Here is a 72089-nt window from a genome sequence, read left to right as displayed (position 1 = left end):
GGGTAAATGCTCGTGCAATTTCAGGATGTTCGCTACCTGCAAATAGCATATCGTCCAAAACCAGCAGATTGTTTTTATGTGGAGGTAAAAGTTCATCATCAGACAGGGATTCAGGTATTCCTTCAACAAACTTGATTTTTATTTTCTTCAACAATTCATCATACATAGGTTGATAACATGAATAACACCACACAATATTGTCAGGCTTCTGAGATAACACATGTTCAGAATTCTCTAAAATACTTTTTACAAAACAAGTTTTACCACTGTTGGAGGGGCCTGCGATTAAGGCCGAAAATGGTAGTTGCAACCGGGGGTCAAAACCTTCTACAGCAGCCATTATATCTTAAGCTTTAAGACACACTGGGGCTTGTAGCATAAGTCAGTAGCCAAAGGGCAGTGTGGTCCCGTTAGGTAAAAGCATTCTCTTGTCATAGACTACCCTGAATCTTTTAGTAAGTGGGGCATTCCTGAGATGGAAGCCCTTTTTATCCCTAACAATTTTTTTGTAGGAGCTCAAAATCTCCAAGTCACTATTCCGATCGTTTATGAACCCCTCGACCAAGCGTGTGATTGATTCCAAGTTTACACGCGGGGCATTTTCGTAGTTTTGAGTCACGCCTTTGGATTTCAACACCACGTGATTGTCTTTAGTCCTAAAAGCATAGCTTTTGGGCCCACAGGAGGACCATTCTGTGATATGGTTGCCATCTTTGAGTTCACTCGTTAAACCACCCAGATAGTTGCTAAGTGGGGGGCTCCAGTCACCCTGTTTGCTTACATAGACCACAGAGTCTGTGTCATGGTAAAGAACCCTCCTCTGAAGCTGCTCCATGAGGGCGTACAATTCAAGTCGGCCATAGGCCGTGGTAAATGCTGCAAGAAACACATTTACATTACCTGGGGGTAGAACCCACTTTGTGTTACGTCTCCATTGCACCAGGGTAATGTCTTGACTCAAGAATGAAAAATGTGAAATTTCGTATTGGTCCGAAAAAACAAATTCAAAAAATTCTTCGGGGTCTTTAATGATCGTCGTTGTTAGCATATTGCATCTCTGCGAAAGCTTCCCCCAAAGCGAGTTTAAGTACAATTTCGACACATTTCGTTTGGTCTTGTTGACCTCTATTCTGTCAGGGTCAAGAAGAATGCCTTCTCTGTCGTGATAGTCTCGAATGTACTTGTCTTTGCTCTCTTGATCTGTGACCGATGAAGGATAGCCTGAAGCTATCTGCTTGCATCTCAAGAAGGTCTTGATGTACTCTTTAAAAAGAGTGTCTGATTTCCTGGAAAAGTTCCACACTTCAAAGATTTTGGCCACACGAGACCCCTTCTCTAGAGCCTTTGTGAATTCAGGTGTAACCCAGACAGCTGTAAGGGCTCTTTCCTGATCTGAGTGATCACAAGGCTTTTCCTGGTTGTTGTTTTCACTGCAGGTGCGACATAGGGGAAAGAAAAGTTTTCATTGAGGTTCCTTGTAAGGCAACACTGGTATAAACAAACCCCTAGGTGGGTAGACCGTTGCTTTGATCAGACCAAAATAGTTTTGGGGTAAGTCAAAGTCGCGGTGAATAATTTCAGGATGCCCCATAGGATAGCATGAGGAACTCATTACATGAGGATAAAGAGATGTAAAATCTACATAACCTATTGTCTCGTCTGGTTGCGCTACATACCGCAAGGTCAAAGCATTGGTACGGCCTCCATACAGGGCCTGTCGTGGCTCCAAGGGTTCTGGTGGGTCAAAGCTGGAAAGGAAAGCTCGAACATGAGGATCAGACTTTTTGAGTGCGGTCCACTCATGCTCCCACATAACATTCACTTTCAAACCATAAGTAGCCTGTAAAGATTCACATTTGTCTTGAAACTCTAGGTACATTTCACCAAAAGTATTTTGGGTTAGGACACACATGGCCTGTGGCTCAAAGCAAGATTTACAACCGTGGAAGAAACAACTGTTGTACTCAAACACGGTCTCAACACCGTCAATCTGTGTGTATCCATCTACATGATAAGGCCCAAACGCCTTCTCACCCCTATTCAAAGCATGTTGAATAAAAATGTCTTTATCCTGGGCCAAGTACTCCAACCACTGAATGGAGCCACTAGAGTATGACTTAAATTGGCATCGGTAGTTGTCAGGCGAGGGGATAGCTATAGATGCTAGAGGTAGAAAGTGTGTACGATAGGTTTTCATGCATGCCGATGCAATAGTTTGTGGCAAAGAAGGGGGTCGAGTGATAAATGGCAGATATGTGAGGGCAGAACTAATAAACGGGCTCTGCCCGATCACTAAAATGGCCACCCCGATCAGAACTACAGATCACAAAATGGCCGACTGCCAAAACTACAATTCCCAGAAGCAAGGGGAACCCTCAGAAGGTGGAGCCGACCCACAGATAAAAGGTCAAGAAAAACCAGGAAGAGAGAGAGAGAGAGAGGGCGGGAAGGATCTATGAACCATAGAGAAAGAGACAATCTACATTGGCTGGATTTACCGTGTACGAGCTGGACTGTTTTGGACTTACCTGTTGGCGTTTAGACCTGGACCTAGCGAGAACCAGATTTGTGTACCGAACCCTGCTATCCTTGACCTTACCTGTGGCCTGGGTGGACCAGGACAGCGAAACAAACACACAGGTACTGTCATGTTCGAAAGAACTTTAATTCTGGGCTGACTTTGGTGACAGTTTCCCACTTAATTTGTGACAAACGCTCCTAACTTTGAAGAGGTTTGCCACAAGTTGTACAACTCCAGGGGTCAATGCCTGCATCTTTGATGACCTCTGCTCTGAATCTGAGGCACCCCTCGCGAAGGTTAACCACGTCGTTGTCACAGTATGACTCCATCTCTTTGTGGAAATCAAAAGTGCTGTGACATACTGTCTCGTACCATGTCATGAATCTCTCTCGCTCTTTGGGAGACATTTGATCACAACCGTACATTTCAGGTCTCGGATAAGATCCTATATAGTGTAAATTCTCCTCAGATGTAAAAAAAATGGGGAAACCAACCTTTCACAGAGTTCTCAAAACCCAAGGCCTCAGGCATTTGAGACAATCTCATGGGTAAGAAGCTTAAACTGTCAATGTATCTCTGGTTGAAAGTGGGGTCTACAAAACACAAGATTTTACTACCTTGAGCTATGACACTGGGTGCAACGCCTTGCTGTATCAGAGGGTTCAAAAGAAGGTACAAATCATATGCTCTAGAATTGTGCGCTATAAACGTAAAGTTTCTGTACTGGGGTTTTAGAAAGAGGAGTGCACAATTGGGTCCCTCAGCTGACCACTTATCCCCCTTGAAAGTCATGGTAGATACAAAAATAGGCAAATGAACCCCTGATTGTTGATTAGTCTCAAAATCATAAAAAACGTATCTCTGAATGTTCATCTTCAGCCAAGGGTTGAATATAACACTCGTGGGGCACATCTTGAACCACTTCAGAGTCTCTGCTTTTCAAAGGCCCTTTACAGATTGGGCAATGAATGATTCCACACACATGAGGTTTAGGGCTGTCTATTTTAAGGTTGTAATTGCATTGACATTTTGGACATTTCCTGTTAATATCACAACTGCTTACAGATTTACAGGCCTTGGGGTGCCATGTTTCAATTTTGTGTTTTTCGTAACAGTAGGCCGAACGGCATGTCCTGTGACAATCGGCACAGGGTGTCAGGTTTAAGGGCTGCATCGGACATTTTTCATCCAGACATACGGAACAGTTATAACGGCACGAGTGGCCCCCCTTTCGGGTGTAGCCGGTATGACAGGCTGGACACACATATGGTGCGCCTAAAAACGCTCCGATGTTGGTAATGGCATAGTAATGGTCGTTTTGCACATAAAAGTACAGGATCTGAGGATGAGGTTGGGGGTTGTTTTGGAATTAAGAGAGAAGCATTAGCTCTACTGTGGTACAAAACCACAATCTTGATGTTCAGAAAGTTTTCAAATTTGACTGTCAGAGAATGTCACAGCATTCCGCATGCCCAGACCGACAGCATTTTGAAGCTCTCTAGCCTTTTGCAACGCCTCTAGATCCGTACATCCAGGGTTTAGTAAATGTGCTAGGCCTATTGCAAAGCATAGCTTATTACCGTGATTGTGAACGTTTGAGGCATGCCCTTTTATTGTTTATGATTTCTGATAGCCTAATGCAATCTAGCTTCCTTCTCTGCCCCCCACCACCCAGGGGTTGCCTTATTATTTGCACAACAAGCTCCAGCGACCTATCGGCTATGATGGATACATTTGATTGAACAAGTCGTTCCAGCAGGGCTATAAATTGTTCAAGATCTGCTTCACCATTGGGTAAAATAAGAGCTAGTGTTTTGCATGCTATCTCCACAAATTTCCAACTGTAAGACATCGAGGTTCGCCATAATCTCTTGCTCTCTCTAACAGTTCGTTCAGAGTATCCAAAATCATCACGTAAAAAACAGCTTAATCGAGATTGATTCACCCATGTGAAATTGAAAAACTGTCTAATCTCTGTATTGCTGAATTTATTTCTGTACACAACCCTGACATTTCTATCAAGACCATCTCCCTCCTGATTTATTAGACAATTTTCCAATTCCTCAAAAACATCATTCCGTTTCAGACTCTTCTGAAAGGGGCATTAATATCGGGCTGCTTGGAGGGTCAGGTGTAGAAGATCTCAGGCTCTCGTTCATCTGGTTTATTAAAAAAACTAGGGCTGGCGGGATTTGAGATAATTGGTTTTCATATGTTGTTCCTGACTCGTTCATATGTTTAATTATTTCAATTAGGTCGCTGGGAATTTGGGAAAAGAGATTTTCGTCTATCGGAATTATGTCTGATACCCCACCCTCGTTCATCCGTTCAATTAAAGCTAGTAGATCGGGGGTATTTTCGCAAAAAGGCTTTCAACTGTCTCAATTATAGGCACGTCCATTTCGGTAACTGGTTTTAGCGCCGGTATTTGCGTTTTAACAACCGGGGCATTGTTCTATGCCAGAAGGATAGATCCTGACTGTATTGCCACTCGAGTAAATCAACCATTCGTTGGTGTAGCAAGACATTTCTGGATTTTAGAGCCTTTGAAAAGGCCTTGATAAACTCTGCTTGGTCTATTTCAGGTCTGGGTGTTTCTACATAAGAATTGGAGGAATCAAGAAGATTGGCTGCGTTACAGAATAGCCAGTCGTCTACCTGTGAAATGTCATTTAAAACGTTGAAATCATCCGTTTTCCTTGTTTTATTGTGAATGTCAGGCGCTCCGAAATCCTCCGCGGGTTCTCGGTATGTATGGTCTTCTGTGCCGTTATACGCCGGGGAGGAGTCTGTAAAAACATTATTGGTCATTGTTTTAGCATTTTCAATCATAAAAATGTATAATAAACTCTGTATTACTAATAACATAAGGGCTTCATACCATGTCCGTGTAGGGCCGTTTCTTGAAGAAGTAACTTTTTGGGCCTGGGAGATTCTTCGCAATGCACTTGCGCCGATGTTGTGCCCTGTTTGGGGCGGAAATATGTCGCTTGGTTCCTGGGTGGTGTTAGGGTAAACCCGTTCGAACAGAAAGGCAGAATAGCATCGATGTCCTCGTTCAGAGTACACGAAGCACCCGTGATCCTTCTTTCGGGTCTGTCCGCTGTAAACACAAAAAATAGCTTTTAATATAGGGTTCACACTTTGTTTTTAATGTATACATTTTTTTTTTACTATTGAACTTACATCTACAATAGTGTGACGGAGACTGGCTGCTTTCGGCGCTGCACGCAGTTTGATTCTGAGAATCCCTCTCTGACAAATTCGGTTCCAAATCATCTAGCCCACGGAGCATCTGCGTAAAGGATTGCGAGCCTACAGATGTTAGATAATATTAACATGTATACGAAATATACACATTTTTAAAATATGAGAATACGGGCATTTGACATATTACCTTAAAATCATTGTCCATCAGTTTTAGAATAGTGATATCACATTTTTAATATTCATACAATTCCCTCTCCAAATCTAATATTATTTTCACTAACTCACCTTCAGAAAGCTCCATTAGGACCGATTCCGAGATTAACTGTTGGCCTGATAACTCTTCTGTCTGTTGGCCCGGAGTCTTTTGAGGTGCGCTATAGGATGTCTTACCGTCTGGCTTCACTATCCTGCAATGAGTTTACAGAGCGGGGGTGCCGTTTTTTTCGGGCGTCATCCTGTATTTTCAATAATTTGATGCATCACATTTGTAAGTTCTCTCAAAAGAAAAAAACGTATTTATTCTCTCTAACAACGTATGTATATAGTTCCCCATTGCTTTACATCTAAATAACAAATAGGTATTGTCTCTGGGGTTTTGTTGAGCCAGAAAGTCATCACGTCCTCCACCACAGCTTCCCGGTATTTGTTGTCGTCCACCAGGGTTTGTCGGATTTCTTTGAGTTTCTCGTGGATGTAGATCGCCTCCTTCAGTTCATGTAGGAAAGCTTCGGTTACCCCGTAAACTCTGGGAATAGAAGGCACAAGACCCATAGACTCCAGGGCTCTGACCAGCGCAGGTATAAACCTGCAGGACCACAGTCTTTTCACCAGCTCCTCAAAATGGTTGAAGAAGTAGTATTTTGGGGGCTCGTATAAACACGGATGCCGGCGCTGGCTGGGGTGATTGATCTCAGAACCGATGCATTTTTCACGTATATACCTCTCCAATCACCACGTTTAAAAGTGTGGCTACAGAGGCCTTGATGGTGTCCACAAAAATAGTACTGACCACCCCATCAAACACATCCTCAGGCTGTGGACATGTAGGGGGTGTCGAGGGTCTTGGCTGGGGGGAGTAGAATGGTTGGCTGCGAGGCATACAGTCCTTAGGGTCTGGCCCCCATGACGTATCAGAGTCCAGGTATGTTATAGGAATATCCATGGTATATGCTGAAATGAAGAAGTGGAGGCTTTAAGGGACCTCCTTTTATTGTAGAACCAGGCCTTTGGGTGGGGTCAGGGCGTGGTTAACGCAGCCGCATACTTAGTTTTCTTCGGGGGCTGACCCTTCTGAGGATGAGCCTTCTTGGGATTGCTTTGAATCATAATCCTCAGGATTCGTATATATTATGCACTTCCTTAGCCAAGCAATGCTCTGCCACTGTTGGCTCTGTACAAAAAGAACGTCCAACAACTCTAACATGCTCAATTCCATTAGATCCCAACTTTTAAAAGGAATAAGCATGCGCAACCTGAAATCCCCAGTCAGGCCACCATCACGAATGTTTTGGTTGCGGGTTTCCTCGTTGCTGATATAGAACTCCACGCAGCCACATGGAAGTCCATTCTTTCTCTGTATTTTCACCCTGTGAAATACTCTTCCTGAGGAGTCTGGGGTACCTTCCCAACGGGTCTCGTAGCCTGTGAACAAGCTATACCCCTTGGTGATAACTCTCAGTTCGGGACACAAAACCTTGCGAAAAACCGTCCAGTCTTCAACCCCATAGTCCACTCCTAAAGTCTGGTCTGTATATTCTCCACCTTCGGCTACAGTATAGAGTTTCACTCTACGGGCCGGGTAATCAAACTGATACCCCCAGTGCTGTCCATTAGACATCATCACTTGATCTTTCAGTGCAGTTGCGGGAGGTATTTGGGTTCTACACACACATATAAACCAATTTTTTGGTGCGTCGTATATTGTTGCTTTATACTGGGTCTTTTCTCTGTTTCAACCAAGGTCCTGCTTCCGTTGTTACGGTCATCACTGCTTTACCAAAATCCATGTTTATTTTTAAAATCTTGTTTAGTGTTCTGGGGCCGCATGTGTGTCTGGGGCGTATTTATAAGACGTCTGCCTCCAACACATAACCCCCCCGGACATTCCTAATTCATAGACAACAACCCTAAGAGCAATAAAACAGGGGGGTGTGGGGTCATCCTCTTTGAAATGTTCAAACACAACCCCCCCAGTTCAATGAGGGCCCTACACATCAATCATCATGACAACTTCAAAGAGATGCAATATAGATATAACACACACTCTAACACGTGACAGAACAGGATAAAACTATATGACCCTAACCACGTGACACCTTCCCGCCAGGATGTCCAGACCGGATGCCCTTATTTGGGCATGTACGAACCAGCCGGACATAAGGTCATAAATCACGATTTTGACCGATGCTGTCTCCTTTATTCTCTAACAGTCATGGCTTCCTGACAACACAAAACATTATAAATGGGTCTTTCTACATGCTTTTGATCTTACATATTATGTAATCCATTAAACAGATTAAAGTTATTTATACATTTGTTTGTCATTCCAATGATTTGATGATTGACGTTCACTGTAGTGGGTCGTGCGCGCAATCCAAATTGGCCTAGGTCAGTGAGGACGCCACTTCCACAACTTTTACAACCTTAAGCACTTTAACCTGTAGTTTCTATACTTGTGGATAGGCTCTAACATGCAACTGATCACCACAAGCTTCAGTGCCTATGAACGTAGAATACATAACCCCCTGATTATATAGGAAAGCATGAATGTCATTCGATATTGCATTACAGAGGCATTTAATCATGGGCAGGCAGCCGCTGTCTGGTGAAGTTTGCGGGTTATGACCAATGAAATTAATGATTGAGGACAGGTTTATGCAGTATTCCATGGTGTCTGTCTCTATACCAGTGGTTTTGGGGAGCTTATTCCCTCTGCAGGTCTCAACAAGGAAGTATGGTCACCAGACTTCCACCTGGCATTTCTACATTGGTTGGTTACCTGCATTAAAAGGCAGCGTTTCGAAACAGAGGCTTGCAACTGCGAGGAGGAGAAACGTGACCACTGCTCTGAGTCCAGGACGAGAGATGCAAGATGAGGCTACGGGATACAAAGCTTTCCAGCTCTGCTGTTGAGACATGGTCATGTCCGAACCTACCTACTAATACAGCGTGAGTTATTTAGGCTATGTCATCCTGTTGGCTTTTATACCCGACTTTTCGCTGTCCCTCTAGCCTCCTCATTGCTTGCTACTCTACTGTTGAGGATGTCGACCTACGAATGCACAAACAGGCTGCCTGTCCAACACCCAGATATGGATCTACACCACTTCTACCCGTGACAGCAGCCTTCCTGACAACGCTCTATAGCCCTGCTAAAAGGGACGATCCCAATTAGGCCTTCCTCAAACATTGGCGTGAGTGAGCTTAAGTAGCCTTTGAGTCCATCAGGACATATGCACAGTGTCAATAAGCCTATGGACACAATTGGGCCTACAGCTTGACCGACACTACTGGTAGGCTATAGAGACATGTGGAGTGGGAGGCCCCGGTGCACAACTGAGCAAGAGGACAAGTATATTAGTGTCTAGTTTGAGAAACAGACGCCTCACAAGTCCTCAGCTGGCAGCTTCATTAAATAGTACCCGCAAAACACCAGTCTCAACGCCAACAGTGAAGAGGCGACTCCGGGATGCTGGCCTTCCAAGCAGAGTTGCAAACAAAAAGCCATATCTCAGACTGGCCAATAAAAGATTAAGATGGGCAAAAGAACAGACACTGGACAGAGGAACTCTGCCTAGAAGGCCTGCATCCCAGAGTCGCCTCTTCATTGTTGACGTTGAGACTGGTGTTTTGCGGAGACTATTTAATGTAGCTGCCAGTTGAGGACTTGAGGCATCTGTTTCTCAAACTAGACACTAATGTACTTGTCTTCTTGCTCAGTTGTGCACCGGAGCCTCCAACTCCTCTTTCTATTCTGGTTAGAGCCCCACAACCGACACTGAGGATAACGCCAATCTGTCTACCCAGGTTCAGTGGGTATAAAAGGAATTTCCATTGATGGAAAAGAGACTGGGAGAATCTGCAAAAGCAGGGGGAACCAACAGGCTCAGTCGAAGTAAAGAGGATCCAACTCATTGACAGTATAGATGAGAGGATATACAGAGGCCTCCATTTGTCTTCTTACAACACTGCTAAGGACATGTTCAGGGTGCTGGAGAACAGATATGGAAACAAGTCTACAATTGCCTTGGAGATAATGGAGGATCTGGAGAAAATCCCTGCTTTAAGGGCAAATCAGCCTAGGAAAGTTAGACATGATCCAAACTATAGAGAAGGCCCTTGATGACCTCACAGAGCTTGGAAACACAGGAGCCATCAACAACCCTCTAGTGATCAGATTCATAGAAAGCAAGTTACCTGACAACATCAAGAGAGAGTGGCTTGTCTTCATGGTTAATCCGAGGAATAATGTCACACCAGACAATCACTTTAAGAATCTTCTTAAATTCCTGAAAACACAAGAGGAAATTCTTGAAAAACTGGAGCAGCTGGGAGTGAGTGAAAGGCCAGAAAAGAGAAATACTTGCATGGAGAGGAAATATGCGTCCACGCGGTCCACAACGAAAGGCGGCTGTGTTGTGTGTGGAGATGAAAAGCACAGAGAAAATATATTATTTTGCAAGCGTTTCAAGGAACTGAAGCCGGTGGAAAAGTTAGCTGCTGTAGAAAAGCTGGGGGCCTGCAAGAGGTGCTTGGTCTGTCATGGAGAAGATGATGAATGCAAAGAGACATACCTGTGCAGGAACAGAAACTGTAAAAAAGACAATTTCTTTCTATGCCTGAAGGGAGACTTCAAGAGGAGTAACTCAGAAAGAAGACAATTCAATGTGAGAAGGCATAGGCGGACTGAGGAGCAGGAGGAATTTGTATCTAAACTCTCCCCAAATTCAAGAGAGCGTTCACCAACATCACCGCAAAGACAAACTGTGGTGAAAAGATCCAGCTTGGAGAGATTGTGTCAAGTGCAGTAGAAGAATTGTCAGTTATTCTAATGCTGCTCGAGGTAACTGCCAATGCAGGACAAAAAATTGGAACCGTGATCGACTTGGCATCGGACACAAATTATATCACCCACAGAGCTGCCAGGAGATTAAATCTTCAAAGTGAAAACATCACTTTAGTCGTCCATGGAGTTGGGGGGGATGGCCATGAAGGTTAAAACCAGAAGATAGGGGGTCAAAATGCCTAGAGGCCCAGAAAGAGCCCATGAGCTTGTCTGCTATGGTTTGAATGAAGTTGCCAACATCCACAGAGTCAAACCTGAGCAACTCAAGAAGTTCTTCCCAGAAGTCAGTCTAGGAGATCTGAGGAGACCGGAGAGCATTGAGCTACTGATAAGCCACCGCGAAGGAAGACTTGCTCCGCAAAGAGTGAAGGTGATTGGAGACCTTGTCTTATGGGAGAGCCCGCTAGGAAAGATTGTTGGTGGAGCACATCCAGATCTGTTTGAAGAAGTCGATATGGCCGCGCACAGGTCTGGAACGCACTTTGCTCGATCCGTGAGAGCAACCGTGTCAAGTATCAAGAGATAACTAAAACACAAGTGTTCACAGCTGAAACCAAAAGCACAGTTGCTCGCAAAGAGTTCTTGGATTGGTGGAAATGGGATAGCATTGGAGCAGCTTGCGAACCGAAGTGTGGAGGATGCCAGTGCGGAAATTGTCAACCAGGAGGCAAGGAAATGACTCTGAGTGAGGAAAGGGAGCTGGAGATCATAAGGAAAGGCCTCACCTACATCAAAGCAGATGCTCACAGCGATGAACCGCACTGGGACACAAAATACCCCTGGATTCAAGATCCAAGTTCCCTTCCCTACAACAGGAGTGGGGTTGAAGCCACCTTCTTAAGAACAGAAAAACAACTCAAAAAAGAGCCAGAGTGGAAAATAGCATACACTGCTCAAGTGCATGAAATGGTAGAGAGAAGAGCAGCAAAGAAACTCACCAAAGAGATGATCGCCAGCTGGAAAGGACCAGTATGGTATGTCAGCCACTTGGTGGCGCCAAACCCACACTCTGTCACAACACCTGTGCGACTGGTATGGAACAGCAGCCAGAAGTTTAAAGGGGTCAGCATGAATGACCTGCTGCTGAAAGGGCCTGATGTCCTCAATCCCATCCAAGCAGTACTACTAAGGTTCAGAAGAGGTGTCCATGCTGCTCTTGGCGACATCAGGAAGATGTACAATTCGGTGTGGTTAGAAAACCTGGAGATGCATCTCCACAGATTACTCTGGAGAAACACTGAGGAGGAAGAGATTGAAGAGTATGCCATCACCAGAGTCAACATTGGCGATCGACCAGCAGGGTGCATTGCACAACTGGCCATGAGAGAGACAGCAAAACTACCCATGTTCGCTCACCTGGAGGAGGAACGTAGGATCCTTGAAGAGGATGCCTATGTCGATGACATCCTGACTTCCCAAAATGACTTACAAAAGCTGGACAAGGACACCAAAAGAGTTGAAGAGATCCTGAGGACAGGCGGATTGTTCCTCAAACCCTGGGTCCGGTCAGGCCAAAGTGGGAGGCAGGAGATCGTACCAGGAGAACAAGGAGCGGTGTCAGGCACAGTACTTATTCTCCCAAACCAGATGAGGAAAGGAGACAAAGCCCTTGGAGTTGGATACCTTGTTGAAGAGGACAAACTGTACCTTTTTTCTCAAAGAGGAAAAAGATGAGAGTCAGACAAAATCTCCTTGAAGAAGAGGTGAGGGGGAAAACTCCAAACCCACTGACGAGAAGAGAACTGCTAAGCCAAGTAGCTAGCCTGTATGACCCAATAGGCCTCGTCGCACCTGCCAAACAAAAGGGCTCCATTCTTGTCAGAAAGGCGTTTCAAGAAGCTGGAGGAAAAACTCTGACCCGAAACACGTGGGACAAACCTCGGTCTGAACAATTGAGAGAAGAAGCCATCAAACTGTTTGAGGAGTACACACGTCTTGGCCAAATCACCTTCCACAGAAGCCTCACACCAGTCAACTGGATTGGTAAACCTTGGGGAATAACATTCTCTGACGGAAGTGAGAAGAGCTATGGAGCCGTAGTGTACTTCAGATGGGAAACCGAGCAAGGCATCCAAGTCAAGTTGGTTGAGTCCAAAGCAAAACTTACACCTTTGGACCAAAAGGGGGAGGCAGTGAAAGCTGAAATCTGCGGTGCTGTCTGCGCAGCATGACTTCGAAAGTACGTTGAAAAACAGTCGTATAGAAATTGAACGATGGCTCCATCTGCTGGACAGTCAAACTGTGGTGGGAGCTATCCAGAGAGACAGTTATGGGTATCAATCTTTCTTCGCGAACAGAGTTGGAGAGATCCAGAAATCCACATCTGTCGAAGACTGGTGGTGGATCCCGGGAGGCCTGAACAGGGCTGACATCATAACAAGAGGGGCAGAAGACCTCCAAGAAGATTCCATGTGGCAGAATGGACCAGCGTTCCTACGGCAACCTGTGGAAGAGTGGACACAGAAGTCAGCCAAAGAAATTGCAGCTTATGCCAAGGAAGGCATAAACAAACTTCAAAGGAAATATTTCTCTGCAGCACTGACCAGAGCGCAGGCCAAGAGAAACAAGAATGATGTACTTCCTGAAGTGGGAGTTCAGAAGGAAAGTCAGTGATGCACAGCAAAGCAGGCAGAATAACCCAGATGAACCTAAGACTAAGATCCGAAGACCACCAACTGGTTCTGCGGTAACAAAACTGATTGACATCAGGAAATTCAGCAGCCTGACCAGGCTGATCCGAGTCACTGCCTGGGTTTGGAGAGCTGCAACAAAATGGAAAGAAGTGTTGACCAAGAATTCAGCCTCAAATAAACCAAAGTGGGAGGACATTTTTTTCAACAAACTGGAAGTCCAGAGGCAAACAAGCTGTACTCACTGTTGGGGAGTGTGAAGATGCACTAAGAGACCTGTTCCTTGCAGCTCAAGAAGGTATAACCTTTCAAGACACCACTCTCAGACTCGCTGTTTACAGAGATGAAGAGACTGGGCTCTTGGTTTGTGGAGGGAGGTTCAAGATCTTTGAGGACGAGACTGCTGTACCAATTCTACCATATGAGGCATGGATATCCACTCTCCTAGCTCAAGAGGCCCATGATGCAAACCATGAAGAAATAGCAGGTACACTCCTCCGGATGAGGAAGAAAGCCTGGGTGATAAAAGGCCAGAAGCTGGCTAAAAAGAGAGTTGACAACTGTGTGGTGTGCAGAAAGGCTAGGGCCAGAAAGTGCCAACAGATCATGAGTGACCTTCCACCCGAGCGTATAACACCAGCCAGACCATTTGAGTACACAACAGTGGACTTATTTGGACCATATGAAGTCAAGGACGAGGTGAGAAAGAAAGTCAAGCTCAAGGTGTGGGGAATTGTCTTCTGCTGTATGGCATCCGGAGCTATACACACAGATGTTGTCAGTGACCAGTCAACTGAAGGCTTCTTACTGGCCTACCAAAGATTCACGGCCCTGAGAGGGCATCCAAAGAAACTGTGGTCAGATCCTGGAAAGAACTTTGTGGGTGCCAGACCTGCCCTCAAAGAGCTCTACCACTTCCTGGATCAACAAATTACATCTGAGCTTGAAAATTAAGCTTCAAAGCATGGAACAGAGTGGAGCTGGAAGATCCACCCAGCAGACTCCCCTCACAGGAATGGTGCTGCAGAAGCAGCTGTTCGCACTGTGAAGCGGCCCTTGCACAATATGAGAGGAGAAGGACTCTTCTCATGGAGTGAGTTTCAAACATTTATGTTCATGGCTGCTAACCTTGCCAATGAAAGGCCCATAGATGCCAGGACTCAGAGCCGGGAGGACTGCATAGAATACATCAGCCCTAATTCTCTTCTGCTTGGAAGGACTGGACCTAGGGGAGACTTATGAAGCTTTGAGTTTGAAGACTACTCCTACAAACGGTTAAGAGTCATTCAAGCGGAAGTTAACTGGTTCTGGAGGAAGTTGACTCAGTTGGCTGGACCTAACCTGTTTGTGAGGAATAAGTGGCACACAAAGCAGCGAAACGTGGCCGTTGGAGACGTCGTCTGGCTTGCAGACCAGAACGCTTTGAAGAGTCAGTATAAGCTTGGTAGGGTCGTCAATGTCAACGCTGACAAGGAGGGCATTGTGAGAGATGCAAATATACGAACCTTCCCAAGTTTTCCCATCTCAACTTTGAAGCATGTTCATGGAGACAAAGCAAAGAAACGTTCAACCAAAATCCCTGCTACAATTCTTCACAGGGACGTCAGGCGTTTGGTTGTGTTATTACCTGTAGAAGAGCAGAAGTAAAGCCATCGAAGATGAAGCCGATGTGACCTCCTTGGGTTCAAAAACCAGGAGATCAAGTGGGAGGTGTTGCGTCAAAAGACAGGTATTCATATTCAAGGCGTTCAGATTTTCAACTGATTTCAAAGATAAAACACCAGCAGGGGGCGAAAGAGTGTATGCATTGTGGAACCCATCATTAGCTCGTGTTTCCCTGGGGATCATATATACTGGTGCACCTTTGTGATAGCAGGTGGTGAAATGTTTGGTGAAAAAGCATTTCACTGGAAGTCCTTCATGGAAGAGGAGACTCTCATTCAGTTCATTTAGGATTCTGGAGACTCAACCGGTAGGCACATTGTGTACAATTGTTGCCAGTGAGGTGTTTATTTGTGTTGAGAATTGAGACCAATTGTCTAATTTAGTATAATTTAGATAATGACTACATTGAGTTGTCCCTTGTGTCCTTCAGTCCTTAAAGAGGCCTTTCTCAAGTTTGGGCAAAGAGCTGCAGTGTGAACCATACACAACTTGACAAGTAATTTCCAACATTAACAATGTCTACACTGTATTTCTGATACATTTGATGTTAATAAAATGGACAAAAAGTGCTTTTCTTTAAAAAACAAAGTAATTTCTAAGTGACCCCAAACTTTTGAACAGTAGTGTATATGTTTCCATGTCTAGACGTTCACCCATGTCTAGTTGTATATAATGTTCCAATGTCTAGATGTTCACCTATGTCTAGATGTATATGTTTCCATTAGTCATGGAAATTATATGATTAAAGGTTTGACTAAATGATTTCACTCAGAAACCATATAACCTGTTGAAATGTATTAGGTAATTATAAGGCTATAATAATATGTTAAACATTATAATCGAATACTGTGTGTGAGTAGATGGGTTAAGACTAAGACACTTACCACTTCAAAATGAGCAGGGCAGAGTTGATAAGACCTTGGGAAAGGAACAGGAGAAGAAGCCTCCCTAAGTTAGGGAGAGAAACAACGGCCTGGGAACGGCTTAGTTGGCAGGAGATTAGAAGACAGGTGGCAAGGTTGATAAGGAATGTATGTGTACTGTGGAAAAATACAGCCGCCTAAAGCGGGGTGGAGTTCTCTACTGATGTAAGTGTGTGTGTGTGTGTGTGTGTGTGTGTGTGTGTGTGTGTGTGTTAATATAAGGCTTTGCACATTGTAAGGATTTCAGAGCTCTCATAAATAAACGTTTTGACCCTTGTAGGCTGGCTATCCGTCTGCTTCATTCCACCAGAATCTTACACACTCTGGGGAGGGGGGGGGGCAGACTGAGTAGTTGAATTGAAGTTCGGTTTAAGAACATTGATAACTTAATTCTCATAACACCATGTCTAGACGTATATAATGTTTCCATGTCTAGCTGTATATAATGTTTCCATGTCTAGATATTCACCTATGTTTAGATATATATAATGTTTCCATGTTTAGACGTATACTTTCCATGTCTAGACATATGTTTCCATGTCTAGATGTTCACCTATGTCTAGATATATCATGTTTACATGTCTAGATGTATATAATGTTTACATGTTGTCGTGTCTTTGGGGTACCATTAAACTGAAGATATGTTTATCAATTAGCTCCCTGTAATTATTATCACGCGATTAAACTGATTCATCGTTTAATTGTAATTAACTAGGAGATCGGGGCACCAAGTACAATATTCAGATTACAAAGCTATAATTTTCCTAATATAAATTTCCTGTACTATAATATTATATCGTATTATAGTATAGGCCGATTATCTTCTGGTTTAAATGGTGTATTTTACCTTTAGTCCAGTCTCATTCCAAACGTCGTAAATTGTTGTATCTGCACGAACCCAGTCTTTACTAAAATCATCCATACATCAATTGTCTTAAAATCATTTATTTACTACACTAACCTGTTAGGGCTAGGGGGCAGTATTGACACGGCTGGATAAAAAACATACCCGATTTAATCTGGTTACCACTCCTACCCAGTAACTAGAATATGCATATACTTATTACATATGGATAGAAAACACCCTAAAGTTTCTAAAACTGTTTGAATGGTGTCTGAGTATAACAGAACTCAAATGGCAGGTCAAAACCTGAGAGATTCCTTTACAGGAAGTGGCCTGTCTGACCATTTCTTGAACTTCTTTTCCATCTCTATCTTTTACTAAGGATCTCTGCTCTAACGTGACACTTCCCACGTCTTCCATAGGCTCTCAGAGCCCGGGAAAAAACAGAATGTCGTCATTCCAGCCCCAGGCTGAAACACATTATCGCCTTTCTCAAGTGGCCGATCAAGGGACTCTGGGCTTATGCGCGTGACCCGACCGCCCCCGCCTTTGTGATTTTTTTCCTCTGTTTGCCGAAAAGGAGATTCCCTGTCGGAATATTATCGCTTTTCTACGAGAAAAATGGCGTAAAAATTGATTTTAAACAGCGGTTGACATGCTTCGAAGTACGGTAATGGAATATTTAGAATTTTATTGTCAAGAATTGCGCCATGCGCGCGACACTTCTTTACCATTTCGGATAGTGTCTGGAACGCACGAACAAAACGCCGCTATTCGGATATAACGATGGATTATTTTGGACCAAACCAACATTTGTTATTGAAGTAGCAGTCCTGGGTGTGCATTCTGACGAAGACAAAAGGTAATCAAACTTTTATAATAGTAAATATGATTATGGTGAGTGCTAAATAGCGAGCCCGTGATGCCTGGGCTATGTACTTAGAATATTGCAAAATGTGCTTTCACCAAAAAGCTATTTTAAAATCGGACATATCGAGTGCATAGAGGAGGTCTGTATCTATAATTCTTAAAATAATTGTTATGCTTTTTGTGAACGTTTATCGTGAGTAATTTAGTAAAATGTTAGCGAATTCCCCGGAAGTTTGCGGGGGGTATGCTAGTTCTGAACGTCACATGCTAATGTAAAAAGCTGGTTTTTGATATAAATATGAACTTGATTGAACAAAACATGCATGTATTGTATAACATAATGTCCTAGGGTTGTCATCTGATGAAGATCATCAAAGGTGAGTGCTGCATTTAGCTGTCTTCTGGGTTTTGGTGACATTATATGCTGGCTTGAAAAATGGGTGTCTGATTATTTCTGGCTTGGTACTCTGCTGACATAATCTAATGTTTTGTTTTCGTTGTAAAGCCTTTTTGAAATCGGACAGTGTGGTTAGATTAACGAGAGTCTTGTCTTTAAATAGCTGTAAAATAGTCATATGTTTGAGAAATTGAAGTAATAGGATTTTTAAGGTTTTGAAAATCGCGCCACAGGCTGCAAGTGGATGTTACGTAGGTGGGACGAATTCGTCCCGCCTAGCCCAGAGAGGCTAAGTAATTAACAGAAAACATAAACAGTAATTATCGTCACAAAGGATTGGTAGAGGAATGTGCCCTTGTGGGCTAAACAGGCAGGTCGGCCTGTTGAACAATGGGTCATAAACGGTCAGCTGAGAAGTTACACAGAGTTCATTAATATTAACAATTGACAATTGAAGGCTCACTCATTCGGGAACAATTGCAATCAATATATATTTACGCTCAGTGTTTCGTCGTTCTTTGTTGGAGAGTTCGGTTCTGTTGAAGTTTTCTCCGCGTTCTCTCTCTCTCTTGGTTAGAATGGATCTTTCAGAGCGACATTCATTAATGTCATCATAGAATGGTTGTTTCGTTGGTCTTCGCGTTCAATTATATAATTTACTTAGCTGCAGACTAATAATTAATATCAAAGACTTATTCTTATTCTGTCGGTATCAATAGTCTAAAAGTTAACCACGTGGTATGGTTCACTTTCAGTAGAGGAATTAGATGGTAAAACCTATGTGGCCACGGAGTGTAGGCCTGGTCTGGTGAAATGTAAATCAGGGGGTGTTTTATAGTGCCCATAGAACAGGCTTGTCAAATGACGCCTGGTCCTGTATGGGTCCCTGGGGGCGTGCCTATGACTGAGTTAGATTTGGTTACAGAAATACAATTCTATCACATTACATCAGTACAATAGCATCTCATGTGTATTATAAAAGCGTTATCCTTATTAATACATTCTATACAACCATTATGTTGCAAGTCTCAAGCTGAGGCTATTATATAAACAGTTTTATGGTAATATGGCTATATTGTCTCTTCTGAGTATCACAAAATTGTACCAAGCGGATCAGTTCGTAGCTGGATTCTTCACCAATCTTCCATACCTTCTCCAGAACACAAAATGTCGCTTGGCTCTCCAATTCTATGAGTTGGAAGAATTTCCTGTGTCTCTCTATGGGCCATGTGGCCAGAGACTCTCCTGGAATTGTAGAGTTTTTACAACCCTTTACACACAGGGTGGATTGGGGGGGAAGGTAGGTTGGGTGGTGGTGCAAAAGGGAGGGGGTCAACTGTCCTCCCTGTACCAAAAGAGGCCAACGTCATGACATACCCCCCCTGGTGGTTTGGATCTTGTTTATCCTGCAAGTTACAAATCAACATAAAATCATGACCACGTGATGTCCCATTGGTAGATCATCGTTGCAGTCCTCTCTGGTGGTTGAACTTGGTAGGCTCTCTGAAAGCGGAGCCGTCCACCACAAGGATGGGCAGTTGATGTCCGGTTGGTGATCGCCGTTGCGGTCTCCTCAATTGGTGTACCTTGGTAGGTTCCCTGGAAGCTGTAAAGTACCCCAGGAAGGGCCAGGGGATGTCCTGGTTGGTGATCGCCGTTGCGGTCCCCCCCTCTGGTGGTTTACCTTGGTAGTCTCTCTGACAGCGGGCATGCCGCCACAAGGATAGGCTGTGGGTGTCCGGATTTGGGGTCGCCGTTCCGGACCCGTCGTCCAGACTGGAAGATCTGGGCAGTAACTTAGGCAGATGTTAACAACGCACACACACTCATGAAATATATATAATTACATTCATTCCCCAATGAGCGGCGTTGTGGCACTAAGTGATGGTTGTATGGGGACTTTGTTTATGGCTCTATCACTTCCTAAGTGTCAAAGGAACTGAACCGAAAAGGAATGAAAGCATAAACAAAACAAAAATATACAAAATATAGTTCACACAAAAGAAATCATCTAATTGGACTGTATTCTATATACATCCAATGTTCTGGCAAAATGATTATCATGGCATTGTCTCTAATGCCATATCTAGGGTTTTTCCTACTTGGTGTGTTGCTTAGGCGCTATCCTAAGTTGATAACTATATGATAAGTCTACAGCTGTAATGCACCAGTTTTGGGAAGTCTACAGGTATGACCTACGGACTTCTGGGAAGAAAACTGGTGAGTGCTATAGAGTCAAAGGCCTAGAAGTAAATGTTCAACTTTACTAAGGCTGGTATATTGCTTGGGCCCTTAAGTGGTCCTAGCATAAATCCTAATTGGATGTTCCGTTGTGCATGTGCGTTTATGCTTACACAAGCGCTCATGTCAAGGGAAGAAAACCAAGTATCCGGGCAGATTACAACTTGTTCAGAATGAGTCTGACGTAGTCAGGTAATTTTCAGGTCAATGCCTGGAGGTCAGTCAGAATTGGTGTCAAGGGAGTCTGTAGTAGTTTTTCTACAAGTCACTGTTTCTTCCACTTTTGTAGTGGCGATAGGTATGAAGGCTATTTCATAGCTATGTTGTCCACGGAGGAGCTAACCTCACGACGGAAGTACTCTTTAAGTATTGGACCAGTCATACGTGGTGTGATCATGGTTCATGACTTCTAATAATTTTCCTCCTGAATGGAGGATCCTATTTATTAGTGACATGTGTGTTAACCATTGGAAGAGTGCACTGGAGATTCCCCTCCGAGTGACTCCTATGTCGCTGTTGTCAATGGTAATTTGATTGATTAAGTCTCTAACCTTCTTACTGATTGTAGCTGGACTGACTGTTGCTAGTATTGGTACTGGTACTCAAGGGGACCAGTTATCCTACCGATTTATTCTGAAATATTATCTACCGGAACACATGATTGGAGCATTTTACTAGTTGTATTGTAGTTGAACCTACGCATGGCAAAGAATGATTATTGATGCCATTAGTTTTGGAGGTGGACAAGTCCACTGGACTTCCTTTACGACCAGTGTGGTACACCTCAGTACTATCTTAGATGTCTTCTAAGATAATCCCCGTCTAGGGGCCTGTCTGCTCCTCACTGTTCTCATAGGAGAGTTTACAACTAGATTTGATTTATGCTCTGGCGGCCTCGTACGGTGTTGTCCGTAGTCTTGACCCCCCCACCGGCCTCGATGAGGCTCATCATGGGTCTGGGCTACTATTCCCCCCCTTTGTGCCTCGGGACCCCCCCACCAGCGGGTGGTGTTGGTGTCCGATGCGCAAATGAAAAGGTCGGACCCTATGTACGAGTTGTCAGCGGCCGCGTTGTTATGAGAATGGCTGTAACCTTTCAACCAAATCTCCTGGTGTTTGTGCTTCAAAGCGCTCAGTGGCTGTCGAGGCATGTCAGTCACCACCGCGTCCGCGTGTGGCAACCTCTTCAGTACCTGCGAACTGAGACGAGGATATCGGTCTGTGATATCGCAAAGTATTTCACCAGTGGGAGTCATCGGGTCAGTTGCTGGACTGACGCCATTAGTGTCATTGTAAGGGGTGACAGTCCCCAACAAAGCGGAAGGTGTATCATCGGAAGCAGAGTATACTCTGTGCATCAATGTTTTACTTGCTGAGACGGCCGCAGTGCTTGCGGAAGTGTCCGAAGGGCAAGAGAAGTTCATCTCAACTATCGTATTGCACGACTGCAAGGAGGAGGGAAGTTGCTTATTCACAGAGACAGCTGGCTCGAAATCATGAAAAGAATGGTCAATCAGGTTGGCTGATGGAATGTGTCGAGATATCGTACTATCTCCGTGGATCGGATTTTGTACCAAGAGGTTTCTAAACGTCTTTTTCCCAAGGGGTGCTTTCGACAGATACCCCTCGTGAATGACTGTGTTGCAGCTAGCGTTATGGGAAGACAGTGTGGTCAGTGGAGAAGGCACTGTGGCCTGTGACCATACCTGGTTGGTTTTCCAATCCATCAATGGGAGTAACCGATCCATCAAGTCTGCTCCAAGTAGCAGGGTTACAGTTTCGAGGCTGGCAACATACACAGGGTGAACGAGCGATACGTCCTGGAAGTGTAGTTTCAGCATGACTCTCAATGTGAGAGGCGAGGTAGTCTGAGTGACCCCTCGAAGTTTAGTGTCACATCGTTCCACTTTTAACCAACGTTTAGTTGGCTTCAAAGCCCTTTTGAGATCATCAAACAATGTTTGAGAGATGAGTGATATTGTCGCACCCGAATCAATTAGCGCATGACAAGCTAAGCAGTCCTCCAGGACTGTTTCCAGGTATGGCCGTTTAGATTCGTGGTTAGTGGACATATTCCCCACAAAGTGGAGTGGTCGTTCGCAACGACGTGATGTGCCATGTCTGTTCAAGATGGAAGCAGATTGACTTTTCCGATTTTGAGTGGGCTTGGCTTTAACGAAGCGTTTTACCTTTTTCTTCGCAACTTTTGTATCAGAGTCTATAGACAGAGCCCGGGGGCTTGTTTCTTGATCAAGCGGGCCCTGGATAGGGTCTTGAATGAGAGCGGGAAAAAGTTGAACTTTAACGTCCATGCTATGGGTGTTAATTCCTGCGGACCTGGTGTCCGGTAATTCCCCGTCTAGTTCTTGTGACTTATCTTTTACCCTTTTCTCAAATTGTTCTCGCTTAAGTTCTTCCCGTAGTGGGACTTCTGGAGAACATTGGTCTACGTTTTGATCGTCCTTCAACCCTTTGTTACCCTTGTGCTCTGACACTTTTTGTGGGTTGGGTGCAGGAACGTAGCGAACGGGTCGATTGTAGCGGTAGTCATGTTGATGGCTACTTACTTTACAGTTATTTCGACCGCGGAGGTTATTGGAATCATGGTTTCGTGGTAGAAACTGTTGTTGTGCGTCATCTCTCGACGCTCCAATACCTGATAATGCACCCTCTAACTGGAGTGAGTGCTCCTGGTTAAACTTCAAAACTGAGTGGTCAGGGCTCTTAGCGTTGTGAACTTTTGATGCCTCAAAAGCTGTGCTTGCAAGCTCTCTGAGTTGTAAGATAGGCAAGCCAACGTGGGCTGCAGGGCCCAAGTAGGTAATGAAGGTGGGATACATGTTCGACAGAAACATTTGTTTGAATGGTAACAGCTCTTCCATTCCTGTTTCTGTGAGTAGGCCAAAGTAAGCTGAACGAAGCCTATGATAGAAAGCTTGTGGGTGTTCGTTCCGAGCTTGTTTGACGGTGTTAGCCAGTGAGCTATCGTGTTTGTGAGTCGCAGAACCACTGAATTCTAATTTCAAAGCTGTGGCAAGTTTAGCATAGTCATTTAGCACGTGTTGCTGTTGTAGACGAATGAACCTCGTCACGTGTCTATTCGACGTTCGCTTCAACAGGTAAACCCTGTCAGAACCCGTAGCATTCGGGTAGCCACCCAACGCGTCCTCTATGTCAGCTAGGAACGTCTCAGTATCGTTTGGCTGACCTGGAACGGGGTCAAAGGTGGGGAAATTCTTGACGAGTTTGTCAAGGTATTCTGCGCCAAGCGGGCGGAGAGGGTTGGCTTCATCCTGTGGAGAAATTGGGGCCGAAAGGCCAAGAGAGGAAGCCAAGCCTTGTTGTTGTTGGCCAAGAGGCGCCATATTACTCAGTGCCGAAGGGCCAAGAGGAGAAGACTGAGGGACACATGAGGGAGGCAAGGTCTGAAACCTATTGTCTTCACTCCTGTGAGTACAGGGCTCCGGTTGCTTGGATGGGAAGTCGCGCTGTAGAGCGTGACCATTCTGGATTTCCTCCAGATGGTACCTAAGGGTGGAATTCTGCTGCATTGCAGAGTCCACTTGAGTGCTTAGAGTACTGGTTTTGGACACGTGAGTGTCACACCTGCTCCTTTCGGTCTCAAACTTATCTGTCATGGTTTGCAGATAGAGGTCTTGAGTACGGAGCGAGAGATTCAGTGATGAGATTTCCTCTGCTTGCTTAGAAATCAATATTTCCATCCTCATCACCTGAATTCTCTCTTCATTCATTTGATCAGCGACTTCAATAAGTTCTGCTGATTTATCATCCAACTTTGTCATTGTGTTCATTAACTGATCGTCTTTGGTTTGCAGCGCTTTGAGGAGCACCGTGTTATTTTGAGTAACATTCAACAAAACAGCATGCATGTTGTCAAGTTGAGCGCTCCTGTTTGTAGATAACTCTTCAGATTTATCTAGTTTGGCATGGACATCATCGTATTTAGTTTTGGCTAAATCGAGTTGTTCCTGTAGAAAACGATTTTGTTGAAGAGCTTGTGCTTGTTCGTCATACGTTTTTGCAATTACATTTAATTGTTCAGTTTTCGAACGCAGTTCCATAGCTAGCAGAATTTTTCCCTTTTCTGCATTTGTCATTGGTTTCCCGGTTCTCTCCACCTGCCCCTTTATGTCTACCGTTACCTGCTCGTGCTTCAGCTGTGTACTGCGGTATTGGACAGATGGCAATCTCGGATGGCAAGACATCAGAGCTAGACTGGAGAGAACCTTTACGAGGCCTGCGCCCGATGGTTGATTTTGGAAAACATTGTTGTCTGCTTTTCCACTAATGGCATAATTAGGGTTGTTATCGCTGCTGAGGTCAGAGATCAATCCATTTACGGGTGGAGGTTCACTAATTAGCGAGCGAGTGGGAACCACCCCCTCTGATAGCTTGCACATTATTAGAACATTTGAAAGGAAAAAATGTTTTTCCTAATTTTCCAAAATTTGGTTTTGGAATGTGGAAAACTGCAAAGACGATTTTAATCTATTTATAGACGTTAATGAACCATCAGTACTGTACAGTACTGTGGAAGTTGGACGTGAATGAATTTGCAAAAGCAAATTGAATTAATCAATGCCAATGATTAGTCCTACCTGGGTAGGCTATCTGGGTATTAAACTTGAATTACCTGAGAGGTTGCTTCATCCAGGTTAATATGCAAAGTTTAAGTTGTCTCATTTAATTGGAAGAACCTAGAAAGGTATGTTCGACAATTTAACTTATTAAATTGAATGAGACGATAATCCATACAATCTCCATTGATTGGATATCATAAGTGTAAACCGTAGGTCAAATGTTGGGACCCTCACCACTAGGGTACGCTCCTCCCTGGGGCTGAGCCACATGGGATTCACTCCCGTCAGTAATGGGTTTGGTGAATGTGCTTTGCTAAAGCAGATTTTACTGATTAATCTATTTATGATATATCAAACCTGTATAGGCTATCTGGGAATTAACTTTGAATTACCTGAGAGGTTGCTTCATCCCGGTTAATATGCAAAGTTTAAGTTGTCTCATTTAATTGGAAGAACCTAGAAAGGTATGTTCGACAATTTAACTAAATAAATGTATGGATTATGGTCTCATTCAAATCTCCATTGATTGGATATCATAAGTGTAAACCGTAGTTCAAATGTTGGGACCCTTCACCACTAGGGTACGCTCCTCCCTGGGGCTGAGCGTCCGTAAAGGGGTTTTACTGACTGTGCCTTGCTAAAGCAGATTTTACTGATTAATCTATTTATGATATATCAAACCTGTATAGGCTATCTGGGAATTAACTTTCAATTAACCTGAGAGCATTGCTTCATCTAAGTTAAGTTTGGAAAAAGTTAATCATGTCTCATTGTAGACGCCCAATCAATTTTGGATATTATTTGAAAGATCCACTTGAAAAGGTAAATCTGGCAATTTCACTTGTTAGTTAAATTGAATGAGACGTCATATCCAGTCAATTGTGATTGTCTGGATATGTTACCGTGCTCCACGTTTGAATTTCCCCTAGAGATGTACTGGCAATTCTTCACCACCAGGGTGCAGAATGCTGAAATTAAACGGAAGTACAAAGGTCGGACTTCCGTCGCGCTAGCGGATAAATTTCAAACGTGTTACAGGGAGAGGAAAATGTTCCCTCTCTGTTAGCTTACCCGTAATGCTAAGCTATTGCTACTTGGTTCAGGAGTATCCTTCCAAGCACCAAAATAGGATCCTTTCACTATGGAAAGGGTGGGTTTTCTAGAGACGTCTCACCTTAACCCCATTCAGCCTATTCTGCTGGCGTTTATGCTGACCGGAGCGACACGGTACTTAAATACCGATACGCATACGGTCTGCCCACACTGTCTTAGTGCGGTAGGCTAATTATTCGGCTCGGTTACCGGACAGTTAACTTCTAATTTCTAACCTTACTCTAGAAGTTAATATTGACCGACAGAAATAGTACCGTTTGGCCTAACGGACTAAATCTGGAATTTATCCCTCACTGCTATCGACATAAGACCGGAGCTACTCTAAATAGCTTCTCTCAATGGAAAATGCACAATCACTTTGTTTACATAGCAGGCTGTTTGTACCATTCTGTTTGCACAATTGATATATATCACAGCAAAGTCCAATTCTATCTTAGATGCCTCACACGGGGCACCAAATGTCGTGTCTTTGGGGTACCATTAAACTGAAGATATGTTTATCAATTAGCTCCCTGTAATTATTATCACGCGATTAAACTGATTAATCGTTTAATTGTAATTACCTAGGAGATCGGGGCACCAAGGACAATATTCAGATTACAAAGCTATAATTTTCCTAATATAACTTTCCTGTACTATAATATTATATCGTATTATAGTATAGGCCGATTATCTTCTGGTTTAAATGGTGTATTTTACCTTTAGTCCAGTCTCATTCCAAACGTCGTAAATTGTTGTATCTGCACGAACCCAGTCTTTACTAAAATCATCCATACATCAATTGTCTTAAAATCATTTATTTACTACACTAAGTAATTAACAGAAAACATACAAACAGTAATTATCGTCACAAAGGATTGGTAGAGGAATGTGCCCTTGTGGGCTAAACAGGCAGGACGGCCTGTTGAACAATGGGTCATAAACGGTCAGCTGAGAAGTTACACAGAGTTCATTAATATTAACAATTGACAATTGAAGGCTCACTCATTCGGGAACAATTGCAATCAATATATATTTACGCTCAGTGTTTCGTCGTTCTTTGTTGGAGAGTTCGGTTCTGTTGAAGTTTTCTCCGCGTTCTCTCTCTCTCTTGGTTAGAATGGATCTTTCAGAGCGACATTCATTAATGTCGTCATAGAATGGTTGTTTCGTTGGTCTTCGCGTTCAATGATATAATTTACTTAGCTGCAGACTAATAATTAATATCAAAGACTTATTCTTATTCTGTCGGTATCAATAGTCTAAAAGTTAACCACGTGGTATGGTTCACTTTCAGTAGAGGAATTAGATGGTAAAACCTATGTGGCCACGGAGTGTAGGCCTGGTCTGGTGAAATGTAAATCAGGGGGTGTTTTATAGTGCCCATAGAACAGGCTTGTCAAATGACGCCTGGTCCTGTATGGGTCCCTGGGGGCGTGCCTATGACTGAGTTAGATTTGGTTACAGAAATACAATTCTATCACATTACATCAGTACAATAGCATCTCATGTGTATTATAAAAGCGTTATCCTTATTAATACATTCTATACAACCATTATGTTGCAAGTCTCAAGCTGAGGCTATTATATAAACAGTTTTATGGTAATATGGCTATATTGTCTCTTCTGAGTATCACAAAATTGTACCAAGCGGATCAGTTCGTAGCTGGATTCTTCACCAATCTTCCATACCTTCTCCAGAACACAAAATGTCGCTTGGCTCTCCAATTCTATGAGTTGGAAGAATTTCCTGTGTCTCTCTATGGGCCATGTGGCCAGAGACTCTCCTGGAATTGTAGAGTTTTTACAACCCTTTACACACAGGGTGGATTGGGGGGGAAGGTAGGTTGGGTGGTGGTGCAAAAGGGAGGGGGGTCAACTGTCCCTGTACCAAAAGAGGCCAACGTCATGACAATGTATAGATGTATATCTTTCCATGTCTAGACGTATATAATGTTTCCATGCCTAGTTCCGTTTTAGGACCACTATTGTTTTCACTATATATTTTACCTCTTGGGGATGTCATTCGAAAACATAATGTTAAATTTCACTGCTATGCGGACGACACACAGCTGTACATTTTCAATGAAACATGGTGAAGCCCCAAAATTGCCCTTGCTAGAAGCCTGTGTTTCAGACATAAAGAAGTGGATGGCTGCAAACTTTCTACTTTTAAACTCGGACAAAACAGAGATGCTTGTTCTAGGTCCCAAGAAACAAAGAGATCTTCTGTTGAATCTGACAATCTGGATGGTTGTACAGTCGTCTCAAATAAAACTGTGAAGGACCTCGGCGTTACTCTGGACCCTGATCTCTCTTTTGAAGAACATATCAAGACTGTTTCAAGGACAGCTTTTTTCCATCTACGTAACATTGCAAAAATCAGAAACTTTCTGTCCAAAAATGACGCAGAAAAATTAATCCATGCTTTTGTTACTTCTAGGCTGGACTACTGCAATGCTCTACTTTCCGGCTACCCGGATAAAGCACTAAATAAACTTCAGTTAGTGCTAAATACGGCTGCTAGAATCCTGACTAGAACCAAAAAATTTGATCATATTACTCCAGTGCTAGCCTCCCTACACTGGCTTCCTGTTAAGGCAAGGGCTGATTTCAAGGTTTTACTGCTAACCTACAAAGCATTACATGGGCTTGCTCCTACCTATCTTTCCGATTTGGTCCTGCCGTACATACCTACACGTACGCTACGGTCACAAGACGCAGGCCTCCTAATTGTCCCTAGAATTTCTAAGCAAACGGCTGGAGGTAGGGCTTTCTCCTATAGAGCTCCATTTTTATGGAATGGTCTGCCTACCAATGTGAGAGCCGCAGACTCAGTCTCAACCTTTAAGTCTTTACTGAAGACTTATCTCTTCAGTAGGTCCTATGACTAAGTATAGTCTGGCCCAGGAGTGTGAAGGTGAACGGAAAGGCTGGAGCAACGAACCGCCCTTGCTGTCTCTGCCTTGCCGGTTCCCCTCTTTCCATTGGGATTCTCTACTGGTGTTCTTCCATGCCGTCCATGGGAGGGGTGCATCACTTGAGTGGGTTGAGTCACTGACGTGGTCTTCCTGTCTGGGTTGGCGCCCCCCCTTGGGTTGTGCCATGGCGGAGATCGTTGTGGGCTATACTCGGCCTTGTCTTAGGACGGTAAGTTGGTGGTTGGAGACATCCCTCTAGTGGTGTGGGGGCTGTGATTTGGCAAAGTGGGTGGGGTTATATTCTGCCTGTTTGGCCCTGTCCGGGGGTATCATCGGATGGGCCACAGTGTCTTCTGATCCCTCCTGTCTCAGCCTCCAGTATTTATGCTGCAGTAGTTTATGTGTCGGGGGGCTAAGGTCAGTCTGTTACATCTGGAGTATTTCTCTTGTCTTATCCGGTGTCCTGTGTGAATTTAAATATGCTCTCTCTAATTCTCTCTTTCTGTCTTTCTCTCGGAGGACCTGAGCCCTAGGACCATGCCTCAGGACTACCTGGTATGATGACTCCTTGCTGTCCCCAGTCCACCTGGCCGTGCTGCTGCTCCAGCTTCAACTGTTCTGCCTGTGGCTATGGAACCCTGACCTGTTCACCGGACGTGCTTGTTGCACCCTCGACAACTACTATGATTATTATTATTTGACCATGCTGGTCATTTATGAACATTTTAACATCTTGACCATGTTCTGTTATAATATCCACCCTGCACAGCCAGAAGAGGACTGGCCACCCCTCATAGCCTGGTTCCTCTCTAGGTTTCTTCCTAGGTTTTTGGCCTTTCTAGGGAGTTTTTCGATAGGGAGTTTTTCCTAGCCACCGTGCTTCTTTCACATGCTTTGCTTGCTGTTTGGGGTTTTAGGCTGGGTTTCTGTACAGCACTTTGAGATATCAGCTGATGTACGAAGGGCTATATAAATAAATTTGATTTGATTTAGATGTTCACCTAATTTTCATATATTGTTTCTCTTTATTTAACTAGGCACTTCAGTTAAGAACAAATTCTTATTTACAATGACGGGCTAGAAACAGTGGGTAAACTGCCTTGTTCAGGGGCAGAACAACAGATCTTTACCTTGTCAGCTCGGGGATTCCATCTAGCAACATTTTGGTTACTGGCCCAACGCTCTAACCAGTAGACTCCCTGCCACCCCGATGTCCAGATGTATATAATGTTTCCATGTCTAGATGTTCACCTATGTCTAGATGCATATAATGTTTCCATGTCTAGATGTTCACCTATTTCTAGATGTATGTAATGTTTCCATGTCTAGATTTTAACATATGTTGAGATGTATACAATGTTTCCATATCTGGATCCATTACTGTGGATATAGATACTTTTGTACCTGTTTCCTCCAGCATCTTCACAATGTCCTTTGCTGTTGTTCTGGCATTGGTTCGCACTTTTCGCACCAAAGTACGTTCATCTCTAGGAGACAGAACGCATCTCCTTCCTGAGTGGTATTACGGCTGCGTGGTCCCATGGTGTTCATACTTGAGTAGTATTGTTTGTACAGATGAACGTGGTACCTTCAGGCGTTTGGAAATTGCTCCCAAGGATGAACCAGACTTGTGGAGGTCTACAATATTTCTTCTGAGGTCTTGGCTGATTTATTTTGATTTTCCAATGACGTCAAGCAAAGAAGCACTGGGTTTGAAGGTAGGCCTTGAAATGCATCCACAGGTACACCTCCAATTGACTCTAATGATTTCAATTAGCCTATCAGAAGCCTCTAAAGCCATGACATCATTTTCTGGAATTTTCCAAGCTGTTTAAAGGGACCGTCAACTTAGTGTATGTAAACTTCTTACCCACTGGAATTCTGATTAAGTGAAATAATCTGTCTGTAAACAATTGTTGGAAAAATTACTTGTGTCATGCACAAAGTAGATGTCCTAACTGAATTTCCAAAACTATAGTTTGTTTAACAAGAAATTTGTGGAGTGGTTGAAAAACGACTTTTAATGACTCCAACCTAAGTGTATGTAAACTTCCGATTTCTACTGTGTGTATATATATATAAAATTGTTGCTGAAAAGGTGGGGGCAGCTCTGCCCCACCTGCCCTGAATGGGTCGCCACTGATAGTAATCATTCTAAACCTCTAAAACACAATATTCCTACTGGCCAATTCCTTAGACTAAGGCAACCTGCAGCAAATCAAATGATTTTGAGACAAAAGCTGAAATAATTAAGAGATTCCTCGAACGCGGCTACAGTGATAGTCTCCTCAACATGGCTCATAAGCACGAGAGACTGATAGAGTTGCCATCCTCACCAAAAAAGACAAATGTGAGAAATCTGCTAGGTTTTGTGTTTTAAAGCGTGATCCTCAAACACTGGCACATTCTCCAGTGACCCCTCGCTCAAAGCTTAAAGCTAAATATGCTTTAGGAGGGGTCGCAATATCAGAGATAGCGTCATGCACAGTTTGCTCCCGAATTCTGCGTATCCTACGATCATTGTCCACATTGTTCCAACTCAAGTGACACAAAAGTGTTATACCAACCACGTTGGGGGAAAGAATACAAGGTAAAATACTTCATAGATTCTAGTACAATACATGTTGTTTACATGCTCAAATGCCCATGCGGGCTAGTTTACATTCGTCAGACGAAACGTGGTCTCAAATTAAGAGTAGCTGAACGCAAACAGCTATCTGCACAAAAATATGGACTATACGGATCGCTGAAGCTTGTTTGGGTATGCCTTTTTTCCATAGGCCAGCAAAGATATTTGGTACAATCCGCCATCACTATTATAATACATCATGGCTCAACTATCAGCTCCACCATGAGTCCCCCATTGTGGAGGCGCTCCCCACCTGAAGGCTACATCAGATCCGTACAGTAATACTGCTCGTCAGAGTTGGCTTTTCACTTGGCCTTATCTCCTTCCACGTGCCTTCTCACTGCCCTTACACTGGGCACAGAAGGGAGAGCCCACCTCAAATCCAGGAGCACAGCCCTTACTGAAGTACTTAGCTGAATACAGGAAGAAGGAGACACAGTATGAGATAAACTACATTCATAGACATACTCAAGCAAAGGATGAGACATATAAACTCTTGTGAGAAGATTGTGTGAGAAGTTCACCACAGCATGACACACACACAAAGCTGCCCACTCACTGAAGTCGCAATGGGCTTTCTTTTTGTGGATGAGACCCTTGGGTATGTTCCAGCCTGCAGTTCTGCCCAAGCCAGTGTGGCATGACCTCTTGCCCTTCAGGTTGTTCCAGTTCACCCCAGAGCCCCTCCTCGTCACCACCACCACTTGATCGGTGTCCGGGAAACCTGCCCAATAAATCTTACTGTAGCAATACTGTAGCATTATAGTATGGTCTGTGTTTGGTGAGGGAGCAGGTGTAAGCATGTGTGCTTACCACTAGGGGTGCTGCACAGACTTGTGAGGAGAAAAAAACACCAGGTCCCGTATTAGAAAATGATCTCAGAATAGGAGTGCTGATCTAGGATCAGGTCCCCCCTGTCCATGTTATCTTATTCATAATTATCTAAAAGGCTTGACTGATCCTAGATCAGCACTCCTACTCTAAGATAATTCATGAATAAAGGCCCTGGTCCAATTGATGTTGTCTTTGTCTGGGGACAGTTGACAGTGGTGTCCAGTACCTTTGACAGCCTCCATGTTGTTGTAGATGCAATCGGCCAGGTCGGGGTCCTTGCGGCTGACCACAGCGTGGGCGGGTACTCTGGCCAGGTGGCAGGTCTTGCAGCTGTCGATGGGAGCTCTGGTGCCATTCTTGCACAGCAGCTCGCAGTTGGCCTTCTCTGCAGCTGTAAGCAGGTAACAGAAGATTGAAGGTGAGGACATTTTTATTTCATTTTGACATAGTTTGTCACTATGTGCATTCTGACACCAGGACCAGAGTTTGAATTATCAGGACTATAATTGTCAGGATTAGCTGATGACAATCCTGCTAGCACAGAAATCCATTCTGTGATCATTAGTCAATATTGGTATCATCGATAGCATTGTCACAATCATTAGCTTCAGTGGAGGCTGCTGAGGGGAGGAAGGCTCATAATAATGGTTGGAATGGATTACATGGAATGGCATCAATGTATTCCACCTATTCCCCTCCAGCCATTAGCACGAGCCAGTCCTCCTCAAATAAGGTGCCACCAACCTCTTGTGGTTAGCTTTCTGTGCTTTCAAACTCACCAGGTACAGTCAGGTGATCGACCAAGGAAACCTCTCCAGCTCCATCCTTCAGGCACCTGGTGGGTCGGAGAATACACACAGTTAGTGACCAATCCAGAGCAGGTAGAGGGAGATAGAGAGTACTGATAAAAAGAGAAAAGAGAACAACGGAGGAAGGAAAGACGCGGTACGGGGTGAATATCTGCCAAATAGGTTAGATTGAGATGGATGGTGTACAGATTAGGGTTATGGGGGTATTTCGAGGTAAAGGGGTATCTCGGAAGGGTAAGAGGAGACTGGTACTCACTGGAAGGCCCCGGCATAGTCATAGTAGGGCTCCTTGTGAGACCTGGAGCAGTCAACCTTACACAGCTGGCACAGTTTGGACCCCTTAGTGGCTCCTGGAGCACAGCTGGCATTGAAGAAGTCGCTCACCGCTGCAAAACACACACACATAGAGAAAATCTACTGATAAGGCACATCAATACATACTGTACTAATCGGCGGCAGGTAGCTTAGCGGTTAGAGCGTTGGACCAGTAACCGTAATGTTACTAGTTTGAATCCCTGAGCCAACAAGGTGAAAATCTGTTGATGTGCCATTGAGCGAGTCACTTAACCCTTAACCCTCCATTGTCGCTGTTGATAATGGCAGACCGTGACCAAGACCCCATTCTCCATATTAAGACACACAGAAATCTTACAAAATGTATTGAAAATGAAATACAGAAATATCTCATTTCCATAAGTATTCACACCCCTAAGTCAATACTTTGTAGAAGAACCTTTGGCAGCGATTACAGCTGTGAGTCTTTCTGGCTAAGTCTCGAAGAGTTTTCCATACCTGGATTGTGCAACATTTGTACATTATTATTTTCAAAATTCTTCAAATTGGTTGTTGATCATTCCTAGACAACCATTTTCAGGTCTTGCCATATATTTTCAAGTAGATTTAATTAAAACTGTAACTCGGCCACTCAGGAACATTCACTGTCTTCTTGGTAAGCTACTCCATTGTATATTTGGCCTTGTGTTTTTGGTCATTGTCCTGGTGAAAGGTGAATTCAACTCCCAGTGTCTGGTGGAAAGCAGAGTGAACCAGGTTAACCTCTAGGATTTTTCCTCCATTCCATGTATTTTTTTATCCTGGAAAACTCCCCAGTCCTTAACGATTACAAGCATGCACATAACATGATGCAGCCACCACTAGGTTGGATAATATGGTGAGTGGTAAGCAGTAATGTGTCGTATTGGATTTGCCCCAAACATAAGACTTTGTATTCAGAACAAAAAGTGAATTGCTTTGCTACATTTATCACAGTACTACTTTAGTCCCTAGTTGCAAACAGGATGCATGTTTTAGAATATTTTTATTCTGTACAGGCTTCCTTCTTTTCACTCTGTCAATTAGGTTAGTATTGTGGAGTAACAACAATGTTGTTGATCTATCCTCAGTTTTGTCCTATCACAGCCATTAAACTCTGTAACTGTTATAAAGTCACCATTGGCCTCATGGTGAAATCCCTGAGCGGTTTCCTTCCTCTCCAGCAACTGAGTTAGGAAGGACGCCTCTATCTTTGTAGTGAATGGGTGTATTGATACGCGATCCAAAGTGTAATGAATAACTTCACCACGCTGTAAGGGATATTCAATGTCTGTTTTTTTTTTTTACCCATCTAACAATAGGGGCCCTTCTTTGCGAGGCATTGGAACACCTCCCTGGTCTTTGTGTTTGAATCTGTGTTTGAAATTCACTGCTCGACTGAGGGACCTCTTACAGATAATTGTATGTGTGGGGTACAGAGATGAGGCAGTCATTCAAAAATCATGTTAAACACTATTATTGCACACAGAGTGAGTCCATGCAACTTACGTGACTTGTTAAGCACATTTTTACTCCTGAACTTATTTAGGCTTGCCACAAGAAAGGGGTTGAATACTTATTGATTCAAGACATTTACGTTGTTCATTTTTAATGAATATTAAACCTTTCTAAAAACATAATTCTACTTTGACATTATGGTGTATTGTGTGTAGGCCAGTGACAAAAAATCTAAATTGAATCAGTTTTAAATTTAAGCTGTAACACACCAAAATGTGGAAAAAGTCAAGGGGTGTGAGTACTTTCTGAAGGCAGTGTATGTCCTCATTCATGTACTATGCACTCTATTGCACCCTCATCCTAAAACTGGACATTGCACATTGCTCTTTGCACTCTCTGCACATCATCTATGCACTTGCCAATTTGCACTCTGACACGGTCTGACTCATACACAAATATCTCCCGCATTGCACATACACCTTCACATGCATATTTTATAGTGTAGTTATCTCTTTACAGTGTAGCCTGTGGTTTTTCGTTTACAGAGTAGTGTAGTCTACTTTGTATGTTATTCATGTTAATTCTTTGTTTATACATACTGTCTGTATATTCTGCGTAGCGTCTGTCTATATATTCTGCGTAGCGTCTGTCTGTATATTCTGCGTAGCTTCTCTCTGTATATTCTGCGTAGCGTCTGTCTGTATATTCTGCGTAGCGTCTGTCTGTATATTCTGCGTAGCGTCTCTCTGTATATTCTGCGTAGCGTCTCTCTGTATATTCTGCGTAGCGTCTGTCTGTATATTCTGCGTAGCGTCTGTCTATATATTCTGCGTAGCGTCTGTCTGTATATTCTGCGTAGTGTCTGTCTGGTTATTCTGCGTAGCGTCTGTCTGGTTATTCTGCGTAGCGTCTGTCTGTATATTCTGCGTAGCGTCTGTCTGTATATTCTGCGTAGCGTCTGTCTGTATATTCTGCGTAGCGTCTGTCTGGTAATTCTGCGTAGCGTCTGTCTGGTAATTCTGCGTAGCGTCTGTCTGTATATTCTGCGTAGCGTCTGTCTGTATATTCTGCGTAGCGTCTGTCTGTATATTCTGCGTAGCGTCTCTCTGTATATTCTGCGTAGCGTCTGTCTGTATATTCTGCGTAGCGTCTGTCTGTATATTCTGCGTAGCGTGTCTCTGTATATTCTGCGTAGCGTCTGTCTGTATATTCTGCGTAGCGTCTGTCTGTATATTCTGCGTAGCGTCTGTCTGTATATTCTGCGTAGCGTCTGTCTGTATATTCTGCGTAGCGTCTGTCTGTATATTCTGCGTGGCGTCTGTCTGTATATTCTGCGTGGCGTCTGTCTGTATATTCTGCGTAGCGTCTGTCTGTATATTCTGCGTAGCGTCTCTCTGTATATTCTGCGTAGCGTCTGTCTGTATATTCTGCGTAGCGTCTGTCTGTATATTCTGCGTAGCGTCTGTATATGTGTATATGTGTCTGTCTGTATATTCTGTGTAGTGTCTGTCTGTATATTCTGCGAGGCGTCTCTCTGTATATTCTGCGTAGTGTCTGTCTGGTTATTCTGCATAGCGTCTGTCTGTATATTCTGCGTAGCGTCTGTGTATATATATATTCTGTGTAGCGTCTGTCTGTATATTCTGCGTAGCGTCTGTCTGTATATTCTGCGTAGCGTCTGTCTGTATATTCTGTGTTAGCGTCTGTATATGTGTATATGTGTCTGTCTGTATATTCTGTGTAGTGTCTGTCTGTATATTCTGCGAGGCATCTCTCTGTATATTCTGCGTAGTGTCTGTCTGTGTATTCTGCGTAGCGTCTGTCTGTATATTCTGTGTAGGGTCTGTCTGTATATTCTGCGTAGTGTCTCTCTGTATATTTTGCGTAGCGTCTCTCTGTATATTCTGCGTAGCGTCTGTCTGTATATTCTGCGTAGCGTCTGTCTGTATATTCTGCGTAGCGTCTCTCTGTATATTCTGCGTAGCGTCTGTCTGTATATTCTGCGTAGCGTCTGTCTGTATATTCTGCGTAGCGTCTGTATATGTGTATATGTGTCTGTCTGTATATTCTGTGTAGTGTCTGTCTGTATATTCTGCGAGGCGTCTCTCTGTATATTCTGCATAGCGTCTGTCTGTATATTCTGCGTAGCGTCTGTCTATATATATATTCTGTGTAGCGTCTGTCTGTATATTCTGCGTAGTGTCTGTCTGTATATTCTGCGTAGCGTCTGTCTGTATATTCTGCGTAGCGTCTGTCTGTATATTCTGCGTAGCGTCTGTCTGTATATTCTGCGTAGCGTCTGTCTGTATATTCTGCGTAGCGTCTGTATATGTGTATTCTGCGAGGCGTCTCTCTGTATATTCTGCGTAGTGTCTGTCTGTATATTCTGCGTAGCGTCTGTCTGTATATTCTGTGTAACGTCTGTCTGTATATTCTGCGTAGCGTCTGTCTGTATATTCTGCGTAGCGTCTGTCTGTATATTCTGCGTAGCGTCTGTCTGTATATTCTGCGTAGCGTCTGTCTGTATATTCTGCGTAGCGTCTGTCTGTAAATTCTGCCTAGCGTCTGTCTGTATATTCTGTGTAGTGTCTGTCTGTATATTCTGCGAGGCGTCTCTCTGTATATTCTGCGTAGCGTCTGTCTGGTTATTCTGCATAGCGTCTGTCTGTATATTCTGCGTAGCGTCTGTCTTTATATTCTGTGTAGCGTCTCTCTGTATATTCTGCGAGGCGTCTCTCTGTATATTCTGCGTAGCCTCTTCTGTAGCTTGTCTACTATGTGTCTGTCTATCCCTGTTCTCTCTCCTCTGCACAGGCCATACAAACGCTCCACACCGCGTGGCCGCTGCCACTCTAACCTGGTGGTCCCAGCGCGCACGACCCACGTGTAGTTCCAGGTCTCCGGCAGCCTCTGGAACTGCCGGTCTGCGGCCAACAAGGCTGAGTTCATCTCAGCCTATGCTACCCTCCAGTCCCTAGACTTCCTGGCGCTGACGGAAACATGGATTACCACAGATAACACTGCTACTCCTACTGCTCTCTCCTCGTCTGACTACGTGTTCTCGCATACCCCTAGAGCATCGAGCCAGCGGGGTGGTGGCACTGGAATCCTCATCTCTCCCAAGTGGACATTCTCTCTTTCTCCCCTGACCCATCTGTCTATCTCCTCCTTTGAATTCCATGCTGTCACAGTTACCAGCCCTTTCAAGCTTAACATCCTTATCATTTATCGCCCTCCAGGTTCCCTTGGAGAGTTCATCAATGAGCTTGACGCCTTGATAAGTTCCTTTCCTGAGGATGGCTCACCTCTCACAGTTCTGGGTGACTTTAACCTCCCCACGTCTACCTTCGACTCATTCCTCTCTGCCTCCTTCTTTCCACTCCTCTCCTCTTTCGACCTCACCCTCTCACCTTCCCCCCCCTACTCACAAGGCAGGCAATACGCTTGACCTCATCTTTACTAGATGCTGTTCTTCCACTAATCTCATTGCAACTCCCCTCCAAGTCTCCGACCACTACCTTGTATCCTTTTCCCTCTCGCTCTCATCCAACACTTCTCACTCTGCCCCTACTCGGATGGTATTGCGCCGTCCCAACCTTCGCTCTCTCTCTCCCGCTACTCTCTCCTCTTCCATCCTATCATCTCTTCCCTCTGCTCAAACCTTCTCCAACCTATCTCCTGATTCTGCCTCCTCAACCCTCCTCTCCTCCCTCTCTGCATCCTTTGATTTCCTCTGTCCCCTATCCTCCAGGCCGGCTCGGTCCTCCCCTCCTGCTCCGTGGCTCGACGACTCACTGCGAGCTCACAGAACAGGGCTCCGGGCAGCCAAGCGGAAATGGAGGAAAACTCGCCTCCCTGCGGACCTGGCATCCTTTCACTCCCTCCTCTCTACATTTTCCTCTTCTGTCTCTGCTGCTAAAGCCAGTTTCTACCACTCTAAACTCCAAGCATCTGCCTCTAACCCTAGGAAGCACTTTGCTACCTTCTCCTCCCTCCTGAATCCTCCTCCCCTCCCCCCCCCCTCCTCCCTCTCTGCGGATGACTTCGTCAACCATTTTGAAAAGAAGGTTGACGACATCCGATCCTCGTTTGCTAAGTCAAACGACACTGCTGGTCCTGCTCACACTGCCCTACCCTGTGCATTGACCTCTTTCTCCCCTCTCTCTCTAGATGAAATCTCGCGTCTTGTGACGGCCGGCCGCCCAACAACCTGCCCACTTGACCCTATCCCCTCCTCTCTTCTCCAGACCATTTCCGGAGACCTTCTCCCCTACCTCACCTCGCTCATCAACTCATCCTTGACCGCTGGCTACGTCCCTTCCGTCTTCAAGAGAGCGAGAGTTGCACCCCTTCTGAAAAAACCTACACTCGATCCCTCCGATGTCAACAACTACAGACCAGTATCCCTTCTTTCCTTTCTCTCCAAAACTCTTGAACGTGCCGTCCTTGGCCAGCTCTCTTGCTATCTCTCTCAGAATGACCTTCTTGATCCTAATCAGTCAGGTTTCAAGACTGGGCATTCAACTGAGACTGCTCTTCTCTGTGTCACGGAGGCTCTCCGCACTGCTAAAGCTAACTCTCTCTCCTCTGCTCTCATCCTTCTAGACCTATCTGCTGCCTTTGATACCGTGAACCATCAGATCCTCCTCTCCACCCTCTCCGAGCTGGGCATCTCCGGCGCCGCCCACGCTTGGATTGCGTCCTACCTGACAGGTCGCTCCTACCAGGTGGCGTGGCGAGAATCTGTCTCCGCACCACGTGCTCTCACCACTGGTGTCCCCCAGGGCTCTGTTCTTGGCCCACTCCTATTCTCGCTATACACCAAGTCACTTGGCTCTGTCATATCCTCACATGGTCTCTCATATCATTGCTATGCAGATGACACACAATTAATCTTCTCCTTTCCCCCTTCTGACAACCAGGTGGCGAATCGCATCTCTGCATGTCTGGCAGACATATCAGTGTGGATGGCGGATCACCACCTCAAGCTGAACCTCGGCAAGACGGAGCTGCTCTTCCTCCCGGGGAAGGACTGCCCGTTCCATGATTACATTTACATTTTACATTTTAGTCATTTAGCAGACGCTCTTATCCAGAGCGACTTACAGTAGTGAATGCATACATTTCATTTCATTTTTTCTGTGCTGGCCCCCCGTGGGAATCGAACCCACAACCCTGGCGTTGCGAACACCATGTGTTGCAAACACCATGCTCTACCAACTGAGCTACAGAGCTACGGTTGACAACTCCCTTGTGTCCTCCTCCCAGAGTGCTAAGAGCCTTGGCGTGACCCTGGACAACACCCTGTCGTTCTCCACCAACATCAAGGCGGTGACCCGATCCTGTAGGTTCATGCTCTACAACATTCGCAGAGTACGACCCTGCCTCACACAGGAAGCGGCGCAGGTACTAATCCAGGCACTTGTCATCTCCCGTCTGGATTATTGCAACTCGCTGTTGGCTGGGCTCCCTGCCTGTGCCATTAAACCCCTACAACTCATCCAGAACGCCGCAGCCCGTCTGGTGTTCAACCTTCCCAAGTTCTCTCACGTCACCCCGCTCCTCCGCTCTCTCCACTGGCTTCCAGTCGAAGCTCGCATCCGCTACAAGACCATGGTGCTTGCCTACGGAGCTGTGAGGGGAACGGCACCTCCGTACCTTCAGGCTCTGATCAGGCCCTACACCCAAACAAGGGCACTCCGTTCATCCACCTCTGGCCTGCTCGCCTCCCTACCTCTGAGGAAGCACAGTTCCCGCTCAGCCCAGTCAAAACTGTTCGCTGCTCTGGCACCCCAATGGTGGAACAAGCTCCCTCACGACGCCAGGACAGCGGAGTCAATCACCACCTTCCGGAGACACCTGAAACCCCACCTCTTCAAGGAATACCTGGGATAGGATAAAGTAATCCTTCTAACCCCCCCCTTAAAAGATTTAGATGCACTATTGTAAAGTGGTTGTTCCACTGGATATTATAAGGTGAATGCACCAATTTGTAAGTCGCTCTGGATAAGAGCGTCTGCTAAATGACTTAAATGTAAATGTAAATGTCTGTCTGTATATTCTGCGTAGCGTCTGTCTGTATATTCTGCGAGGCGTCTCTCTGTATATTCTGCGTAGCGTCTGTCTGTATATTCTGCGTAGCGTCTGTCTGTATATTCTGCGTAGCGTCTGTCTGTATATTCTGCGTAGCGTCTGTCTGTATATTCTGCGTAGTGTCTGTCTGGTTATTCTGCGTAGCGTCTGTCTGTATATTCTGCGAGGCGTCTGTCTGTATATTCTGCGTAGCGTCTGTCTGTATATTCTGCGTAGTGTCTGTCTGTATATTCTGCGTAGCGTCTGTCTGTATATTCTGCATAGCGTCTGTCTGTATATTCTGCGTAGGGTCTGTCTGTATATTCTGCGTAGTGTGTCTCTGTATATTCTGCGTAGCGTCTGTCTGTATATTCTGCGAGGTGTCTGTCTGTATATTCTGCGAGGTGTCTGTCTTTATATTCTGCGTAGCGTCTGTCTGTATATTTTGCGTAGCGTCTCTCTGTATATTCTGCGTAGCGTCTGTTTGTATATTCTGCGTAGCGTCTGTCTGTATATTCTGCGTAGCGTCTGTCTGTATATTCTGCGTAGCGTCTGTCTGTATATTCTGCGTAGCGTCTGTATATGTGTATATGTGTCTGTCTGTATATTCTGTGTAGTGTCTGTCTGTATATTCTGCGAGGCGTCTCTCTGTATATTCTGCGTAGTGTCTGTCTGTATATTCTGCGTAGTGTCTGTCTGTATATTCTGCGTAGCGTCTGTCTGTATATTCTGTGTAGCGTCTGTCTGTATATTCTGCGTAGCGTCTGTCTGTATATTCTGCGTAGCGTCTGTCTGTATATTCTGCGTAGCGTCTGTCTGTATATTCAGCGTAGCGTCTGTCTGTATATTCTGCGTAGCGTCTGTCTGTAAATTCTGCCTAGCTTCTGTCTGTATATTCTGTGTAGTGTCTGTCTGTATATTCTGCGAGGCATCTCTCTGTATATTCTGCGTAGTGTCTGTCTGGTTATTCTGCGTAGCGTCTGTCTGTATATTCTGCGTAGCGTCTGTCTGTATATTCTGCGTAGCGTCTGTCTGTATATTCTGTGTAGCGTCTCTCTGTATATTCTGCGAGGCGTCTCTCTGTATATTCTGCGTAGCGTCTGTCTGTATATTCTGCATAGCGTCTGTCTGTATATTCTGCGTAGCGTCTGTCTGTATATTCTGCGTAGCGTCTGTCTGTATATTCTGCGAGGCGTCTCTCTGTATATTCTGCGTAGCGTCTGTCTGTATATTCTGCGTAGCGTCTGTCTGTATATTCTGCGTAGCGTCTGTGTATGTGTATATGTGTCTGTCTGTATATTCTGTGTAGTGTCTGTCTGTATATTCTGCGAGGCGTCTGTCTGTATATTCTGCGTAGCGTCTGTCTGGTTATTCTGCGTAGCGTCTGTCTGTATATTCTGCGAGGCGTCTGTCTGTATATTCTGCGTAGCGTCTGTCTGTATATTCTGCGTAGCGTCTGTCTGTATATTCTGCGTAGCATCTGTCTGGTTATTCTGCGTAGCGTCTGTCTGTATATTCTGCGTAGCGTCTGTCTGTATATTCTGCGTAGCGTCTGTCTGTATATTCTGCGTAGCGTCTGTCTGTATATTCTGCGTAGCGTCTGTCTGTATATTCTGTGTAACGTCTGTCTGTATATTCTGTGTAACGTCTGACGGTATATTCCGTTTTTTTGTGTACATTCAGTTTTTATTACGTTTATTGTGTCAGCTCCATTTCACCAGGTCAAATTCCTGGTACAGGCAAATGTACTTGGTGAACAAAGGTGATTCTGGTTCTCACACACAAAATAGGCCTACATGAAGCAATACCTGTGTATTTGCACCATAGTGTTTGCAACATAGTCATCACCAATCAAAATACTACCTATTGACCAATATGTATGTGCAATTCAGGCATAAATGGTACTGGTGTAAAAGGTACTGGTAAAACCGGACCCTAAATCAGCACTCTTACTCTGAAAGGCTTGATACATATGGCCTCAGAGCACACACAACGGTTATATTTCCTCAAAATCACTTTCATCATCTTCAGAGGAGCTCATACAACATTCAGAGATTATGAGTCAGACGGGGATGATTAGATTTAAAAGCATCGCTAGTGGGGTATCTGTTAAGCGGAGCGACAGGGGAGCCTAAGAGCAGACTCAGATGAGGAAGCAGGGATGAATGAACCAAAATATTTATTGTTGGAAAAGAGCCCCTTAATCCCTGTTTTGGGACCACACAGCCACTGTCACTGATTCCTTCCAAACCACTCATTGTTAAATTTGCGATTTCCAACTTGTTGTGTAATGTTCATGTCCAATGGCCGATGAGCACCGATAAATTTGATCTATAATTTCTCTTCATTATTTCTCTTCATATGACAAGGATTAAAAAGGATTTGCCAGTAGATTGTCGACTTCATTCATGATGATGACTGCTAGCTAAGATTTTGAAATGATCAGTCCAATCAAAGATACTGCACATATACCGTGATTTGACGTAATTTTATCTGTGGGTAATGACCTTGAACCTTCTTGGATGGGCACTTCTAATGTAACTCTATGGGAGTGCCCGAGGGGCTTGAATTTTCGAGTTCTAACCTTAGACTGGCGGTGACGTAGTGTCCCCATGAGTGACAGAAGACTGAGCCAATCACGGCGCAACACTCCGTATTTTCTGCTGGCTTGCCCCACCACCACAGAAAGCACTGAGCTAGACTGAAACACCTGCATTTTGGAGCTGCCTTACTCAAGAAATAAAAAAAGAGACAATGCTGGTATGCGGCTTTATTAACTCAATTATATATATATTTTACATTGTTTGCAAACTGATATGTGACATGTATTAATGCCAAAATAACATGCAAAACAGGTGAGCCACCCAAAATATATATATTGTTTTGCTAAAAATGTGGGGCTCAAAACAGGTGCAGCCCTGAATACTGTTTGATAGTAAAGTTTCTGATATAAATAGTTAGTCTCTCACCTGGATGGCTTTGAGGCATTCAAAAGAGCCGTCCCTCTTTACGCATGAAAACTGGCTGCAAGGTCCACGCATTTCTACAACTCTTGCTCTGACATTACGCACCATTTCACATTTCCCTCAGCTGGGGCAGCATGCACCGAGGTAAAGACAGATTCAGGTTGGATATTCAATGGATATTTGCATGTAGATTTCCTTATGTCCACCAACCGCAGTTAGGGACTGTCAATATAGTGCCAAATAAACCATTTCAAATTTCAATAGCTCTGTTACCATTGCTCTGTAACCAACTTTCAAAACTGGTTCTAGCTAACCCGATGGCAGAGACGCATATTGCACACACTTTTTTTGTCAATTTACATCTCATACTATTTTTTAATTCAATAGCGCCTTGTTCATGTGACCCACACACCTCAAACAAGGTTCATAATGTACACTCAGTGGGCCTACACATTGCAGACCCTTTTGTTTGTCCATTTGGATCTCATGAGATTTTACGAGAATATTAAAAAGTTTCACATTTCAATAGCTCCTTGGTCATATGACCTACAACCCTCAAACTACTTTCAAAATATCCATTGAGTATCCTTATATGTAATACAACCTTTTATTTGTCCATTTTCATCACGCGATTTTACATTAATTGTCAATGTTTTTCAATGTTTTTTACTTCAACTTCATGTGACCTAAAACCCTCAAACTGCTTTCAGAACATCCACTTACTAGCTTATATATTGCACACCCTTTTGTTCATCAATTGTCATCTCAGGTGATTTTACATGAATTTTTCTATGTTTTTCTATGTTTCTAATTTCAATTGCTCCTTGGTCATGTGACCTACTGACCTCAAACAAGGTTCAGAATGTACATTCAGTGGGCCTACACACTGCACACCCTTTATTTTATACATTTTAATCTCACACGATTTTACATTCATTTGCCTGCTCTGCCCCCCTGAAGGACAGGATCACTCACACACCTATTCAGTTGGGCCTTTTCCCTGGGGCCTTGCTGACCTCCAGGCAGGCCCCCATTGACCTGGTGACCTCTAACTCTAGGCCTACCTTCCATGCCCGCCTGCCTGCCACCCTCTCCCTGGGCCTGAAAGTGTATAGCTTACTACCCGGAACTATAGACCTCCAGGCCTCCACACCTACTCTCCCTACCCAGTCAAACACCCCTCTCACTAGGAATCACCCATCTCCGTGTCCTGGCCGGGGCTCAGCCATCTCCATAACCTTGCAAACCGGTGCACCCACACTTATGCACCCCTCCCCGGACACTAAGACGTCGAAATATTCCCACAGTCAGGAACCCGAAACAGGCTCTGTGCACCTGGTGACCAGCCCGCTTTTTTCCGCTCAGAGACTAAGTCCCCACTCCAACCTCCACAGCCTGAGTGCTGCCCCAAGTCCGGCCGCCCCTGCTTGGACTCTGAGTGCCCACCGCCTTGGGGGAGGCCTTCTCGTGCACCTGGTGACACTTTGACTTCCACAGCGAGTCCCACCTTGACTCACAGTCCCACCAGAGGACAGGCTCGGGCGGATGGGCGACCACCACCAAGCCTCCTACCTATCCAGAGCCCCATGTCAATGTCTTACGCCTTCTACCAGCCTGCCTTGGCTCTCTCACACTTTGTGTCTGGCCTCTGGCCCGTGGCCCTTCTGCGTGCACCTGGTAAGCCGTAAGTAAAGAAGAACAAGGATGGTGGAGGAAGACGCCTTCCGTCTCAGACAAAAGTTTGGATCGAGGGCTGACTTATAATAGATCGCAGCGAGTGAACTGCTTTGCTACGTATGAAACCCTGACCCGGAATCAGGTCGTCTACGAGTGATTTAGCACCAGGTTCCCCACAAACATGAAGTGCGCATCAGGAGAGGGGCGGCAACTCATCCGGACGCACCCCAACCCCGTCACGAACGGCTCTACTCACCTGCCAAAAGAGGCAGGCTATCCCGGGCCAACCGAAGATCCGTGGCGCTATGGTATCGTTACGTTTAGGGGGGATTCTGACAGAGGCATTCAGTCATAATCCCACAGATGGTAGCTTCGCACCATTGGCTCCTCAGCCAAGCACATACACCAAATGTGCTTGGGTGATTTGAGTGCGACCGCGAAAGGTGGGTATGCTCCTTTGAATTTCATCAAGTTGACATTCAGTGATCCATGCCCAGTGGGAACCTAGGCTTCTTCCGTCCATTTTATGGGTCCACAGCAAATCAAAGGGCATGAATGGTACTACCCACATCAGATGTAGGCCTTCCTCCCAGGACAAACTGGAGAAACCTCTCCCCACTTCGTAGGGCATGAGCCAGATCCATGCAATGCCCTATCACTGCGGGGCCAATGGGTTTAGTCTCTGCCTCGAGTCTAGTGAGCGTAGAGGAGACTTCCCCACCTACAATGTGTGGTGTCCCGCACTCAGGCAAGCCTGAGGCCTGGTAGTGTCAGCTAATGGTAAGGCACATGCCATCTCCACTACATGCTCCAAGGAGCGTGGAGGACAGCTCCCACATAGAATGTGTAGAGTCCCACACCCTGGCGGACCTGAGACCTAAGCACATTCCATCTCCATTTAGTGCTCCACTGTTAGTGGGTCCAGCCAAAGCCAGCATTCAATTCAAACCTTTGCAGTTTAGAGTTAGCTAAGTATACAGGGGACGCGTGTTTAAACGTTTCACCACAGCCCCTCTGTGATCAGACTGACGCCAGTACTACACTTTCATCAGCCGTCTTCCAGGACTTAACTCCCCCCTCCCAGCCAAAGCCAGGGATGCATTCGAGCCATCATTCTCTGATTGGCTTCCTGTCAAGGTCAGGATTAATTTACAAGAGCCCCGCAGCAAATCATTGAGTCTGGTGGAACCGCCCTCACATTTTCATGCTTGACTGAATGCTCCATATTCCAGGACCGACTGACGCCTTCCGTTGACGATCAACAGCTGTTACCATATGCAGGACTCTCTTTGCGTACAGACTAGTACCGAGGTAACTCCCATTTGGTTTGCATCGTTAGCGACACCTGAAAACAGGTGACATACAGGGGGGGATTGGAAGAGCCCTGCTAGAGAGCTACCTCGTTATCTCCCTTACCCCCCTGTTCTAACATGCTAGAGACAGTTTGTCTCCTAGCCATTGGAGAGACTCCCTCAAACAGGAGACACACAGAGTAGGGGTTGGAAGAGCCCTCCAAGGGATACGGTACTATTTTCCAGAAGTTATGGATCTGACTTTGCCGTCTTCCCTTACCTACATTGTTCTAACATGCCAGAGGCTGTTCACCTTGGAGACCTGCTACGGATATGGGTACAGCCCGGCACGAGATTTACACCCTCTCCCCCGGAATTTCAAGGGCCAGCGAGAGCTCACCGGATGCCGCCGGAACCGCAACGCTTTCCAGGGCTTGGGCCCCTCTCTCGGGGTGAACCCATTCCAGGGCGCCCTGCCCTTCACAAAGAAAGAGAACTCTCCCAGGGGCTCCCGTCAGCTTCTCTGGGATGGTCACGTTACCGCACTGGACTCCTCGCGGCGCCCGTCTCCGCCAGTCCGTGGACATTCTGAAAGTAGTTTGAGGTCAGTAGGTCACATGACCAAGGAACTATTGAAATAAGAAATAAAAAATTCATGCAAAATCACCTGAGATGAAAAGGGACAAATAAAATGGTGTGCAATATAAAAGGGTAGTCAGTGGACATTCTGAACCTTGTTTGAGGTCATTAGGTCACATGACCAAGGAGCTCCCACTCCTCTTTCTATTCTGGTTAGAGCCAGTTTGCGCTGTTCTGTGAAGGGAGTAGTACACAGCGTTGTACAAGATCTTCAGTTTCTTGGCATTTTCTCACATGGAATAGCCTTCATTTCTCAGAACAAGAATAGACTGACGAGTTTCAGAAGAAAGTTCTTTGTTTTTTGCCATTTTGAGCCTGTAATCAAACCCACAAATGCTGTTGCTCCAGATACTCAACTAGTCTAAAGAAGGCCAGTTTTATTGCTTATTTAATCAGGACAACAGTTTTCAGCTGTGCTAACATAATTGCAAAAGGGTTTTCTAATGATCAATTAGCCTTTTAAAATGATCAACTTGGATTAGCTAACACAACATGCCATTGGAACACAGGAGTGATGGTTGCTGATAATGGGCCTCTATACGCCTATGTAGATATTCCATGAAAAATCTGCTGTTTCTAGCTACAATAATAATTTCCAACATTAACAATGTCTACACTGTATTTCTGATCAATATGATGTTATTTTAATGAACAAAAAAATGGCTTTTCTTTCATTAACATTTCTAAGTGACCCCAAACTTTAAGGGTAGTACAGTCAAAAGTTTTGAGAATGACACAAATATTAATTTTCACAAAGTCTGATGCCTCAGTTTGTATGATGGCAATTTTCATATACTCCAGAATGTTATGAAGAGTGATCAGATGAATTGCAATTAATTGCAAAGTCCCTCTTTGCCATGCAAATTAACTTAATCCCCCAAAAAACATTTCCACTGCGTTTCAGCCCTTCCACAAAAGGACCAGCTGACATCATGTCAGTGATTCTCTCGTTAACACAGGTGTGAGTGTTGACGAGGACAAGGATGGAGGTCACTCTGTCATCCTGAGACCATTCATGTGTGGGGTTGCTTCTCAGCCAAGGGAGTGGGCTCACTCACTGTTTTGCCTAAGATCACAGCCATGAATAAAGAATGGTACCAACACATCCTCTGAGAGCAACTTCTCCCAACCATCCAGGAACAGTTTGGTGATGAACAATGCCTTTTCCAGCATGATGGAGCACCTTGCCATAAGGCAAAAGTGATAACTAAGTGGCTTGTGGGAACAAAACACCAATATTTTGGGTCCATGGCCAGGAAACTCCCCAGACCTTAATCCCATTGAGAACTTGTGGTCAATCGTCAAGAGGCGGGTGGACAAACAAAAACCCTCCAAACATTGATTATGCAAGAATGGGCTGCCATCAGTCAGGATGTGGCCCAGAAGTTAATTGACAGCATGCCTGGGTGGATTGCAGAGGTCTTGAAAAAGAAGGGTCAACACTGCAAATATTGACTCTTTGCATCAACTTCATGTAATTGTCAATAAAAGCCTTTGACTGTTGTAACTTTAATGGGTTACAGAGTTATTGTTTAAGTTAATTCATTGAGCTGTATCTAAAGATTTTTTCTTTACAGTTAATTACATATGTAATTGTATTAGAATTTGTGTGTTGGAGATTGAGAGAACTACATACATATTTTGTTGTATTGGTTAGTATTGAATTACGCTTTTGACTGCAAGTTCCAGAATACCTTGCGACATGAACTAGAGAGAGAGCGTAAGTTATGTCAAGTGACTATCCTGACTTTTCGCTAGCAACCAACTTTTATTGTTTTGTAGAATCTAAAGTTGTTAAATGTAATGTGAACAAGTATTATTACTAAAATAAGCTTTTATTTCAAACCCAACGTCCAGAGTCATTACTTTGAAGATAGTTATTCTGTATTGACACTTGAAATGCTTGTAATTATACTTCAGTATTCCATAGTGACATCGATAAAATATCTAAAGACACTGAAGCAGCAAACTTTGTGGAAATTAATATTTCTGTCATTCTCAACTTTTGGCCACGACTGTATATAGTCGCATGAATGTTCATGAGAAACCATAGCTGGGTACCATGTCTGACAAACTAATAAAACCTATTACTTTATAGATATACATCAATAAAATTATTACAAAAAATAGCTTGTGAAAAAGGGTACACTTTATTTCAAGAAAGTAAGCCAAAGCAGTTGGCCAATTCATTGAACAACAACCAAAACAAATGTGAATTGGACCTCAGTATTTGGTTGGGACTGGTTTGGTTGGACTGAGCAGGACGGAGAATAAAAAAGGTGATTTTATTATTTCAGAAACCTGTAATCTAGAAATACTACCATAACCAGTTCTTGTTTGGTTAACAGTTCAACTACAAGGCAAACAGTAGTAGTCATTTAGCTTAATTCATTTAACACTTGTTTTATCAAAGGAATGTAAAGCACATTTTCATACAAGATTGTTTTGTTGTTTTGTACAAAACAAATTCTCAACTGAATTCAGTTTCATCTACATTTACTGCTTAGGTTGCTTGAACGTTGAGGGGTTGGGAGAGCGAGTGTGTGTTTGCCACAAAGGTGAGAGCCACTATTCCTTCTGCTGGCAGGAATGGAAAGTGCATGCCTTCTCCAAATCTGAGGGGGGAATGGGAGAACAGGTTTTAGCTTTAGATGCAGATATGTCCTTTATACAGTGTGTGTGTGTGTGTGTAAGGTTGTCACGTAATGGGACTCTACCTGAGGTACTGTCGGAGCACTTCCTGAGCGATTGCATGGCGATCATGTACTCTTTCCCAAGGAAATCCTGGAATTTGGTGCCTTTTGGGATCTCCTGGAGACACTTTGTGGAATCCTTGAAGAGAAAGTTCTTTTCAACAGAAGACTGGAACATTCTAAATGAGGAATCGCTGCCGCTTGAGCCGAACTTGGCCTAAACACAGGGAGAAAATATTTACTTGGTGGTTAAATCAATGATAAACCTTAAAAATGATATTTTAGACTATTTCTTATGCTAAATGTGTATTTAATAGACCCCCCCCAATTAACCAAAACTGATCTTAGATCAGCTTGGGGATCATGGGTGGAAATGGGAAAACTGGAGGGCCACAGTATACGCAGGCTTATGTTCCAGTGGGTTAGTGCTGAGCTGAGACAAAACCTTAAACTCTGTATCCCTCTCGTACTAGAGTTGCTCATCCTTGGCTAAACCGACTAAGGAGTTGTCTTAAGTAGAACCAGATCTGGCTATAAGTCTTAACACCCACCTGCAGCTCCAGAAGGATGGACACAACGTCTCCACGGGTCTCTGGGCGTGTTATCACAGCATTGGCGGCCACCTTGCCCAGGTGGCACTCACTGAACTTTGTGACTGGCTGAGTAGTACCATCTTGGCAGAGTAGTTCAAAGTCAGAGGACTTCAGGTCCTTTGCCCAATCTGGACCATTACCTACAGGGAAGGATGGATAGATAGAAAGGAGAGAGTTGAAGACTTTGTTTTCAGATACAGAGAGCCACAGATACAGAGAGCCATAGAAAGTGTATGAGAGAAATTACGATGAGTTGAGATTCATCTATAGGAGAGAGAGGAGTGAAGCTGAGGAGCATGAGAGAGAGATGAAAATAGGGCAGCAGAACATCTGTATGTGGATAAGAAACACACCATCAGTGCTCTCTGGTACAATAGTGTGTTTAATGAAGGCAACATCTCCAGCACCTTCAACCAGACATCTGGAAGGATATCAAGACAGACAATTAGATGTATAAAAGAGTGAGAAATATACTATAGGCCAACAAATATATTTTGTTTTGTACAGTCCGCCATCACTATTAGAAAGATCCTGGTGAAGGACTCAACTATCAGCTCCACTATTGAATCCACCGTTGTGGTGGCGCCCCCTACCTGAAGGCTCCAGTATAGCCGTAGTACTGCTCTTCAGACCTGGCTTTGCACCTGTCCTCATCTCCTCCCCTGGCCTTCCCACTGCCCTTACACTGGGCACAGAAGGGAGAGCCCACCTCAGATCCAGGAGCACAGCCCTTACTGAAGTACTTAGCTGAATTCAGGAAGGAGACACAGTATGAGATTAAGTACATTCATAGACATACCAGTACACAAGTATAGAATGACACATATTATAAACACACACACACACACAGCTGCCCACTCACTGAAGTCGCAGTCTTTAGTCTCCTGGTGGATGAGACCCATGGGTATGTTCCAGCCTGCGGTCCTGCCCAAGCCGGTGTGGCATGACCTCTTGCCCTTCAGGGTTTTCCAGGTCAGCCCAGATCCCTTCTTTGCCACCGCCACCGCATAGTAGGATGACGCCTCTGAGAGGATACACAGAGGGAAGAGGTGAAAGAGAAAGTCCAGCACTAGGCTTGATCGGTGTTCGTGAAGCCGGCCCAATAAATCTTACTGTAGCAATACTGTAGCATTATAGTATGGTCTGTGTTTGGTGAGGGAGCAGGTGTAAGCATGTGTACTTACCACCAGGGGCGCTGCACAGATCTGTGAGGAGAGAGAGAGAAAATCTGCATGTTAACATTGTTGAGGCAGAGCAGGAGAGGATAGAAAGGGAGAGGGGAAGACACATCGATGATATTAGTGTGTGTGTGTGTGTGTGTGTGTGTGTGTGTGTGCATACCTGCATCATACTGCTCCACCATGACAGGGACCAGACCACATTTTCCAGCAGTGTACACCTCCCCACCATCCACCGCTATGGCATCTGCCTCTTTACGCTGTGGAAAGAGAAAACAAAATAGAAATAGCGGAAAGGAAGGAACGAAAGAAAATTAGATTAAGGGAATTACTTGCGAAAGAACAAACTATAAAGTGCACATACCACCTTGTTAATAAAACTTTTTATCCACCCTCACCCTCTAATAATAATATATATAATTAGCAAACGCTTTTCTTCAAAGCAACTTAGTCATGCGTGTATAAATTCTTTACCAATGGGTGGTCCCTGGAAATGAACTCACTATCCTGCCATGCTCTACCAACAGAGCTATAGAGGACCTCTCTTCTCCCATAGCCTTACCATGTTCTTCTCCCATAGCCTTACCATGATCTTCTCCCACAGCCTTACCATGATCTTCCCCCACAGCCTTACCATGATCTTCCCCCACAGCCTTACCATGTTCTTCTCCCATAGCCTTACCACGATCTTCTCCCACAGCCTTACCACAATCTTCTCCCACAGCCTTACCACGATCTTCTCCCACAGCCTTACCACGATCTTCTCCCATAGCCTTACCACGATCTTCTCCCATAGCCTTACCACGATCTTCTCCCATAGCCTTACCACGATCTTCTCCCATAGCCTTACCACGATCTTCTCCCATAGCCTTACCACGATCTTCTCCCATAGCCTTACCACGATCTTCTCCCATAGCCTTACCACGATCTTCTCCCATAGCCTTACCACGATCTTCTCCCATAGCCTTACCACGATCTTCTCCCATAGCCTTACCACGATCTTCTCCCATAGCCTTACCACGACCTTCTCCCATAGCCTTACCATGATCTTCTCCCATAGCCTTACCATGATCTTCTTGATGCATTCCTCCACTGTGGGTGCGTCCTGGCAGTCGATCTTGATTTCACCATCTGCGAAGCTGTTGATTGTCCAGGTGTCACACTTGACCTTCTCGGCATGGCCCACAGCACACCATTTGATAGGCCTGGAGCTGGCACCTGTGGCCTGCGCTGAAAAGCAAATGTTGGGGAGATAGCGATGACCTAACAGTCTAAGACGTGTGTGTGTGTGTGTGTGTGTGTGTGTGTGTGTGTGTGTGTGTGTGTGTGTGTGTGTGTGTGTGTGTAAAAGTACATGTGTGTGTGCATGCATGTGTGGCCTCACATTTTTTCAGGGAGCGGATAGTGCTCATGTACTCAGCTCCCAGGTAGAGGAAGGAGTCGGTGGTTGTTGGCAGCTGTACTAGTTTCTGAGTGGAGTCCTTGAACATCAGGTTCTTGGCTGCATAACCATCAGAGGAGAACAGATTGAAGTCCTGTTGGGGCACAAATGAGTGAACACACATTGTGTGATTTTGTTCATCTTGGTGTATCTGTCAGTGTCAGTTGTGATGTTTAGGGCCAAGAGTTTATCCTGAACATGTGACCTGAGGTGGAAACACTCTCGGCCCCCAGGTCACATGGTCAGAAAAGACTCCAGGCCCCTTGTTCAGAAAAATCTCAGCGTAGGAATGCTAATGTGGGACGTGGGGCCTCATTTATCAAGCGTGTATAAATGTCTCACTAAATTCTGGTGTACGTGGAGCTTCTAGGATTTGTGTGTGCAACAAAGTATTTGGATTTATCAAACATATAGCATGTTTTCATTGATAAAGCAGAGCCGTACTATATTTGTGTGCTCGTGAACGAGTGTTACAACCCCACCTGGAAATGCCCTCTCTTCGCCATTGATGGTAATAGAAACACCCTCATTTGCTGTATGATTTGGAGGTTTTGGAAGTGGATCATGACCGTTTTTTAAAAGCACAATGGCAAATTTGATCACATTTCTGTACAGTTGTGGGGAGAATGTTTAAAACTTCTGCTGTGAAAAATTCATGCCACCTATAGCGAGTGTCAAACAATGGCCGCGCATTCTGCAAGACTGATTGTTCAATAAACAATGTAAAAGTAAATGCTGCAAAAGCTTGATAAATGATGCCCCTGGTCATATTCGTAATGCTCTATAAGGCTCAACTGATCCTAGATCAGTACTCAGGTGACAGCGATGACAGGTGACAGTAATGTCCAGTACCTTGACGGCCACCAGTTTGTTGTAGATGCGATTGGCCAGTTCGGGGTCCTTGCGGCTGACCACAGCGTGGGCGGGTACTCTGGCCAGGTGGCAGGTCTTGTAGCTGTCGATGGAAGCTCTGGTGCCATCCTTGCACAGCAACTCATAGCTTGCCTTCTCTGGGGCTGCAAGCAGGTAATAGGAGGTTGTATAGTAGGTGACGTGTGAGTGGTTTGGACATTTACACTAAGCATTAACATAGTTTGCCACAATTATAATTGTAATTCTAGATCCAGAGTTTGCATTTTACAGTTGTAATTCAATATCGGTATGCTAGCTAACGCTTTAAAAACTCACCAGGCACAGCCAGGGGATTGATGAAGGCAACATCTCCAGCTCCATCTTTCAGGCACCTCGTGAGGCAAAAATACACACAGTTAGTGGCCAATCCAGAGCAGGTAGAGGGAGATAGAGAGTACTGATAGAAGGAGAAAGGATACAAATATCTGCCGATTCCAAATAGGGTAGATTGAGAGGTATGGGTGTACAGAGCATGGAGTTATTCAGAGATGGTAATGGTGTATCTAGGAGGGGTAGGATGAGACTGGTACTCACTGGAAGGCCCCAGCATGGTCATAGTAGGGCTCCTTGTGAGACCTGGAGCAGTCTCCCTTACACAGCTGGCACAGTTTGGACCCCTTAGTGGCTCCTGGAGCACAGCTGGCATTGAAGAAGTCGCTCACCGCTGCAAAACAAATACACACACACACACACACACACACACACACACACACACACACACACGCAGACTATGAAAACCCTATGATTGGATTAAGCATACCAGCACACAGTCCCTGTACAGTATATTCAGAACGTACAGCATATACAACACATATTTAACCTGTCTGGGGTGTGTCGGACGCTACCGTCCCACCTGCGGGACACACTGCCAACAGCCAGTGAAATAGCAGGGCGCCAAATTCAAAACAACAAAAATCTCATAATTCAAATTTCTCAAACATAGAAGTATTATACACGATTTTAAAGATTATCTTCTCGTTAATCCAACCACATTGTCCGATTTCAAAAAGGCTTTACGGCGAAAGCATAGCATTAGATTATGTTAGGACAGCGCCTAGACAAGAAAAACCACACAGCCATTTTCCAAGCAAGGAGAGGAGTCACAAAAACCAGAAATACAGATAAAATTAATCACTAACCTTTGATGATCTTCATCAGATGACACTCATAGGACTTCATGTTACACAATACATGTATGTTTTGCTCGATAAAGTTCATATTTATATCCAAAAACCCCATTTTACATTGGCGTGTAATGTTCAGAAATGTTTTGCCTCCCAAAACTTCCGGTGAATGAGCACATCAATTTACAGAAATATTCATCATAAACGTTGATAAAATATTAAACTGTTATTCAAAGAATTATAGATACACTTCTCCTTAATGCAATCGCTGTGTCATATTTCAAAAAAACTTTATAGCGAAAGCACACTTTGCAATAATCTGAGTACGGCGCTCAGACACAAAACCAAACCCGCCATTTTGTGGTATCAACAAAACTCAGAAATAACTTTATAAATATTTACTTACCTTTGTTGAACTTCATCAGAATGCACTCCCAGGAATCCCAGTTCCCCAATAATTGTTATTTTGTTTCGATAAAGTCCATGTATATGTCCAAATACCTCCTTTTTTGTTTGCGCGTTCGGTCGAGTACTCCAAATGCGCTAGTGCTCGCGCATTAAGTTCAGACGAAAAGTCAAAAAAATTATATTACAGTTCGTAGAAACATGTCAAACGATGTATAGAATCAATCTTTAGGATGTTTTTATCATAAATCTTCCATAATTTTCCAACCGGACGATTCCATTGTCTTCAAAAAAGAAAAGGAACAGAGCTAACTCTCACGGGAACGTGTGCTACTGAACTCATGTCATTCTCTCAGTCATCTGACTCCAGGAGCTCTTGTTCTCTCAATATTCACAATAGAAGCATGAAACAACATTCTAAAGACTGTTGACATCTACTGGAAGCCTTAGGAAGTGCAAAATGAACTCTAAGTCACTGTGTATTGGATAGGGAATCACTTGAAAAACTACAAACCTCAGATTTCCACACTTCCTGGTTGGATGTTTCTCAGGTTTTTGCCTGCCATATGAGTTCTGTTATACTCACAGACATCATTCAAACAGTTTTAGAGTGTTTTCTATCCAAATCTACTAATAATATGCATATCCTACCTTCTGAGCCTGAGTAGCAGGCAGCTTACTACGGCACGCCTTTCATCCGGACGTCAAAATACTGCCCCCTGCCCTAGAGAAGTTAACCAACTGACAGAGAGGAATAAACACAACAACAATCCAAACATTCCCCACTGGGTAACAATTGACTACGGCAACTGTTTAGGCCAGCAGCATACCACCCTGCATCCCACTGATGGCTTGCCACTGAATCTAAGCAGGGTTGGTCCTGATCAGTCCCTGGATGGGAGACCAGATGCTGCTGGAAGTGGTGTTGGAGGGCCAGTAGGAAGCACCCTTTCCTCTGGTCTAAAGAAATATCCAAATGATTGGAGACATTGCCCTGTGTAGGGTGCTGTCTTTTGGATGGGATGTTAAATGGGTGTCCTGACTCTCTGTGGTCACTAAAAGATCCCATGGCACTTATCGTAAGAGTAGGGGTGTTAACCCTGGTGTCCTTGGCTAAATTCCCAATCTGGCTCTCATACCATCATGGCCACCTAATCATCCCCAGCTTACAATTGGCTCATTCATCTCCCCTGTAACTATTCCCTAGGTCGTTGCTGTAAATAAGAATGTTCTCTGTCAACTTACCTGGTAAAATAAGGGTTAAATAAAATAAAAGATAACTATCAAGTTTGAGATGTTGATTATTACGCATAATAGTCCCTGCTAGATTAATGAAATTAATAAACTACCCAAAAAGCAGTGCAGCCACTCACCCGACTCCACAGGTCTGTCCTCGATGCTGGCCCATTGGATCTGGCCCTCAGTAACCAGGGTACCGATGGGAATGTTCCAGCCTGCAGATTTGCCCAACCCGGTGTGGCAGGACTTCTTGCCACGGAGGGTGTTGAACCCAAAGGCAGTGCCCTTCTTGGCCACGGCCACAGCATAATAGCAGGTGTCAGAGTCTGATGGACAGGAGAGGAGCCATCAATACAGCGTTCAGAAACCAGATTCAGACAGAAACCATTTGATCCGATTCAAAGTACAGAATCAACTTTCTGTTGGCCTATCTTTGCAACTGAAGTGCTAAGGGCCATTGTATACCCAGTCTCTTCCATTCACCAATAGACAGAGAAATGTTGAATCTATAAGCCTTATAGAGAACAATATGTATAACACATTCAATTTAACAGAAAAAGTTGAGGAAATCTTGAACTTGGTCTTGAGATGCTTACCCTCACCATAGTCCTCTGCAATGATGGGCTGCAGGCCGTAGTTGGTGAGGCCAGCTGTGTAAATATCTCCTCCATCCAGAGTGATAGCATCAGCCTCACCCCCCTTGCAGGGAGGAAGAGAGACATCTGTGAAGGACAAAGAGAGAAAACACACAACAACAGACCTGCACCTCACAAGGTTGTTAATGCAAGCGGATCAGCTGGTGCTGGCTGGAAATTACAGATGGGCTGCTATCTATTCTACAAGAGACTAGTAATTTCAACCTTTTGTCGAACTTCAAGAAACTATCCCTCAAAAATAAATTGTAAACTACAACATGCACAAATAAAAGCTCTCTTTACGTTACTGTGACACATCGAACACACCGACAGTGTTTTGCATTTTGGTACACCAGAACTACATTCACTTCCAATGAAACGCAGCGTTTGCCTTGCAGCATTGCATTGCAGAGGCAGTTGCAGTGCATTCGGTGTGGTGCATAAGTTGGATTTATTTTACGTATGCGTCAAACTGTATGCGTAGACGGCTTGACAGAAATGGTAGCAGAAGGTGAATGTGGAACTTTTTTTGCATTCATATCCAGATGATGCTGCGTACTATTTTCAGTGTGATCAAAGCGTGAGTCACCATGCATGTACCATGTGCGTAACGATGCAACTCCATGGGGTTTTGTATTCACTGACCTTGCTGGCGCAAAGGTAAAACGCACAAGAACACGCACGTCAGAAATGACAAAAGTCACACATTAAAATACTGTTTAATAGTAGAGATTCTGAAATAAGTAGTTAGTCTCTCACCTTGACGGCTTGGATGCATTCAAAAGAGCCGTCCTTCCGCACACATGAAAACTGCGCCACCTTGGCTGCTAGGTCGTGGCATTTCCGCAGCTCTTGCTCCGACTTTACGCACCATCTAACAATTCCCTCAGCTGGGGCAGCATACGCCGTAGCTGAGGACAGAATAAATGCTATGATAAAATTGTGAAATATAAATTAAAGCAATCAATGTCTATTGATATTTTTCCATGCGTAATTGTCTTTGCATGTATAAGCCCACTTACCTAGGCACCCCAGCAGCGCTGAGACGAGAAGCAGTTTCATGTTCTCCAAGTCTCCATGTCAACAATTCCCGGAGTGAAAAAGCAGGTCGTTTTAGAAGGCAACTCTGGCTTTTATAGAAAACCAATAGGCTGGGGTCCATGGTGGGCTGACTTAGCTGAAAAGAGCCCATAGTTTGTTTAGGGTTTCCCAATATGTTACATGGCGCGTTTAATTGTTCATAGGCGGGGTGGGCGCGCGGGGCTCACTCCCTGTGTGTGTGTGTGTGTGTGTGGGTTTTGTGTGTACTCAGAATTCAGACATTTCCACATAATGGAAATTCACAAAATAAATAGTCCTACATTAAGCAATATCTCATGTTTTTCAACTGTTATTTCAAAGCAGTCTTCCAATCTACAAGTGTTTGCAGCATAGTCATCATCACTAATCAAAATGTTGAGCAATGTGTAGTTCAGGCAAAAAAGGCACAGGTGTATCTTTTCTTGAGAATTAGGGCAAAATTAGATTAAATTGAGTGTATATCCTCCCAGCTCCACAAGGCAGGTAGCCTAGTGGTTAGATCGTTGGACTAGTAACCGAAAGGTTCCCTGAGCTGACAAGGTAAAAATATGTCTTTCTGTCCCTGAACAAGACACTTAACCCGCTGTTCCTAAGCCGTCAATCTAAATAAGAATTTGTCTTTAACTGACTTGCCTTGATAAATAAAGATCAAATAAATACATTCGGAAGAGAAAAAAATACGGAGGAAACAACCAAGGGTTTGTTGAGTTCCCAAAAGCTTCTTGGCACTAAGATCAAGATGGCACTAAATCCTCAATTCTGAGGATGAGCCTTTTCTTATCCAGCTTTTTCAGACTGGTGAGGTACAGCAGATGAAGTAGAGGGGGCAAGCATGAGGACATGCAGATCCATGAGCAACTGCTGCACCTCATGATGAGTTCATATTTTTTGTGACTCCCACCCCCATCAAAGTTACCCATCCGTGTTCTAAACTCAGCAAAAAAAGAAACATCCCTTTTTCAGGACCCTGTCTTTCAAAGATAATTCGTAAAAATCCAAATAACTTCACAGATCTTCATTGTAAAGGCTTTAAACACTGTTTCCCATGCTTGTTCAATGAACCATAAACAATTAATGAACATGCATCCGTGGAATGATCGTTAATCTAATAGCCTCTTGACGCTACAGTCCCGTCAGCGGGACCGAGTTTAGTGAAAAATCAGAGTGCCATATTCAAAACCACAAATCTAATAATTTCTACTCCTCAAACATAGGACTATCTTACACCATTTTATAGATACACTTCTCCTGAATCGAACCACGTTGTCCGATTTCAAAAAGGCTTTACAGCGAAAGCAAAACATTACATTATGTTAGGAGAGTACATCGACACAAATAACCACACTGCTATTTTCCGACCAACCTCATGCATCACAAATAACCAAAACACAGCTAAATGAAGCACTAACCTTTGACAATCTTCATCAGATGACACTCCTAGGACATCATGTTACACAATACATGCATTCTTTTGTTCTATCAACTTCATATTTATATATAAAAACAGCATTTTACATTGGCGCGTGATGTTCATAAAATATTTTCCATCCAACACCGCCGGTGAAGCAGCGCTACAATTTACTAAATTTCTATTCACATTTTTTTTTAAATATAATATTGTCATTCAAAGAATTATAGATTAACATCTCTTGAATGCAACCGCATTGCCAGATTTAAAAATAACTTTACTGAGAAATCACACTTTGCAATAAACGAGGTACTATGCTCAGAAAAATAGGCTAGGCTATACAGACTATCGCCATCTTGGAACCATTTACAGTCATATATTGTATTAGAAATATTCCCTTACCTTTAATAATCTTCATCAGAAGGCACTTCCAGGAACCCCAGGTCCACAACAAATGTTGTTTTGTTCGATAAAGTCCATAATTTATGTCCAAATAGCTCCTTGTTGTTTGCGCGTCCAGTTAGCTACTCCAAGTGTACGAAGCGCGCGGACAATTTCACGACGATAGTCAAAAAAATATATATTTACGTTCGTTCAAACATGTCAAACGTTGTATAGCATCAATCTTTAGGGCCTTGAGAACGTGAAGATTCAGTAATATTCCAACCGGAGGAAACCAGTGTCGTGAAAAACGTTTTGGAAAACAGCTAACTCTCGCGTGGACACGCACCCAATGAACAGATGTCCTTCCCTGTGTGACCAGATTCCCGGCCTTCCTGTTGGGTCTCTGTTCACCATAGAATCCTCAAACAACTTTGTAATGACTGTTGACATCTAGTGGAAGTTTTAGGAAGTGCACAATGATTCCTGAGTCACTGTGTATTAAATAGGCAAAGACCTGAATAGAGGCCACACATCCAGATTTCCACTTCCGGTTAGGATTTCTCTCAGGTTTTTTGCTTGCCATATGAGTTCTGTTATACTCACAGACACCATTCAAACGATTTTAGAAACTTCAGAGTGCTTTCTATCCAAATCTAGTAATAATATGCATATCCTAGCTTCTGAGTTTGAGTAGGAGGCAGTTTAATATGGGCTAATTTTTTTCCCCGAAATTGACAATACTGCCCCCTATCCTTAAGTAGCGGGAAGAGGTTTTAAGACACTAACAGCTTACAGATGGTAGGCAATTAAGGTCACAGTTATGAAAACTTAGTACACTAAAGAGGCCTTTCTACTGACTCTGAAAAACGCCAAAAGAAAGATGCCCAGGGTCCCTGCTCATCTGCGTGAACATGCCTTAGGCATGCATGAGGACTGCAGATGTGGCTAGGGCAATACATTGCAATGTCCGTACTGTGAGACGCCCAAGAGAGCCCTACAGGGAGACAGGACGGACAGCTGATCGTCCTCGTAGTGGCAGACCACGTGTAACAACACCTGCACAGGATCCGTACATCTGAATATCACACCTGGGGGACAGGTACAGGATGTCAACAACATCTGCCCGAGTTACACCAGGAACCCACAATCCCTCCATTAGTGCTCAGACTGTCCGCAATAGGCTGAGAGAGGCTGGACTGAGGGCTTGTAGGCCTGTTGTAAGGCAAGTCCTCACCAGACATCACCGGCAACAACGTCGCCTATGGGCACAAACCCACCGTCACTGGACCAGACAGGACTGGCAAAAAGTGCTCTTCACTGACGAGTCACGGTTTTGTCTCACCAGGGGTGATGGTCGGATTTGCGTTTAACGTCTAAGGAATGAGTGTTACACCGAGACCTGAACTCTGGAGCGGAATTGATTTGGAGGTGGAGGGTCCGTCATGGTCTGGGGCGGTGTGTCACAGCATCATCTGACTGAGCTTGTTGTCATTGCAGGCAATCTCAACGCTGTGCGTTACAGGGAAGACATCCTCCTCCCTTATGTGGTACCCTTCCTGCAGGCTCATCCTGACATGACCCTCCAGCATGACAATGCCACCAGCCATACTGCTCGTTCTGTGTGTGATTTCCTGCAAGACAGGAATGTCAGTGTTCTTCCATGGCCAGCGAAGAGCCCGGATCTCAATCCCATTGAGCATGTCTGGGACCTGTTGGATCAGTGGGTGAGGGCTAGGGCCATTCCCCCCAGAAATGTCTGGGAACTTGCAGGTGGCTTGGTGGAAGAGTGGGGTAACATCTCACAGCAAGAACTGGCAAATCTGGTGCAGTCCATGAGGAGGAGATGCACTGCAGTACTTAATGTAGCTGGTGTCCACACCAGATACTGACTGTTACTTTTGATTTTGACCCCCCCCACCTCCCTTTGTTCAGGGACACATTATTCCATTTCTGTTAGTCACATGTCTGTGGAACTTGTTCAGTTTATGTCTGTTGTTGAATCTTGCTATGTTCATACAAATATTTACACGTTAAGTTTGCTGAAAATAAACGCAGTTGACAGTGAGAGTACGTTTCTTTTTTTGCTGAGTTTACATGTAGGCTACCTGCCTGATGGACTCCATATACATTACAACAGGTGCTATAGGTGAAAAATTGGTGTCTCAAGCAGCAGTGTAGCTTCCCCCATAGATAGCACCTGCTCATAATATAGCACTGATCAAATAACATGTACGAGTCATGCTCATGGCATCTCTTTTTTATGTCATGTCATGAATAGTAGTTGTCAAGCAAGCACAGCAGATAGTGCCACCATGCACAAATGCATGGTTGCACCTTTGTTGTCGGCAGTTGATTGCTCAGTTTCATGTCTCCACTCTGTATTCTACCATATAAGTGAATTACTATGTCGCTACTGTTTATCTTGAATTGAGCGTAAATTCCCTACAGCCCACCTCGACTCAAAGGAAAGTAATATTTTTCATCAATAGAACAATATTTTTTAAGCATTAGACTTGACTTGAACTCTTGGTAGTACTATAAATATGGTTCTCAAATGTAAAATACGCTTTGAAGAAAAGCTATCATACCGATAAAATGATATTAACTTCATTGATGAATCAATTGATGAATCAATCGTATGAAATATGATTGACAGAAATGCTGAGCGGGTATAGAGAATTTTTTCTTTTTGTCAGTTTAACTGCCAAGCAAACATATTTGACTGGTGTTTGTACAGTCAACATTACCCAACACAGGAGTTAAAGTACAGGCCGCTCTCCGAATGAGACCTAGCAAAGAACACGAGATTAGCCTGCCTTTGTTAATGTTACTTGTTCTTCTCAGCCAACACGTACCTTTTAAAATCAAATATTATTTTAATCCTTTCACAATAAGTCACTGTTATTGTAGCCTACGATGACTGGAAGTAATATTATTTCCCTGATCTTTACCGTAAGAATGTATGGCAGTGTATTTGAAGGGGTTGTAATTAGAGGTCGACCGATAAATCGGAATGGCCGATTAATTAGGGCCGATTTCAAGTTTTCATAACAATCGGTAATCGGTGTTTTTGGTCACCGATTTGCCGATTTTTTTTTAAATGTATTTATTTTTTAATAAAATTTGTATAAATTCTTTTACATTTTACATTTTTTTTTTTTTTTTAACTAGGCAAGTCAATTAAGAACACATTCTTATTTTCAATGACGGCCTAGGAACGGTGGGTTAACTGCCTTGTTCAGGGGCAGAACGACAGATTTTTACCTTGTCAGCTTGGGGATTCAATCTTGCAACTGTTAAAGTTGCGTCAATTCATTTCTGGTATCAGAACAAAATAGTCAGCTCAAAGTAACTTCTGATTTAGCTGTACTTTAATTAATGCAAACACGTGTATGGTAAATATGTCGTTCGTATACGGTCTCTCTGTGACACTTCGCAGGGCAGACAGAGAAGAGAACGACACATCCTTTGTTCTCTCTTATATACTCTGACAGAGATAGTTCCCGCTCAATGCTGGCCTGTCAGAGGGAGGAGGAGCGTGGTTTATACTTGCTCCTCCTATCGTCGGCGTGCAGGCTGGTCCCAGCCTCGTGACGCACTTCCTGTCGCTGGTTGTAGTTCTTCTTGTCTTCAGCAGTTGATTTATCTGTAGTTTATATACTTAACATTGTAGCATAGCTTCCCCGGTATATTATATAAGTTATGCAAACAAATAGCCAGTGCAACCCTAACACAACCTTACGGTTAACTAGTCCAACGCTCTAACCACCTGCTTACATTGCACTCCACGAGGAGCCTGCCTGTTACGCGAATGCAGTAAGAAGCCAAGGTAAGTTGCTAGCTAGCATTAAGCTTATCTTATAAAAACAATCAATCAATCAATCATAATCACTAGTTAACTACACATGGTTGATGATATTACTAGTTTATCTAGGCTGTCCTGCGCTGCATATAATCGATGCGGTGCGCATTCGCGAAAAAGGACTATCGTTGCTCCAACGTGTACCTAACCATAAACATCAATGTCTTTCTTAAAATCCATACACAAGTATATATTTTTAAACCTGCATATTTAGTTAATATTGCCTGCTAACATGAATTTCTTTTAACTAGGGAAAATGTGTCACCTCTGCAACAGAGTCAGGGTATATGCAGCAGTTTGGGCCACCTGGCTCGTTGCGAACTGTGTGAATACTATTTCTTCCTAACAAAGATTACCAACTTCGCCAAACGGGGGATGAGTTAACAAAAGCGCATTTGCGAAAAAAGCACAGTCGTTGCACGACTGTACCTAACCATAAACATCAAGGCCTTTCTTAAAATCAATACACAGAAGTATATACACTGCTCAAAAAAATAAAGGGAACACTAAAATAACACATCCTAGATCTGAATGAATTAAATAATCTTATTAAATACTTTTTTCTTTACATAGTTGAATGTGCTGACAACAAAATCACACAAAAATAATCAATGGAAATCCAATTGATCAACCCATGGAGGTCTGGATTTGGAGTCACACTCAAAATTAAAGTGGAAAACCACACTACAGGCTGATCCAACGTTGATGTAATGTCCTTAAAACAAGTCAAAATGAGGCTCAGTAGTGTGTGTGTGTGGCCTCCACGTGCCTGTATGACCTCCCTACAACGCCTGGGCATGCTCCTGATGAGGTGGCGGATGGTCCCCTGAGGGATCTCCTCCCAGACCTGGAAAAAAGCATCCGCCAACTCCTGGACAGTCTGTGGTGCAACGTGGCGTTGGTGGATGGAGCGAGACATGATGTCCCAGATGTGCTCAATTGGATTCAGGTCTGGGGAACGGGCGGGCCAGTTCATAGCATCAATGCCTTCCTCTTGCAGGAACTGCTGACACACTCCAGCCACATGAGGTCTAGCATTGTCTTGCATTAGGAGGAACCCAGGGCCAACCGCACCAGCATATGGTCTCACAAGGGGTCTGAGGATCTCATCTCGGTACCTAATGGCAGTCAGGCTACCTCTGGCGAGCACATGGAGGGCTGTGCGGCCCCCCCAAAGAAATGCCACCCCACACCATAACTGACCCACCGCCAAACCGGTCATGCTGGAGGATGTTGCAGGCAGCAGAACGTTCTCCACGGCGTCTCCAGACTCTGTCACGTCTGTCACATGTGCTCAGTGTGAACCTGCTTTCATCTGTGAAGAGCACAGGGCGCCAGTGGCGAATTTGCCAATCTTGGTGTTCTCTGGCAAATGCCAAACGTCCTGCACGGTGTTGGGCTGTAAGCACAACCCCCACCTGTGGACGTCAGGCCCTCATACCACCCTCATGGAGTCTGTTTCTGACCGTTTGAGCAGACACATGCACATTTGTGGCCTGCTGGAGGTCATTTTGCAGGGCTCTGGCAGTGCTCCTCCTGCTCCTCCTTGCACAAAGGCGGAGGTAGTGGTCCTGCTGCTGGGTTGTTGCCCTCCTACGGCCTCCTCCACGTCTCCTGATGTACTGGCCTGTCTCCTTGTAGCGCCTCCATGCTCTGGACACTACGTTGAGAGACACAGCAAACCTTCTTGCCACAGCTCGCATTGATGTGCCATCCTGGATGAGCTGCACTACCCGAGCCACTTGTGTGGGTTGTAGACTCCGTCTCATGCTACCACTAGAGTGAAAGCACCGCCAGCATTCAAAAGTGACCAAAACATCAGCCAGGAAGCATAGGAACTGAGAAGTGGTCTGTGGTCACCACCTGCAGAACCACTCCTTTATTGGGGGTGTCTTGCTAATTGCCTATAATTTCAACCTGTTGTCTATTCCATTTGCACAACAGCATGTGAAATTTATTGTCAATCAGTGTTGCTTCCTAAGTGGACAGTTTGATTTCACAGAAGTGTGATTGACTTGGAGTTACATTGTGTTGTTTAAGTGTTCCCTTTATTTTTTGGAGCAGTGTATTTTTAAACCTGCATATTTAGCTAAAAGAAATCCAGGTTAGCAGGCAATATTAACCAGGTGAAATTGTGTCACTTCTCTTGCGTTCATTGCACGCAGAGTCAGGGTATATGCAACAGTTAGGGCCGCCTGGCTCGTTGCGAACTAATTTGCCAGAATTTTAAGTAATTATGACATAACATTGAAGGTTGTGCAATGTAACTGTCACAGTATCTAACGAAGGTGGCGCCCCTCCTCGGTCGGGCGGCGCCCGACGGTCGTCGTCGCCGGTGTATTAGCTGCCACCGATCGTTGTTTCTGTGTCTTTTGGTTTTGTCTGTCTATCCCGCACCTGTTTTGTGTCTGTAATTAGTGGGGGGTTATTTAGTGTGTATTTTCAGTTGGGATTCTCGTGCGGGATTGTTTATCTGTCGCTAGAGGACAGGTGTGAGTTAGCGCTGTCTTTTTATTAAGCGTGTTACTGTTCTGTACTGTGTTTGCCGGGCTGCGCCCCGTGCGTTAAACGTTTCCGAACGATTCTCCTGTTTTGGGTGTTATGCGCACCCTGTGCCTTTTTTTCGGACGCCTTATTGTCTACGGTGGAAATAAACTTTTGACCTACCGGACCTCAGTCTCCTGCATTTGACTCTGCTCCTTTCCTGCTCCTAAGAGAAAACGTGACAGTAACAGGAATATTTAGACTTAGGGATGCCACCCGTTAGATAAAATACGGAACGGTTCCGTATTTCACTGAAAAAATAAACGTTTTGTTTTCAAGATGATAGTTTCCGGATTCTTTTCCCTATTATAATTCTATATATACACACTAATCTTCCAACATTACCGTGGGTTAAGAACTGAATGTGGTCATTTTCAGAATGAATCAAACAACTAGATTTTAGATTCATCAATATATTTACTGCAAAAGGCTCTTCAAACTAGTTTTTTTTGTATGATTCATACATACTATCCTAACCCAAAAATGTGCCTAAATAATCTATAAAATCAGAATATTTTTTTATCTACCAGTTGGTGTTGAAACAGAGGCGAATATACATATAATTATATTTTTTCTTTCATTGATCCCTATTTTTGGAGTTTCATTCAAACAACTGGTACATTTTAATAAATCAATCCAAGTGGCCAGTGCAGGGGCGGAAATCCCGGGGGGGACGGGGGGGACACAACCCCCCCATCCTGGGAAAAATATGATTTGTCCCCCCCAATATATCACTGAAACATAACTATGTAATTTAAATAATAGTAATAATACGCAATGAAAGCAATTGTGCTGATTATAGACACTTAATAGCGCGTTTTTAAGTTTCAAAAGATTGCAACCCCCCCACCCTTTGCCTCACAATGGTTTGATCCACTGCCAGTTCCTTAGTTGGCCAGGTAACAGAGGGGTTGTATCCACTGTCTGAAAGGCACTCAAGGAACGTAACTGCAATTAGGTTAATCCAGTCAATCGCGCACACACACTAGCTGAATATGCAGAGCTAGCGCGCAAATATTAACTATTAAGCTAGCTAGTACCTATTCCATTTATGTGGCCTCGTCAAAGATGGAATCTTTGCTATCATCAATTTATTCCAAGATCAGCGTGCAGATGATGTAAGTTAGTGCTTCAAAGTCCCTGTGATAAGGTTAGCGATAAACTGGAGTCCAAACTGAACAGAACTACACTCTCTTCTACCATTGTCTTAAATATATTTAATGGTCTCGTTGCAAAAGCTAAATTGTCGCAAGGGAACTTTTATTTATTTATTTTATTTCACCTTTATTTAACCCGGGTAGCAAAGATTATAGCAAACACCACTGAAACGGAATTGGTGCTCGCTAGCTTTGCAAATTCAGCTATTGTTGGTAGCCAGCCAATATGAAACAAACTATTAAAATTACAAAAGGTTGCAGCATATGTTGTGTAAATGGTGAACTCATACAGCTGTCAACTCTTGTCATTTTAATCCGTTTCACATTTGCTAGCTACCTTTTAGATCGAAGCCCAAATAGAATAATAAAAGATAAGATGATAGAAGCCCATCTCCTACTGTAAATAACCTACACACTGTGTGTGTGTGTAGCCAGCCAGGTAGAAAAATGGCAGAAAAATAAAAGACGGACATCAGAGTATTTTTCAGTACACCAAAACGCAAAGTAAGAACCCTAGTAGCCTAATATCTCAAAGACTAGTTGATAAAATGTTCATAAGAAAGAAATGAAATTCTAATGGAAATGTTTCACAATGATGTCATTAGGCAGAGCAGGCAACAGATGGCACACAGACAGCAGAGTTGGGGACAGATATGCAGGGACAGACTGGCAGAGACAGGGAGTCTCAGGTAAGTTTGTTGAGTCTTTGTTTGGCAACATTATGAAAGGTTCTCCATTTTTTTTACTTGTAAAATAGGAACATAATTGGAAAATGCCATGGATACCCCCACTCTCAACTTAAACTGGTGACTGAACTAAGATTTGTTAAAGGCAATGGTATTGCTGTTGTGATTAGTTGTGTAGTTTTGGGTACCGGTAGTTAGGAGTACGGCAAACACCTTATTTCTTTGGTTCCTCAATATACATTTACCATATTACAATGTAGGCTATGTGTTACAGCACTACTTTTGGTGTCCCCCTCAGGAATTGCTCTTGAGAAAATTTCATGTAATTGTCCCCTCCAAAGTTGATATCAGATTTTCGCCCCTGGGCCAGTGGCAATGGATATTTATTTACCCATGCCCTACTTCCTGATTCATGCAGAGAACTGGACAGTGAAGGGCCTATCACAAAATTAGAGAGGTCCAGGAATCTTTAGAGTAAGGTAGTTTAAAGGTTAGAGGCAGACCACCAATCAGACATTTGCCAAGGGCTTCTGTGCATAACTGCACCCTGTGCCCTGCACTATGACTGTACTCCAACCTCTAAATGGGTTTGTTTCTCAGGGGTTTGGGATAACAGTGTCTGCAGTGCACTCTGTGCGTTTGACAAAGAAACACTCTGAAACTAAGAAACATTCTGACAAGGACATGACCATTGATTTGAATCAGGTGGCTGGTCATATGCATAACCACAGCTGGACACACACACCCACAAACACACACTCTCTATCTCTGACACACACACACACACAAACACAGTATCATGTGAACTTTGACCCCGTGATCTGAGTCAGTAGTGTCAGAGTGCAGAAACAGCGATAAAGACTGTTACTTTAGTTGCTGGGCCAAGTTGCACAAGTTCACACCGTTATTGGTGCACTGCTCTGGGACAACATAGAGAACAGCCTTTCCATTTATATAACCAGAAATTCAGTGGAGCCATTAACAGGATCTTCATTCTTGGTCCGTGTATCGTCCGTTCATTGGTTATTCCATTCAAATCAGGAAGTGTAAAAAGGGTAAATAGCTCATGTATTGTGTTTAGTTTCAGAATTTTAAGAACGTAAATCGGATATCAACTCCTTTTCTCGTTTCTGGGTCTGTGTACTTTTTGGCCTATTAGATAACAAGATTAAAAAAACAAGTTTAGGGTCATTCCTCGTTTATTTTATTTGAATCTGAAATTAAACAATACATGAACGGTTTAGTTTTTTTAATTGTCTAAAGGAAATTTTATATAATGAGAAACAGAATAATGATTTGATTATTCAAATGTTGTGTTTTTAATTATCTGTTCTGGTTTGACCCGTGCATGTTTTGGCCAATTAACAGTCATGGCTTCCTGACAACACAAAACATTATAAATGGGTCTTTCTACATGCTTTTGATCTTACATATTATGTAATCCATTAAACAGTTTAAAGTTATTTATACATTTGTTTGTTTGTCATTCCAATGATTTGATGATTGACATTCACTGTAGTGGGTCGTGCGTGCAATCCAAATTGGCCTAGGTCAGTGAGGACGCCACTTCCACAACTTTTACAACCTTACGCACTTTAACCTGTAGTTTCTATACTTGTGGATAGGCTCAATAACATGCGACTGATCACCACAAGCTTCAGTGCCTATGAACTTAGAATACATAACCCCCTGATTATATAGGAAAGCATGAATGTCATTCGATATTGCATTACAGAGGCATTTAATCATGGGCAGGCAGCCGCTGTCTGGTGAACTTCGCAGGTTATGACCAATGATCTTCACAGTGGTTATGACCCATGGAGAACAGTTTCTTAGTTTTGCCTATTTCAGGATCTGGACATTTCTGATGAGCCTATATGAACAACATCAATAATTTGGTATGATGTAAAAACTGAGCTTTGTCCACAGACCTATGAGCATATTGAAACCGAGCTTTTAAGACCTGACCCGTCCGGTCTCTCCTGGACTGAGTCACCTTCAGTGACAGTCCCAGGGAAAAGAGCCTCACAGTTCAACAACCAAGTTGGAAATGCTATTAGGCTATGGTTTACAATGTTTATTTATCAAGATATGTGGGATACTATGCCATTACAATGTAGGGGTGCAGGGTGGCTCACCATACAGCCGGGTGGGGGGCGTCGGATAAATCACTTCCCAGCGATTTCACAAGTTGGTATTTTTGCAGTAGCCAAGCCTTGATTGTCAGGGAAATGTTTCATAGAAATATAGATTACTTTGACTGGACAATTAGCCTATGATACAAAAAACGACTGTTGAATAGGCCAAAAGAATAGCCTATCCATTTAGTGAAATTAATGATTGAGGACGGGTTTATGCAGTATTCCATGGTGTCTGTCTCTATACCAGTGGTTTTGGGGAGCTTATTCCCTCTGCAGGTCTCAACAAGGAAGTACGGTCACCAGACTTCCACCTGGCGTTTCTACATTGGTTGGTTACCTGCATTAAAAGGCAGCGTTTCGAAACAGAGGCGTGCAACTGCGGGGAGGAGAAACGTGACCACTGCTCTGAGTCCAGGACAAGAGATGCAAGATGAGAGGCTATGGGATACAAAGCTCTCCAGCTCTGCTGTTGAGACATGGTCATGGTCAAGTTCTCATTTACAACTGCGACCTGGCCAAGATAAAGCAAAGCAGTGTGACACAGATAACAACAGAGTTACACATGGAGTAAACAATAAACAAGCCAATAACACAATAAACAAGTCAATGATACTGTATATAGACTTTATTTTTTCTGCTGTGTGCAAAAGGCATGAGGAGGTAGGCAATAAATAGGCCATAGGAGCGAATAATTACAATTTAGCAGATTAACACTGGAGTGATAAATGAGCATATGATGATGTGCAAGTAGAGATACAGGTGTGCAAAAGAGCAGAAAAATTTAATAAAAACAGTAAGGGGATGAGGTAGGTAGATAGGGTGGGCAATGTACAGATGGACTATGTACAGCTGCAGCGATCAATTAGCTGCTCAGATAGCTGATGTTTAAAGTTGGTGAGGGAAATAAAAGTCTCCAACTTCACTGGCAGCAGAGAACTG

General features: G+C 44.0%; 1 protein-coding gene and 1 long non-coding RNA gene across 4 annotated transcripts; both read right to left on the bottom strand.

The window, feature by feature from the left end:
* Nucleotides 1-117: 117 nt before the first annotated feature.
* On the bottom strand, nt 118-7379 carry LOC106599564 (uncharacterized). Of its 2 annotated transcripts, none has more exons than XR_001327497.3 (4): nt 6017-7379; nt 5708-5836; nt 5403-5624; nt 118-5310 (listed from the first exon to the last, which is right to left on the bottom strand). It is a non-coding gene; the product is annotated as an uncharacterized LOC106599564 (long non-coding RNA). The 2 variants fall into 2 exon arrangements; XR_001327496.3 differs by having other exon boundaries at nt 5708-5816; nt 6017-7377.
* Nucleotides 7380-49795: 42416 nt separating this feature from the next.
* On the bottom strand, nt 49796-59066 carry LOC106599563 (serotransferrin-2-like). 2 transcript variants are annotated; one of them, XM_014190855.3, is made up of 17 exons: nt 58911-59066; nt 58648-58799; nt 57850-57952; nt 57388-57579; nt 55020-55149; nt 54762-54817; nt 54426-54589; nt 53517-53667; nt 53199-53362; nt 52296-52392; nt 52139-52159; nt 51817-51978; nt 51548-51701; nt 51308-51375; nt 50913-51094; nt 50386-50578; nt 49796-50283 (listed from the first exon to the last, which is right to left on the bottom strand). In XM_014190855.3, exons 1-17 carry the CDS (start codon nt 58948-58950, stop codon nt 50237-50239), a joined length of 2076 nt encoding a protein of 691 aa, XP_014046330.2. In that variant the 5' UTR covers nt 58951-59066; the 3' UTR covers nt 49796-50236. The 2 variants fall into 2 exon arrangements, with proteins under 2 accessions (XP_014046330.2, XP_045570550.1); XM_045714594.2 differs by having other exon boundaries at nt 57850-57975; nt 58911-58973.
* Between the last annotated feature and the right edge of the window lie 13023 nt (nt 59067-72089).

The sequence above is a fragment of the Salmo salar genome, chromosome 03, assembly GCF_965601325.2.
Source record: "Salmo salar chromosome 03, fSalSal1, whole genome shotgun sequence".
NCBI classification, from domain to species: Eukaryota; Metazoa; Chordata; class Actinopteri; order Salmoniformes; family Salmonidae; genus Salmo; species Salmo salar.
Note: the sequence above shows the minus strand (reverse complement) of the source record. Positions and strands in the feature narration are given on the sequence as shown.

Coding starts and splice junctions, on each gene's coding strand:
- LOC106599563 (XM_014190855.3), bottom strand. CDS start 58,950: ATGAAACTGCTTCTCGTCTCAGCGCTGCTGGGGTGCCTAG. Junction 51,979..52,138: donor TCTGTGCAGCGCCCCTGGTG/GTAAGTACACAT, acceptor GTATCCTCTCAG/AGGCGTCATCCTACTATGCG. Junction 51,702..51,816: donor GACTAAAGACTGCGACTTCA/GTGAGTGGGCAG, acceptor TCCTGAATTCAG/CTAAGTACTTCAGTAAGGGC.